The following is a 72,089-nucleotide window of genomic DNA, read 5'->3' as shown; positions in this document are numbered from 1 at the left end:
CTACTAGCCAACATGACAGTAGCATGATCCTCGTGGATGGTAGGGTCAGCTCATCATGTTTGTGCTCTGAGGAGCCATGCGAATATCATTACTATCATGCAAGTGCTTCGAAGAAGCCTTCGGTACCATCACATCAATGATGAACCGGCACTGTGATCACATGCAACGGAAAGTACTTGCTATACTAGCATGCATCATTTCATATGCTTAAGTCATGGTCAAAGGGTTGCTTGCCTTGGTCAGCTAGGTATCCGGGGTCTTCGAGGTCTTCCGCTCCGGATCCTCCGTCACTCAGTAACTCTACCGTCGAGAAAGGAATAAATAAATACTAGCTCTCACTAAAACAGATCACAAAGTGCTTTTAAAAATGTTGCAAGGCTTGAATAAATTCAGGATATTATTTTGAAAAATGTTTCCTATTGTTTTATTAGCTAAGCATATTTATTTAAAAGCAAACAGAAGCAAACAAGTGCTTTTTAATATCATTTTATTATACCAAAATAGTTTCTATTTTTGATAAATGTCAACTATTACAGAATCAAATACTACTCATTTTTAGAAAAATACTGGTGGAAGAATTATATTTTTCTACTGGCTAAATCTTTTTATAAAAATAATTTAGTTTGCTGGATTAAAATAAAATAAAAAGGACAGGGGAAACAGATCCAGCCGGCCCAGCCAGCAGGCCTGGCCGCGCACGCGGGCCAGGTTCAAACCTGACCTGCGGGCCCCTGGGGTCAGCGTCAGCGGCTGCGCGCGCTGGCTGCCCCAGGACACCGACAGGTGGGCTCCACCTGTCGGGTCCTTCTTCTACCTCCGGCCAGAGAGGTGGAGATGGACGCCGGCGAGGCTACCGTTGTCCTCAGGCCTAGCTAGGAACGGGAACGGGTTCCTCGTGCCTTCGCCTACCTGCTCGTGGTCGGGACGTCACCGGAGGTGGTCTGGGTTGCCGGCGACGAGGTGCTCGTGGCGGAAGGGTTTTGGGTTCGTGATGAACTAGGGGCTAGGGGTATGGATTCGCTCGGGAGAGTTAGGGGAAACGTTCCTGGTGTCGAGGAGAGTGTAATGAGAGGTCGGGCAGCGCAGGAGCCGACGTGTAGCCGGAGATCGACCGGAGCTCCGAGGCGGAGGGGCCTCGGTCGATCTCGAGCACCGAGGCTCTGCGAGCTCGATTGGGCGGCTAGGGAGTGTCTACTGGTTGTGCTGAAGCTGCTTGGAGGGTGCTGGAGTGCCGGGGGGGTCTATTTATAGGCCAACGACGGTGACCCGACTCGGGCACGCCGGTGACTCATTGTGGCACGCGTGCAAGCACAGTGAGGTGCTGGCCGCGAAACCACGGGTTTGGGACGTGGTTTAGGGCCTCCTGGTGCAACGGTCGCAGAGGGAAAGCGAGTGGGGACGAGCTGCAGCGACCGTGCATGCTCGGCCGCGTCGGGCGCGCACGGGCACGCGTCACCTGAGCTCTTGCGCGAGGGGGAGAGGGTCCCTGGGGTAGCTTTACACTGAATGGTTGTCGGGGGAGCGCTTGGACATAACTGGGGAGGCTGGGACCGGCCGGAGCATCGGCCCCTTGCGGGTGGCTCTCTCCAGCGCGCCTAGAGCGCAGTTTTGACATGCCACGGCATGCTGGCTCGCTTTGGGGCACTTGGGACGTGTCCTCCATGTCCTGAGTGTTGCTGGGGGTGTGCCTAGCCGTTGTGGTTTAGTGGGAGCTCGAGCTGGTCAAGGGAGCAAGGAACACTAGTGTTGCCAGTACTGTCCTGCAGCTCAAATTGGAGTTCTTGTCACTTGTGCTTGGAGTTGGGGAGGGGCTGGTTGACTGGGTGTTCAGGGTGTTCTGGTGCTCTAACCCACCAAGTTTGGGGCCTTGACATTGGGTAAAACAGTGGCTAGGAAGGTTTTTACCTTCCTGTCAGTAGGTGTTCGACACTGACTTGGGGTGCTTCCACTCCACCACTGTAAATGAAACTTAACAGGTTTGGTCTTGGGGTAAAAACATGGGGTTCCACCAAATCTGAGCTCCATTGAACAAGTTTGGCTTTGCAAACTTGAAAATGTCTCAAAGTGACCAGTACTGTCCTTTGCAAAGGAAGTGTTGCCAAACAGAGTCTCACAAATCCCATTTTTGGTGTGGAGTCCGCATTTGGGGTGTCAAACACCTCTGCAAAGTTTCAGCTCCATTGGAGAAACTTTGCAATGTAGAGTTGTTCCAACTCTACTCTGGACAGAGAGGGTTTTGGGCTCTTTAAGTGCACTTCCCCACCTTGGATCAAGGTGAGATTTTAAGTGAGCACCTAATATGGTTTGGGAGGGCTCCTGCAATTTTATGGGAATTTACTGAGATAATTTCCTTTGGAAACATCTCAAAAAGCTAAAACAGACAGAAATGGTTTTCAGGGTTTTACTCAAATAATATTAACATAAAATAGGGTTGAAAATCTTATGTATGGAAAATATATGTCCTTCTGAGCTTCCATGAATTTACTCAGAATTTTCTAAGGCAGGAAAGTAATTTTCCTTGTCGAAATATCATTACTGGCCTTAGAAATAGACACATATAAAAAAAATAGGAAAATAATATTTTAAATCACCAAATAATGTTTTGAATGAATGAAAATGATATTAGGATCAGATCACCAAATTTGGTTGGAAGTGCCACTTGGCTTCATGAGCTAGTAGTGTATCCCAACATGATGAAGGTGATCTTGATGTAAAGGAAAAAGGGTTTTTGGTGAGAGCAAAATAATAAGTTTTTCATGGGTTTGAGTCATCAAACAAGCAAGCATACACTCAAATAAGGGCTGACATTGCACTCACAACATTATTTGAAAAAGTTTTAACAAGCTCTGATTTTTGCAACACAGAAAACTTGGGGTGAAAAACAGGGTGTGACAGACCTATCCCCCTTACAAGAATCTCGTCCCCGAGATTCCTAAGCTAAGCGTTAAACAGCTCGGGAAACTCTGATCGGAGATAGTCTTCACGTTCCCATGTGGCTTCTGCTGCGGTATGGTTGCTCCACTGAACCTTGAAAAACTTGATGGTGCGGCTTCTGGTGCAACGCTCTGCTTCGTCCAAAATGCGGATCGGTCTCTCGCGGTAGGTAAGGTCCGGTTGAAGGTCAATAGCTTGATGATCAATGTCCTTGTAAAGATCGGGACAGTTCGGCACTCGCAAACACTTCCTGAGCTGTGACACGTGGAACACATTGTGCACACCTGAAAGTTCAGGAGGTAGCTCTAACTGATAAGCTACTTCCCCGCGCCTTGCCGTGATCTTGAAGGGTCCAATGAACCTTGGAGCTAGCTTCCCCTTGACGTGGAAACGCTTGGTCCCCTTGAGAGGCGTGACTCGCAAGTACACTTGGTCTCCGGGAACAAACTCCATGTTTCTGCGGCGAGGGTTCGCATAGCTCTTCTGCCTTGACTTAGCTGCCTCCAAGTTCTCTCGGACAAGCTGAACCTTGTCCTCTGCTTCCTGCAGTGCTTCTAGTCCAAACACTAGCCCTTCACCGGTTTCGGACCAATTGAGCAGGGTGCGGCATTTCTGCCCATATAATGCTTCGAATGGGGCCATTTGAAGACTGTACTGGTAGTTGTTGTTGTAAGAGAACTCAGCAAATGGTAGGCAGTCTTCCCACTTGGCACCATCTGCCAAAACACAAGCACGGAGCATGTCCTCAAGTATATGGTTTACCCTCTCGGTCTGTCCGCCCGTCTGCGGGTGGAAAGCCGTACTGAAGGAGAGTTTGGTTCCGAGAGCTTCTTGAAACTTCTTCCAGAATCTTGAGGTGAACTGCGTGCCGCAATCGGACACAATCTCTTTGGAAACTCCATGGAGACTCACCACTCGGTGAATGTACAGACTGGCCAGCTGGCTGCCATCGTAAGTGGTGTTAACGGGGATGAAATGGGCCACCTTGGTCAAATGATCAACTATGACCCAAATGGAGTTATGACCCTTATTCGACCGGGGCAACCCGGTGATGAAGTCCATGCCGACTATATCCCACTTCCATTCTGGCACTTGAAGAGGTTGTAGCAATCCAGTGGGTCGCTGGTGTTCAGCCTTGACTCGCTGACATACATCGAATTTAGCGACGTAGGAGCCAATTTCCCTCTTCATGCCATGCCACCAGAATCGTTCTCGGATGTCTTGGTACATCTTGGTACCACCTGGATGGATAGAGTACGGTGTGTCATGTGCCTCTTGCAGGATCAAGTCCTTAAGTTCGGCCTTGTTGGGTACGCATAAGCTCTTCCCGTACCACAATACTCCTTGCTCATCAATCGAGAATCCTGGGGCTTTGCCTTCTCGCACCTTCCTCTTGAGGCCTTCGATACTCTTGTGCCCCTTCTGGGCTTCTTTGATGTCGTCTGCCAGAGTAGGCTTGACTTCGAGGTTGGCCAGGTACCCTGGTTCGACTATCTCAAGTCCTAGGCCCTCCATCTCTTCATACAAAGCGGGTAACCTTTCCTTGAGTGTGGCGTTCAAGGAGCCTGCCTTCCGGCTCAGGGCATCGGCTACCACGTTCGCCTTGCCGGGATGGTACTGAATGCTGAGGTCGTAATCCTTGATTAACTCAAGCCATCTCCGCTGTCTCATATTCAGCTCCCTCTGGGTGAAGATATACTTCAGACTTTTGTGGTCTGTATATATCTCGCATCCCTTTCCCAGAAGGTAATGTCGCCACGTCTTCCGAGCATGCACTATAGCTGCTAGCTCGAGATCATGGGTGGCATAGTTCTCCTCATGCGGTCGCAGTTGCCGTGACAAATATGCCACGACCCTGCCATCTTGCATCAGGACTCCACCAAGCCCGGTTCTCGAGGCATCACAATATATCACGAACTCCTTGTTGATGTCCGGAGTAGCCAATACCGGGGCGGTAGTTAGCCTCTTCTTCAACTCCTGGAAGCTTGCTTCACACGCCGGTGTCCACTCGAACTTCCGGCCTTTCTTCAAGAGCTGAGTCATAGGTCGAGCGATGCTGGAGAATCCCTCGACAAACTTGCGGTAGTATCCCGCGAGCCCGAGGAAACTCCTGACATCCTTCACGTCCTTGGGTGATTCCCAGTTGGTCACTGTAGAAATCTTGGACTGATCCACGGCTAAACCGCGTGCCGTCAGGGTATGACCCAGAAATCCAACTTCGTTCAGCCAGAACTGAGACTTGCTGAATTTGGCATAAAGTTGGTGCTCCCGAAGCTTTCCCCAAACTAGCCTCAGGTGTTGCTCATGCTCTTCTTTGGACTTGGAAAAGATTAGTATGTCATCGATGAACATGACGACAAACTTGTCCAAATATTCCATGAAGACCTTGTTCATGAGGTACATGAAGTAGGCTGGGGCATTTGTCAAACCGAAGGGCATGACCGTACATTCATATAGACCGTACCGGGTCACGAATGCAGTCTTGGGTATATCTTCTGGTCGGATCTTCAACTGGTAGTATCCCGATCGGAGATCGATCTTGGAAAATACCCTCGCCCCGTTTAACTGGTCAAACAGGTCTTTGATCTTGGGGAGCGGGTACTTGTTCTTAATTGTGACTTCATTAAGGGAACGGTAGTCGACGCAGAGTCGAATGGTACCATCCTTCTTTGAAACAAACAGAACAGGTGATCCCCAAGGTGACGCACTCGGACGAATGAACCCTTTCCTGAGTTGCTCATCCAGCTGCTTCTTCAGCTCTGCCAACTCCTCGGAACCCATCATGTAAGGCTTTTTATAAATAGGCCTCGATCCGGGCATAAGCTCAATGATGAACTCAATGTCTCGATCAGGAGGCATTTCGGGTAGCTCGTCAGGAAAGACGTCCGGGTATTCACAGACTATAGGCACTCGATCAAGCTCTACCTCGGAGAGACTGTTGACTCGAGGTGCGTGAGCCGATACTGGCTCGGAGACGAACTTGACCTTGACCCCTTGGTTCCTTATCATGGTGATGGCTCTGTTGGCACAGTCCAAAAGACTCTGGTGCTTGGCCAACCAATCCATACCGAGGATTACTTCCACACCTTGTGATTTAAGCACAATGAGGTCTGCCAAGAAACTCGTCCCATTGATAACTATCTCAACCCTTCTACACCCTAGGTTGGTCCTTAATACTGCTCCCGGGGTTTGGATTGCCATCTGCCCGCGGAGTAAAGTGGGTTTTAAACCGCATTTTTCCGCAAACCCTTGAGTAACAAAAGAATGCGAGGCACCACAATCAAACAACACTGTTGCTGGAGTTGAGTTGACGAGGAACGAACCCAGAATACAGTCCGGGTCTTCCTGTGCTTCTTCTGCAGTGATGTGATTGATCCGGCCCCTACCATTGAACTGCTGGTTGCGGGGGGCCCTGGTTCCTCCCTGGTGCACCTTGACCGGGGTTGGGTGCATTGGGACGCGGCGCGTCGGGCTTCTTGTTGGGTCACTGCCTGGAATAGTGCCCAGTCTGACCACACCCAAAGCAGGTGACTTGCCCCGGAGGGTTGGTCTTGACTCCACCGTTGTTCGGTGGTTTGACTACTGGCTTGACTTGCTCCTGAGGCTGATAATTCTGGCGGAACACCGGGTACTTGTACTGTTGCTGCTGAAAGTTGGGTCTTGCAGGTGCTGACTGCCACGGTCTTGGTCTTGCGTTACCGGGTCCTCCACTGCCTATCAGCTTGCGCTTGCGGGTGTCGTCCATTGCACGACGCTTGTCTTCCAGCATAAGCGCTTTGTTAACCAACTCGCTGAAAGTCTGGCAGTCGCAAACCACCAGCTGGTATTGCAGGGACTGCTGTAACCCTTCCATGAAGCGTTCCACCTTAGCGGCCTCAGTGTTAACATCTTCACGTGCGTACCTTGACAAGAGATTAAACTTCTGCAGGTACTCCTTAACAGTTCCACTGCCCTGCCTCAAGGCTCGGAATTCTTGCTTCTTAATGGTCATCAGTCCAGGCGGAATGTGAGCCGCGCGAAATCCTTCCTTGAACATCTCCCACGTGATGACTTGCCCTGCCCGCATGATCTGGAATTCATCCCACCATGCCCTGGCGGTGCCTCCGAGACAGTGAGAAGCATAAAGGACCTTCTCATGATCATCGGTGCACTTGACCAGCGCAAGGAGGTCTTCAATGGTGCGAATCCAGTCATCGGCGTCCAGGGGTTCAGTCGACTCCGTGAATATTGGGGGCGTAGTCTGCATGAACTCAGAAAGAGTAGAGCGACTATCGCCATACTCATTCCGCGGCGGGTTGTCCAACAGGACTTGGGTCAGCTGCTGGATAGCGGCATTGCTAGCTTGACGCTCCTCTCGAAGAGCTTGAAGGAACTGAGCCATCGTCAAGTTCTCAGGAGGAGGTGGTGGCGGAAGGTCTCTAGGCTGCTCGTGGTGACCTCCAGCGTGAGCTTCTCCTTCGGTTCCCTGCGGCGTCCCTGAGGAGCCGGCGCCGGGGTTGCCGAAGGTGCTGTTGCGGGTTGCGTTCACCATCCTATCATAGAAACAGACAGGTCAAAATGCCACCTTGCTCGGGAGTACAAGGATTTGCTCCTAGTAAGAGGGGGTCCAATACGTGCATGTGCCAAGTTTTGAAAACCAAAGTTTTTTGACAAACTGGAAATTGCATTCAAGACAACTAGGTGATGTAGTCACTTACAGGCTGCCCAAGGCAATAGGTGACTTACATCAAGCACACATACGCAAATTAAAAACGGATACAAGGATACCCTATACTCGGGTACTCCGAATTGCCTACGCTAAAACCTACGCGGCGGACTGCTCGGTCTCAAAGGCGGACTCAACAGGATCCTCATCTTCATCAATATCTTCTTCCTTTACAGGAGTGGAAGAAAGAATCCGCACGTCTCAGAGTCTCTTGGGCAAGGCGGCGAAGATCTCAGTGTACTCTTCCGCTGTCAGGCGGCGACTCCGAAAAGGGACTTCCTGGATGGGTAACACACCACCCCTAGTGGCAACAGCTGCCCTCCTTTCAGGTGCGCGTGCCTTCTTTACTTTGCAGTTCTGCATCTTCTCAGTGTGGAGCAGGCCTTTGACTAGGTGCAGCTCTTGGCGAAGCTTGACTGATTCCTTAACCAGGAAGTGTGTCAGGGTGTCTGACGAGAGACTGAAGTAGGTCTGAAACCTCAGTGGCATCCCATCCTCCGTGGCTGGGGTGAGTGTCCAGCTCCCATCCACTCCTTCCTTAATGAAAGGTAGATGACGAGTGACAGGCTCATTAGCCATCTCAGGGAGGATGCTGCGGAGTTGCACGAGCGCCTCTCGTGCAGCCGTCTCCACTGCCAACATCAGCTCTCCCATCTGTGGTCCTTCAAAGAACCAACTAGACGGGGAGTCATTAGCCTTCACTATCACGTCCACGTGATATTCCTTGGTGTCGCCGTTGACCCAGTGCTCGTGGTAGAGGAAGATGGGCGTGCGTCGTACGTGGCACTTCTCGAGACAATCCACCAGAAGTAGTCGAAAGCCGGTCTCCAGAAGCGTCTCAGGTACAGCAGCCATCTACAAGGCATAGAAGAGAAGTCAGGAGGTTGTATGTGCAAGAGTCTTGTGCAAGGCTGGCGTCCTAACGTTCTTGGTTAACGTCCATGCTATCTAAGGCTTCCTATAGTCAGGATGGCTCTAATACCAGTTCTGTGGGGACCCCGACTAGCAAGTCGAGTTCGCCGTGCCCAGTGACCCCAAGGATCAATGTTCACTGAACACACATACTGAATAATAGAGTCTTACATCCAAGTACCAAATTATTACATCAAATGACCAGAAGGTCGGGTTCAAGAGCAAGGCCTAAAGCCAAATAAAACGGATACATCGAGTAGCGGAAACTTGTAAGGGCTAAGCGGTGCCCATGCCATCAAGCCTACACCGACAGGCATTCTGACTCGGAACCGTCCTAGATCGCAGGTCCATCTCCGACGGCGTACTCATCGCCAAACTCCGGTCCTTGCATGTCTGGTCAATAACATAACCAGTGGCAAGCCAATGAGTACTTTGAATGTACTCGCAAACAGCCCATGATACGAACAATGAAAGTGAAGGATAACAGTATCATGCATCTTTAGTGTAACTCATCTGGGTGGAATGATCATGTATATGCAACAAGTTAAAGAATTACTTTTGAAGAACAGGTTACAGATATCAACATATCTGCTAAGGGTTGAACCATTCCGGTTCCCCCTATATGCCAAGTCATCAGACTTGTCATAACCTCCATGTATCAACTGAGGGTTAAACCATCCGGGTTTACCCTATATGCCAAGTCATCGGACTTGTCATATCCTCAAGATATTAATGAGGGATAAACCATCCGGGTTTACCCTATATGTCAAGTCACCGAACTTGATCATATTATTGTGGTCATCATGATTATAACAACACCTTTTTAACACCACGCACGCACACTCTTGGTTTATGCGGAAACTCTGGACGTAGTTTAAGCAGCACCACCCAACTGTCCTTGACCGTGGACACGGCTATTAGAATAGTTTACACTCTGCAGAGGTAGTACGCTGGACCCACGAGAAACGGGAAACTTCTGTGTCATCCACGACTCGCGGTATATCACATATACCCGAGGTAAGTACCCGATCATCATCTTTCCCCTGACGATACTAGACAAAGAGGTCCACTCGATTGGTACCCAGCCCACATGTTGTACGTCTTACGAGCACCGACTCTGGACTGTATCAACCATGCAAGGACCAACAGTGTGCCTGGAACTCATAATAATGGCATAGTCGTCCTACCTGGCACGACCCCATCACGAGAGTGACACCGATCACTCGCGCCACTAGTAATGTGGCTCTTTGCTAGTACCGACCAGAGTAATCAACAAGGCCCCGTCCCATAAAGGGGTATCGTGGTCGTACTGGTAAGGTTGGGACGGTCGACACATCATAAATCTAATCCATTTCTGAAACCATACTCACACCAAAATCACCGGTGCATCACTTCACTAAAAGTGATCACCAACTCAGCATCACCCTCGGGCATTAGTGGCACCCGACGGGGTTTTCATAAACTCTTTATTTAGCTCAACATCATGCTTGTGATAATATGCTCTATCATTACTTGTCAACATGGTAACAACATGACCCTCAAGGGGTAGGGTCAAGTTCAATGCAATGATCTTACTCTACTAGCCAACATGACAGTAGCATGATCCTCGTGGATGGTAGGGTCAGCTCATCATGTTTGTGCCCTGAGGAGCCATGCGAATATCATTACTATCATGCGAGTGCTTCGAAGAAGCCTTCGGTACCATCACATCAATGATGAACCGGCACTGTGATCACATGCAACGGAAAGTACTTGCTATACTACGAGCTGCAGCGACCGTGCATGCTTGGCCGCGTCGGGTGCATGCTTGGAGGGTGCTGGAGTGCCGGGGGGGGGTCTATTTATAGGCCAACGACGGTGACCCGACTCGGGCACGCCGGTGACTCACTGTGGCACACGTGCAAGCACAGTGAGGTGCTGGCCGCGAAACCACGGGTTTGGGACGTGGTTTAGGGCCTCCTGGTGCAACGATCGCAGAGGGAAAGCGAGTGGGGACGAGCTGCAGCGACCGTGCATGCTCGGCCGCGTCGGGCGCGCACGGGCACGCGTCGCCTGAGCTCTTGCGCGAGGGGGAGAGGTTCCCTGGGGTAGCTTTGCACTGAATGGTTGTCGGGGGAGCGCTTGGACATAACTGGGGAGGCTGGGACCGGCCGGAGCATCGGCCCCTTGCGGGTGGCTCTCTCCAGCGCGCCCAGAGCACAGTTTTGACATGCCACGGCATGCTGGCTCGCTTTGGGGCACTTGGGACGTGTCCTCCATGTCCTGAGTGTTGTCGGGGGTGTGCCTAGCCGTTGTGGTTTAGTGGGAGCTCGAGCTGGTCAAGGGAGCAAGGAACACTAGTGTTGCCAGTACTGTCCTGCAGCTCAAATTGGAGTTCTTGTCACTTGTGCTTGGAGTTGGGGAGGGGCTGGTTGACTGGGTGTTCTGGGTGTTCTGGTGCTCTAACCCACCAAGTTTGGGGCCTTGACATTGGGTAAAATAGTGGCTAGGAAGGTTTTTACCTTCCTGTCAGTAGGTGTTCGACACTGACTTGGGGTGCTTCCACTCCACCACTGTAAATGAAACTTAACAGGTTTGATCTTGGGGTAAAAACATGGGGTTCCACCAAATCTGAGCTCCATTGAACAAGTTTGGCTTTGCAAACTTGAAAATGTCTCAAAGTGACCAGTACTGTCCTTTACAAAGGAAGTGTGGCCAAACAGAGTCTCACAAATCCCATTTTTGGTGTGGAGTCCTCATTTGGGGTGTCAAACACCTCTGCAAAGTTTCAGCTCCATTGGAGAAACTTTGCAATGTAGAGTTGTTCCAACTCTACTCTGGACAGAGAGGGTTTTGGGATCTTTAAGTGCACTTCCCCACCTTGGATCAAGGTGAGATTTTAAGTGAGCACCTAATATGGTTTGGGAGGGCTCCTGCAATTTTATGGGAATTTACTGAGATAATTTCCTTTGGAAACATCTCAAAAAGCTAAAACAGACAGAAATGGTTTTGAGGGTTTTACTCAAATAATATTAATATAAAATAGGGTTGAAAATCTTATGTATGGAAAATATATGTCCTTCTGATCTTCCATGAATTTACTCAGAATTTTCTAAGGCAGGAAAGTAATTTTCCTTGTGGAAATATCATTACTGGCCTTAGAAATAGACACATATAAAAAATAGGAAAATAATATTTTAAATCACCAAATAATGTTTTGAATGAATGAAAATGATATTAGGATCAGATCACCAACTTTGGTTGGAAGTGCCACTTGGCTTCATGAGCTAGTAGTGTATCCCAACATGATGAAGGTGATCTTGATGTAAAGGAAAAAGGGTTTTTGGTGAGAGCAAAATAATAAGTTTTTCATGGGTTTGAGTCATCAAACAAGCAAGCATACACTCAAATAAGGGCTGACATTGCACTCACAACATTATTTGAAAAAGTTTTAACAAGCTCTGATTTTTGCAACACAGAAAACTTGGGGTGAAAAACAGGGTGTGACACCTTGCTTGCTCAACAGATCAGTATCACTCAAGAAGAACTCATTCCACCATGTTTGAAATGCATCGAACGTGAATCTGTTAATTCTTCACCTAAAACTTCAAATGCTTCTATTGCTACAAATTATTCAACTATATATGTGGTAACAAATTCCTCACTTGATGAAACCATAAATGTCACTCACGAAAATGCAGGGTTGAAGGAATTGTATGTGACAGGCATATACAAAAGTCTCAAAGGGCATCAAACCCTTTGCGATGTGTCCAAAAATCAGATTCTAAGTGGGAACCCTAGGAAAGAGGGTATTGCCTTTGAGAGGAAATTGAATGTTGATGGGTCTGATACGTCTCCAACGTATCTATAATTTTTGATGGTTCCATGCTATTATCTTGTCAAAGTTTGGATGTTTTGTATGCCTTTTATATCTTTTTTGGGACTAACTTATTAACTCAGTGCCAAGTGCCAGTTCCTGTTTTTCCCGTGTTTTTGACCTTTTCCAGAGGAGAATATTAAACGAAGTCCAAAATGAATAAAACCTCCGAAAAGATTTTTTCCGGAACAGAAGATACGCAGGAAGCTTGAGAACCAAGGCAGAGGGCATCAAGGGAGGCCACAAGCCCCCTAGGCGTGGCCTGGGGGCGCGCCTAGCAGGCTTGTGGGCCCCCTGGGGCTCCTCTGCCATACTTCTTCCGCCTATAAATCCCCGAAAAATCTAAAACCATGGGAGAGAGCCACGAAAATACTTTTCCGCCGGCGCAAGCTTCTGTCTCCGCAAGATCCCATCTGGGGCACGTTCTGGTGCCCTGCCGGAGGGGGGATTCGGACACGGAGGGCTTCTTCATCAACACCATTGCCTCTCCAATGATGTGTTAGTAGTTCACCACAGACCTTCGGGTCCATAGCTAGTAGCTATATGGCTTCTTCTCTCTCTTGGATCTTCAATACAAAGTTCTCCATGATCTTCATGGAGATCTATCCGATGTAATCTTCTTTTGCGGTGTGTTTGTCAAGATCCGATGAATTGTGGATTTATGATCAGATTATCTATGAATCTTATTTGAGTTTCTTTTGATCTCTCTTATGCATGATTTCATATCCTTGTAATTCTCTTCGAGTTGTGGGTTTTGTTTGGCCAACTTGATCTATGATTCTTGCAATGGGAGAAGTGCTTGGTTTTGGGTTCATACCGTGCGGTGACCTCACCTAGTGACAGAAGGGGTAGTGAGACACGTATCGTGTTGTTGCCATCAAGGGTAAGAAGATGGGGTTTATATCTATTGCATGAATTTATCCCTCTACATCATACCATCTTGCTTAAGGCGTTACTCTGTTCGTTCTGAACTCAATACACTAGATGCATGCTGGATAGTGATGACCCACAAGTATAGGGGATCAATCGTAGTCCTTTAGATAAATAAGAGTGTCGAACCCAACGAGGAGCAGAAGGATCTGACAAGTGGTTTTCAACAAGGTAAATTCTGCAAGCACAGAAATTGTCGGTAACAAGTGATTGTGTGGTGAGATGATTCATAGCAAGCAACAAGTAACAAAAGTAGCAAAGGTGCAGTAAAGTGGCCCAATCCCTTTTGTAGCAAGGGACAAGCCTGGACAAAGTCTTATAGGAGGAAAAACGCTCCCGAGGACACACGGGAATTTCTGTCATGCTAGTTTTCATCATGTTCATATGATTCGCGTTCGTAACTTTGATAGTTTGATATGTGGGTGGACCGGTGCTTGGGTACTGCCCCTACTTGGACAAGCATCCCACTTATGATTAACCCCTCTCGCCAGCATCTGCAAATACGAAAGAAGAATTAAGACAAAGTCTAACCATAGCATTAAACTAGTGGGTCCAAATCAGCCCCTTGCGAAGCAACGCATAAACTAGGGTTTAAGCTTCTGTCACTCTAGCAACCCATCATCTACTTACTACTTCCCAATGCCTTCCTCTAGGCCCAAATAATGGTGAAGTGTTATGTAGTCGATGTTCACATAACACCACTAGAGGAAAAACAACATACAACACATCAAATTACCGAACGAATACCAAATTCACATGACTACTATTAGCATGACTTATCCCTTGTCCTCAGGAACAAAAGTAACTACTCACAAAGCATAATAATATTCATGACCAGAGAGGTAATGAGTAGCATGAAGGATCTGAACATAAACTCTTCCACCAAGTAATCCAACTAGCATCAACTAGAAAGAGTAATCAACACTACTAGCAACCTTAAAAGTACCAATCAGAGTCGCGAGACGGAGATTGGTTAAAAGTGATTAACTAGGGTTTGGAGATGAGATGGTGCTGATGAAGATGTTGATGGTGACGAGTCCCCTCCGATGAGAGGAGTTTTGGTGATGACGATGGCGACGATTTCCCCCACCGGGAGGGAAGTTTCCCCGGCAGGATCGTCGTGACGGAGCTCTAGATTGGTTCTGCTCAAGTTTCGCCTCGTGGCGGCGGCGAAACCACGAAAAAGCTCCTCCTTGATTTTTTTCCTGGACGAAACCCTTCATATAGCAAAAGAGGGGGCAAGTGGGCCAGGAGGGTGCCCACAAGCCCCCATGGCGCGGCCTGGGGCGGTGCCCGCGCCGTGCACGCTTGTGGCCACCACATGGCGCCCCTCTGGCGGTTCTTCGGCCCAGTATTTTTTATAAATCCGGAAAAAATCCTCGTTGATTTTTACGGCGTTTGGAGTTGCGCAAAATAGGTATCTCAAACTTGCTCCACTTTAAGGCCAGAATTCCAGCTGCTGGCATTCCCCCTCTTCATGTAAACCTTGCAAAATAAGAGAGAAAAGGCATAAGAATTGTACCGTGAAGTGAAATAACAGCCCAAGAAGCGATAAATATCAACATGAAAACATGATGCAAAATGGACGTATCAACTCCCCCAAGCTTAGACCTCGCTTGTCCTCAAGCGAAAGCCTAGCTCAATAAATATGTCCACGTGTTTAGGGAGAGAGGTGTCGACAAAACAAGATACAAACATGCATGCATCATGATCATGATCAGAACAGCAATACCAACATATAATCTCTTATGCTAAAGTCATAATTCCTTCACAAAGTAAAGCATGGATCAAGAACCTTACCGAGAAGTAACAACCGATAGCCTTTAGTCATTGAAGCAATTGCAATTTATCACAACATCAGAAAGAGTCAAATAAGAGCTTCTAAAGCAAATCCACATACTCAATCATTCTTTCGTTCTCTACAATTGCTACAACTCACGTGGTACTCATGAGATCAAAGTTTCAGCTGGACACACAGAAAGATAGGGGCTTATAGTTTTGCCTCCCAACTGCTTACCTCAAGGGTAATGTCAACAATAATAATTCATGAATACTTACTTCCAAGTTGGCATATGAATATAGATCTTTCCCAGGCATATGATGTTAGCCAAGATAAAGGCGAAATAGGGAATTGGTGAAGATCACCATGACTCTTTCAAGGGCAAAAAGTAAAGGTACAAGATAGGCCCTTCGCAGAGGGAAGCAGAGGTTGCCATGCGCTTTTGAGGTTTGGATGCGTGTCCTCTTAGTGCGGAGGAACGTCACTTTATATTGCCTCCTGTGATAAAGAACTTTATTATGCGGTCTGTTGCTTTTATGTCTTCCTGATCACAGGTTCGTACAAAGCTTATTTTCCACACACTAATAGATCATACATATTAGAGAGAATTTTTTATTGCTTGCACCGATGACAACTTACATGAGGGATCTTATTCAATCCATAGGTAGGTATGGTGGACACTCATGGCAAAACTGGGTTGATGGTTTATGGATGCACAAGTAGTATCTCTACGTAGTGCGGGAGGTTTGGCTAATATGAGGTGGAAGCAATCGTCACATGCTAAGGGATCTCTAATCATATAACATTGTTAGGAGCCAAGCAAACACAATTCATTATGTTGTCTTCCTTGTCCAACATCTACTTCTAGGCATGCAATAGTTTAGTGAGTGTTCACAATCATAGATGGTGTCAGAGATGATATATTTATATGTGAACCTCTCCTTCTTTATCACTTCCTATTAATTGCAGTAATGACCAAGGTCTACGTTTGACTACCCTCAACAAGTTTCAATCCTCATTCTTTTTATATGTGAAGCCATCACTTCCCATAATATCATTACATGATCTTTCATGCTTTTGTTCTATTCTCACTCTTTTGATCATGGCAAGAGGCAAAGCCTTTCAACTAAGACACTCTTTATTATATGTCTCAAGAGCTCGAATACATTGGGGGTGACACAAAGCAAAACTCAAGACTAAAACACTAAGACTTTTAATCTACTAGAGAAAGAGAAAACTGATAAGGAAAACTAAAACAAAGGTAAAGGCAAAAGATGTGATGGTGATACGATACCGGGGCAACTCCCCCAAGCTTGGCACAGGCCAAGGGGATTGCCCATACGAATGCTCAGTTGTCTTCCTTTGGTGGTGATGGTGGAGGAGTTGTTGCAGGGGTCTTGAGAAGACATCTTGCCCTAAATCTGCGGCAGAAAACAGGCTCGAAACGAAAAACAGAAGAAATATGTGTGATGCAGGGGTCAGACCAAACGGAAGTATATATAATGTTTTTTTTCAATCGGAGTCCGGGAGGCGCATGAGGTGGCCACAAGCCCTCACGGTGCGGCCAGGGGGTGGGCCCGTGCCGTGCAGGCTTGTTGCCTCCTCGGGCACTTTCTGGACTACTTCCAATTTTTGTATTTTTCAAATATTCCAAAACGGAGAAAATTTCTTACTGGAAAAGTTTTGGACTCTGTTTTCTTACCGAATCACATACCTCTTTGTTTTCAGAGTCTGAAACAGGCTGATAGATATCCATTAGGTATTCTTTCGGAGTTATGGTATTGATGATATTGCTTTCAATATTTATGGGAGTACATGAGATATAATGCTTTATTCTGTGCCCATTTACAACTCTCGGACAATTACCTTCCGTGTTGTTGATCTTGATAGCACCGGAACGATATACTTCCTCAACAACATAGGGACCTTCCCATTTAGAGAGAAGCTTGCCTGCAAAGAATCTTAAACGAGAGTTATATAGCAAGACATAATCACCTACATTGAACTCACGCTTTTGTATCCTCTTATCATGCCACCTCTTAACCTTCTCTTTGAAGAACTTGGCATTCTCATATGCCTGATTTCTCCACTCATCAAGCGAGCTAATGTCAAATAACCTCTTCTCACCGGCAAGTTTGAAATCAAAGTTGAGCTCTTTGATTGCCCAATAAGCTTTATGATCTAGCTCAAGAGGTAAATGACATGCTTTACCGTACACCATTTTGTACGGAGACATGCCCATGGGATTCTTATAGGCAGTTCTATAAGCCCACAGTGCATCATCGAGCTTCTTAGACCAATTCTTTGTAGACCTGTTGACAGTCTTTTGCAGAATCAGTTTAATCTCTCTATTACTTAGCTCTACTTGACCACTAGACTGAGGGTGATAGGGAGATGCAATTCTATGGTTGACATCGTACTTAGCAAGTGTTTTACGGAAAGCACCATGAATGAAGTGTGAGCCACCTTCGGTCATTAGATATCTAGGGACTCGAAATCTTGGGAAGATAACTTCTTTAAGCATCCTGATAGAAGTGTTGTGATCAGCACTACTAGTGGGGATAGCTTCTACCCACTTAGTGACGTAATCGACAGCAACTAGGATATGAGTATACCCGTTGGATTTTGGAAAAGGTCCCATATAATCAAAGCCCCAAACATCAAATGGTTCAATGACAAGTGAATAGTTCATAGGCATTTCCTGACGTTTGCTAATATTGCCCATTCTTTGACATTCGTCACAAGACAAGACAAACTTACAAGCATCCTTGAAGAGAGTGGGCCAATAGAAACCTGATTGCAATACCTTGTGTGCAGTTCTATCTCCCGCATGGTGTCCTCCGTAGGCCTCGGAGTGACACTTCTATAGGATTTGTCCCTGTTCGTGTTCAGGTACACAACGTCTAATAACACCATCTACTCCTTCCTTATAAAGGTGAGGATCATCCCAAAAGTAATGTCTCAAGTCAAAGAAGAATTTCTTCTTTTGCTGGTATGTGAAACTAGGTGGTATGTATTTGGCAACGATATAGTTTGCATAATCAGCATACCACGGTGCACTACATGAAGCATTGATGACATTCAGTTGCTCATCTGGAAAGTTATCATCAATAGGTGGTGGGTCATCAAGAACGTTGTCCAACCTAGACAAGTTATCTGCTACTGGGTTATCAGCACCCTTTCTGTCGACAACGTGCAAATCAATTTCTTGTAGCAAGAGAACCCATCTGATAAGTCTAGGTTTAGCGTCTTTCTTCTCCATGAGGTACTTAATAGCAGCATGATCAGTGTGAATAGTGACTTTGGAATCAACTATGTAAGACCTGAACTTTTCACATGCAAACACGACTGCTTAAAATTCCTTCTCCGTAGTAGCATAGTTTCTCTAGGCATTGTCTAGAGTTTTACTAGCATAGTGAATAACATTCAACTTCTTATCAACTATTTGCCCTAGAACAACACCAATATCATAATCACTAGAATCACACATGATTTCAAAAGGTAAGTTCCAATGAGGTGGTTGAACAATAGGTGCAGTTATCAAAGCCCTCTTAAGTATTTCGAAGGCTTCTTCACAATCATCGTCAAAGAAAAAAGGAATATCCTTTTGCAAGAGATTGGTAAGAGGCCTAGAAATCTTAGAGAAGTCCTTAATGAACCTTCTATAGAAACCAGCATGACCAAGGAAACTTCTTATACCTTTGATATCTGTGGTGTATGGCATTTTCTCGATTGCATCAACCTTAGCCTTATCAACTTCAATACCTCTTTCGGAAATTTTATGTCCTAAGACGATGCCTTCATTAACCATAAAGTGGCACTTCTCCCAATTCAAGACAAGATTGGTGTCTTTACATCTCTGTAAGACTCGATCAAGGTTGTTGAGGCAATCATCAAAAGAAGACCCACAAACGGAAAATTCATCCATGAAAACCTCGACAATCTTTTCACAAAAGTCAGAGAATATAGCCATCATACATATTTGAAAGGTGGCAGGTGCATTACATAAGCCAAAAGGCATACGTCTATAAGCAAAGGTACTGAAAGGGCAGGTGAAGGTGGTTTTCTCCTGATCAGATTGTGCAACTGGTATTTGGGAGAAACCATAATAACCGTCTAGAAAGCAGAAGTGGGTGTGTTTAGACAGCCTTTCTAGCATTTGGTCGATAAAAGGCAGAGGGTAATGATCTTTCCTAGTGACTTTATTCAGTTTCCTAAAATCGATCACCATCCTATAGCCAGTAATAATCCTGTGTGGGATCAATTCATCCTTATCATTAGGGACAACGGTAATGCCTCCCTTCTTAGGGACGCAATGCACCGGACTCACCCAATCGCTATGAGCAACATGATAGATAATACCCGCTTCCAGGAGCTTTAGTATTTCTTTTCTTACTACTTCTTTCATCTTAGGATTTAATCTCCTTTGATGATCAGCAATTGGTTTGAAGTTAGGATCAGTTTTAATCTTGTGATGGCATAGAGTGGGACTAATGTCCTTAAGATCATGAAGAGTATATCCAATAGTAGCACGATGCTTCCTCAGAGTTTTTAGTAACTTCTTTTCTTCATGCTTTGAGAGGCTAGCACTAATAATAACAGGATATATCTCCTTTTCATCAAGATAAGCATACATAAGAGTATCAGGCAACTGTTTATGCTCGAACACAGGATCACCCTTTGGTGGGGGTGGATCCCCAAGCAGTTTAACATGCAGATTATTCTTAAGGATAGGATATTGTTCTCAGACAACTCTATCTATTTCATCCCTTTCATCCATATGCATATCATTTTCATGCTCAAGCAAGTATTCCTCTAAGGGATCAATAGGAGGCACGACAATAGAAGATAAGGCAATAGTTTGATCCCTACTAGGAAACTCCTTTTCATGAGGTTGTCTACCAAACTTGGAGAAATTGAACTCATCTGACACACCTTCAAAGCCAACAGTGACAGTTTGCTTCTCACAGTCAATATGACCATTGACGGTGTTGAGGAAGGGTCTGCCAAATATGATGGGACAAAAGCTATCTTGTGACGTAGCAAGAACGAGGAAATCAGCAGGATACTTCGTTTTACCACACAAGACTTCAACATCCCTAACGATTCCCACATGGCAGATAGTATCTCTATTGGCAAGCTGAATAGTGACATCAATAGGCTCTATCTCAACAGGTGCAATCTCATCTTTGATTTCATCGTATAAGGATTGAGGTATTGCACTAACACTAGCACCCACGTCACATAAACCATGATAGCAATGATCTCCTATCTTAACAGAAACCACAGGCGTGCCAACAACAGGCCTATGTTTGTCTCTAGCGTGAGGTTTAACAATTCTAGCAGCATCTTCACAGAAGTGAATATTATGTCCCTCAACATCGTCGGACAGAAGATCTTTGATAATAGCAATGCTAGGTTCAACTCTAATTTGCTCAGGGGGTATATATTCTAATGTAGCCTCTACGTATCACATTTGAAGCTTTAGAATGATCCTTTATCCTAACAGGGAAAGGTGGTTTCTCAATGTAAGCACTGGGAAACACAGGATCATTATAGGCAATGACTTTCTCTTCAACTGGAGTGGGTTTAACTACATTGACTTCTAAAGGAGGATGATATTTAAACCACTTCTCTTTAGGGATATCAATATGGGCAGCAAAGTATTCACACAATGAAGCTACTATCTCAGAGTCAAGTCCATACTTAGTGCTAAAGTCACAAAAAGTATTTGTCTCAACAAAGGATTTAACGCAATCAAAAGTGAAATTCATACCTGACTCCTTACCTTCTTCAAGCTCCCAATCTTCAGAGTTGCGTTTAATTCTGTCCAATAAATTCCATTTGAAGTCAATATCTTTCTTCATAAAAGAATCGGTACAAGAAGTGTTAAGCATGGTGTGATCATCATGAGAAAGCCGAGCATAGAAGTTCTGAATGATAATTTCTCTCGAGAGCTCATGATTGGGGCATAAATATAACATTTATTTAAGCCTCCCCCAAGCTTGAGTGATGCTTTCTCTGTCACGAGGCCAAAAAATATAAATATAATTCCGATCACGATGTACTAAATGCATAGGATAAAACTTTTGATGAAATTCCAATTTCAACCGATTGTAGTCCCATGATCCAGTATCATCACATAGCCTATACCATGTCAACGCCTTATCCTTCAAAGATAAAGGAAAGACCTTCTTCTTTACCTCATCCTCGGGAAAACCTGCAAGCTTAAATAAACCACAAACTTCATCTACATATATCTGATGCAAGTCTGGATGTGATGTTCCATCTCCTGTAAAAGGATTAGCCAGCAGTTTCTCAAGCATACCCGGAGAAATTCAAAGAAAATATTTTCAGTAGGTGCATCAGGTTGAGGAGCAACTCTTTGTGCTTCCGTTCGAGGTGAAGATACCCCGAACAAGCCCCTCAAAGGATTAATATCCATAGTGACAAGTGACAACAAATTTCAGCACACTATATGAATGTTTCCTTACCAAGTTCCACTTACCAAAGGCGCTTCGCTCCCTGGGAATGGCGCCAGAAAAGAGTCTTGATGACCCACAAGTATAGGGGATCAATCGTAGTCCTTTTGATAAGTAAGAGTGTCGAACCCAACGAGGAGCAGAAGGATCTGACAAGTGGTTTTCAGCAAGGTAAATTCGGCAAGCACTGAAATTGTCGGTAACAAGTGATTGTGTGGTGAGATGATTCCTAGCAAGCAACAAGTAACAAAAGTAGAAACGGTGCAGAAAAGTGGCCCAATCCCTTTTGTAGCAAGAGACAAGCCTGGACAAAGTCTTGTAGGAGGAAAAACACTCCCGAGGACACACGGGAATTTCTGTCATGCTAGTTTTCATCATGTTCATATGATTCGCGTTCGTTACTTTGATAGTTTGATATGGGGGTGGACCGCCGCTTGGGTACTGCCCTTACTTGGACAAGCATCCCACTTATGATTAACCCCTCTCGCAAGCATCCGCAACTACGAAAGAACAATTAATACAAAGTCTAACCATAGCATTAAACTAGTGGATCCAAATCAGCCCCTTACAAAGCAACGCATAAACTAGGGTTTAAGCTTCTGTCACTCTAGCAACCCATCATCTACTTACTACTTCCCAATGCCTTCCTCTAGGCCCAAATAATGGTGAAGTGTTATGTAGTCGACGTTCACATAACACCACTAGAGGAAAAACAACATACAACACATCAAATTACCGAACGAATACCAAATTCACATGACTACTATTAGCATGACTTATCCCATGTCCTCAGGAACAAAAGTAACTACTCACAAATCATAATCATGTTCATGACCAGATAGGTAATGAGTAGCATCAAGGATCTGAACATAAACTCTTCCACCAAGTAATCCAACTAGCATCAACTACAAAGAGTAATCAACACTACTAGCAACCTTACAAGTACCAATCGGAGTCACGAGACGGAGATTGGTTAAAAGTGATGAACTAGGGTTTGGAGATGAGATGGTGCTGATGAAGATGTTGATGGTGACGAGTCCCCTCCGATGAGAGGAGTGTTGGTGATGACGATGGCGACGATTTCCCCCTCCGGGAGGGTAGTTTCCCCGGCAGGATCGTCCTGCCGGAGCTCTAGATTGGTTCTGCTCAAGTTCCGCCTCGTGGCGGCAGTGAAACCACGAAAAAGCTCCTCCTTGTTTCTTTTCTGGACGAAACCCTTCATATAGAAAAAGAGGGGGGCAAGTGGGCGAGCAGGGTGCCCACAAGCCCCCATGGCGCGGCCTGGGGGGTGGCCGCGCCGCGCAGGCTTGTGGCCACCCCCTAGCACCCCTCTGGTGCTTCTTCGGCCCAGTATTTTTTATAAATCCGGAAAAAAATCCTCGTTGAATTTTACGGTGTTTGGAGTTGCGCAGAATAGGTATCTCAAACTTGCTCCACTTTCAGGCCAGAATTCCAGTTGCCGGCATTCTCCCTCTTCATGTAAACCTTGCAAAATAAGAGAGAAAAGGCATAAGAATTGTAGCGTGAAGTGAAATAACAGCCCAAGAAGCGATAAATATCAACATGAAAACATGATGTAAAATGGACGTATCAGATAGCGCTCGATGTGTGGAGTAAAAGTAGTAGATGCAGAAAGTATCGGTCTACTTGTCTCGGACGTGATGCCTATATGTATGATCATTGCCTTAGATATCGTCATGACTTTGCGCGGTTCTATCAATTGCTCGACAGTAATTCGTTCACCCACCACAATATTTGCTATCTTGAGAGAAGCCTCTAGTGAACACTATCCCCCCCGGGTCTACTTCACATCATATTTTCAGCCTTACACTTTTACTTTGTTGCACTTTTCGCCTTCATATCTCACCTTGCAATCAATCATGAAGGGATTGACAACCCCTTTGTAGCGTTGGGTGCAAGTTTTTTGTTTTTGCGCAGGTACTTTTGGAGATTTGGCTTGATATTCCTACTTGATTGATACCTTGGTTCTCAAACTGAGGGAAATACTTACTGCTACTGTGCTGCATCACCCTTTCCTCTTCAAGGGAAAAACCAACGCAAACTCAAGAGGTAGCAAGAAGACTTTCTAGCGCCGTTGCCGGGGAGGATCAAGTCAAGAATAGTCTCCCATCAACGTGCCAATTTCTGGCGCCGTTGCCGGGGAGCATCAAGCAAAGCTTATCCAAGTAACCGTCGCAAACTCATCTCTTGCATTTACTTTTTTGCTTCTCGTTTTTCTCTCCCCCACTTCTGAAAAACAAAATTTACAAAAAAATATTTGCCTTTTTCGTTTGCCTTTCCTTTGCTTGTGTGCTATGTGCCTTCAATATGCTTGCATCTTCGCTTGCTAAAAATCTATTGATATGGATCCTCATCCACTTGCTAATCTCTTTAAGAGATCCAATTATGTTGATCCAATTCCTAGTGAGTTGAGTGCACTTGACTTTCTCTATGGAGTTTTGCTTGAGATGCGTGAATCTGAAAATCGTGATGAAGAAATTTATGAACTGATTCACGAGGGCTCCTTGAATGAAAAGCATGATTGCAATGGTTTCACTATAAATCCTATTAGTGTCAATCATGCTAAAAATATGCAAAACCCTAAGCTTGGGGATGCTAGTTTTGCTATGTCCGCTACTTGTTGCAATGATCATGATTGGGGTAATGATTTTTCTTATGATCTTGAAAATTTGTTTAAGCCTCATGATGATTATTATATTTTCAATAATATTGAAAGTGGGATTTGAGAAGTCATGACTTCATTTGATGATAATCCCACTATTTTTGAAGAGCGTCAACTTTGCATGCATGTGGATCATGAAAAGCATATCCTTTGTGATAGCTATATTGTTGAATTTGAATATGATCCCACATGTAATTGTTATGAGAGAGGAAAATATTGTGGTAGAAATTTTCATATCACTAAATCACCCCTCGTTATGTTGAGATTGCTATTGTCTCTTTCTTCTTCCTTGCATATGGTAACTATTGGTTGTCTTGACAATCTGTTTTCCTATAAAATGTCTATGCATAGGAACTATGTTAGACTTAGATGTTATTTTCACATGCTTTATGATGCTCTCGTTGTGCTTCAATTCTTGTCTTTTGTGTGAGCATCATTGAATTATCAATGCCTAGCTAAGGGCGTTAAACAATAGCGCTTGTTGGGAGGCAACCCAATGATTTATCTTTGTTTTTTGCTTTATGTTTTGTTGTGTCCACGCCATAATAATTTTGTTATGGTTTTTTTTTTGTGTTTCTTTTTGTGTTTGAGCCAAGTAAAACCTTTATGACTGGTTTTGATGATGGTTGTTTGATCGTGCTGAAAAAGACAAAAACTTTTTGCTCACGAAATTATTTTTCATTTTTATCCAGAAAGAGATTTTGAGTTGATTCTTTTTGCTGCTGGTTGATATGCCAATTTCCCAAATTTTCGTAATTGTTCAGAATTTTTCAGATACCAGAGGTATACGAAGTATACAGATTTCTATAGACTGGTATGTTTTTGACAGATTCTGTTTTTGTTGTCTTGATTGCTTATTTTGATGAAACTATGGATAGTATCGAGGGGTACTGGCCATGGAAAAGTGAGAATACAGTAATCTAACACCAATATAAATATAAATCAAGTGTGCTACAGTACCTAAAGAGGTGGTAGTTTGTTTTCTTGTGCTAATGATATCACAAGTTTCTGTTTAAGTTTTGTGTTGTGAAGTTTTCAAGTTTTGGGTGATGTTCTCATGGACAATGGGATAAAGAGTGGAAAGAGTTCAAGCTTGGGGATGCCCAAGGAATCCCAAGACAAATTCAAGGACACCAAAAAGCCTAAGCTTGGGGATGCCCCGGGAAGGCATCCCCTCTTTCGTCTTCAATCCATCGGTAACGTCACTTGGAGCTATAGTTTTATTCACCACATGATATGTGTTTTGGTTGGGGCGTCGTGTATTATAGGAGTCTTTTCTTTTTGTTGTGTCACAATCATCCTTGCTGCACACCTTTTGAGAGAGACATGCACTCATCGTGAATTTGCTAGAATACTCATCGAGCTTCGCATATATCTTTTGAGTTAGGCAATTTAGCTCACATGTACTTCACTTATATCTTTTGAGCTAGATAACTTTGCTCTAGTGCTTCACTTAGATCTTTATAGAGCACGACGGTGTCATATTTTGGAGAAATAAGAAACTCTCGATCTTCACTTATATCTTTTTGAGAGTGCTCTCTCTAAGCAACTTGGTAGTTGGCATGTGCTATGAAAGTAGTCTTAAAGATGATAGGCATCCAAAGAGGATACAATAAAACTTCCATATTCTTGTGCATTGGTTAGAAAGAGAAGTTTGATTCCTCTCAATTATTTTTGAGACATGGACTTGGTAATATTAAGAGTCATGTTAGTAGGGTGTTGTGAATCTAGAAATACTTGTGTTGAAGTTAGTGATTCCCGTAACATGCACGTATGGTGAACCGCTATGTTAGGAAGTCGGAGCATAATTGATTTATTGACTGTCATCCTTTGTGTTGCGGTCGGGATCGCGCGATGGTTAACACCTACCAACCCTTCCCCTAGGAGTATGTGTTTAGCACTTTGCTTCGATTACTAATAAAAACTTTCGCAATAAGTATGTGAGGTCTTCATGACTAATGTGAGTCCATGGTATAGATGCACTTTCACCTTCCACCATTGCTAGCCTCTCAAGTGTCGCGCAACTTTCGCCGGTACATAAAACCACCATAGACCTTCCTCAAAACAGCCACCATACCTACCTATCATGGCCTTTCCATAGCCATTCCGAGATATATTGCCATCCAACTCCCACCGTTCCGCCTTATGACATGTGCCATCACTTTCATATTGCCATTGGATGATCGTAAGATAGCTAGCAAGTCATATGCTAAGCTAGATCATTGCACATACCGGTACACTACCGGAGACATTTCCTATAGAGTCATCATTGTTCTAAGCATTGAGCTGTGAGTAAATAAAAGTGTGATAATCATCATTATTAGAGCATTGTCCCATGTGAGGAAAAAAAAGAGGCCAGAGTTGCCCACACAAAAAAAATTGGAAAGAGGCCAAAGATCTCAAACAAAAAAGAGAAAAAGAGAGAAGGGACAATGCTACTATCTTTTTCCACACTTGTGCTTCATAATAGCACCATGTTCTTCATGATTGAGAGTCTCTTGTTTTGTCACCACCATATACTAGTGGGAATCTTCATTATATAACTTGGCTTGTATATTCCAATGATGGGCTTCCTCAAAATTGCCCTAGGTCTTCGTGAGCAAGCAAGTTGGATGCACACCCACTAGTTCTCCTTTTGAGCTTTCACATACTTATAGCTCTAAGTTCATCCATTGCATGGTAATCCCTACTCTTTCAGATTGATATCTATTGATGGGCATCTCCATAGCCCTTTGATACGCCGAGTCAATGTGACCATCTCCTCCTTTTTGTCTCGCAACCTCCACCACACTCTATTCCACCTATAGTGCTATATCCATGGCTCACGCTCATGTATTGCATGAGAGTTGAAAAAGGTTTGAGAAAGTAAGAGTGCGAAAACAATTACTTGGCCAATACCGGGGTTGTACATGATTTAAATTCGTTGTGTGGGGATGATGGAGCATAGCCAGACTATACGATTTTGTAGGGATAACTTTCTTTGGCCTTGTTATTTCAAAAGTTCATGATTACCTTGCTAGTTTGCTTGACGTATTATTGTTTTCATGTCAATAGCAAACTATTGTTTTGAATCTTACAGATCTGAACATTCATGTCACATGAAATAAGTTACAAAGGACAAATATGCTAGGTAGCATTCCACATCAAAAATTCAGTCTGTATCACTTCCCTACTCGAGGACGAGCACGAGTTAAGCTTGGGGATGCTTGATACGTCTCCAACGTATCTATAATTTTTTATGGTTCCATGCTATTATCTTGTCAAACTTTGGATGTTTTGTATGCATTTTCTATCTTTTTTGGGACTAAATTATTAACTCAGTGCCAAGTCCTAGTTCTTGTTTTTTCTCTGTTTTTGACCTTTTTCAGAGGAGAATATTAAACGAAGGCCAAACAGAATAAAACCTCTGAAAAGATTTTTTCCGGAACAGAAGATACGCAGGAAGCTTGAGAACCAAGGCAGAGGGCACCAGGGGAGGCCCCAAGCCCCCTAGGCGCGGCCTGGGGGCGCGCCTAGCAGGCTTGTGGCCCCCCTGGGGATCCTCTGCCCTACTTCTTCCGCCTATAAATCCCCAAAAATCTGAAACCACGGGAGAGAGCCACGAAAATACTTTTCGGCCGCCGCAAGCTTCTGTCTCCACAAGATCCCATCTGGGGCACGTTCTGGTGCCCTGTCAGAGGGGGGATTTGGACACGGAGGGCTTCTTCATCAACACCATTGCCACTCCAATGATGTGTTAGTAGTTCACCACAGACCTTCGGGTCCATAGCTAGTAGCTATATGGCTTCTTCTCTCTCTTGGATCTTCAATACAAAGTTCTCCATGATCTTCATGGAGATCTATCCGATGTAATCTTCTTTTGCGGTGGGTTTGTCGAGATCTCATGAATTGTGGACTTATGACCAGATTATCTATGAATCTTATTTGAGTTTCTTCTGATCTCTCTTATGCATGATTTCATATCCTTGTAATTCTCTTCGAGTTGTGGGTTTTGTTTGGCCAACTTTATCTATGATTCTTGAAATGGGAAAGTGCTTGGTTTTGGGTTCATACCATGCGGTGACCTCACCAAGTGATAGAAGGGGTAGCGAGACACGCATCGTGTTGTTTCCATCAAAGAGTAAAATGATGGGGTTTATATCTATTGCATGAATTTAGCCCTCTACATCATATCCTTGCTTAAGGCGTTACTCTGTTCGTTGTGAACTCAATACACTAGATGCATGTTGGATAGCGGTTGATGTGTGGAGTAATAGTAGTAGATGCAGAAAGTATCGGTCTACTTATCTCGAACGTGATGCCTATATGTATGATCATTGCCTTAGATATCGTGATGACTTTGCACGGTTCTATCAATTGCTCGATAGTAATTCGTTCACCCACCGTAATATTTGCTATCTTGAGAGAAGCCTCTAGTGAACACTATGGCCCCCGGGTCTACTTCACATCATATTTTCAGCCTTACACTTTTACTTTGTTGCACTTTCCGCTTTCAGATCTCACTTTGCAATCAATCGTGAAGGAATTGACAACCCCTTTGTAGCGTTGGGTGCAAGTTTGCTATTTTTGTGCAGGTACTTTTGGAGACTTGGCTTGATACTCCTACTGGATTGATACCTTGGTTCTCAAACTGAGGGAAATACTTACTGCTACTGTGCTGCATCACCCTTTCCTCTTGAAGGGAAAAACCAACACAAGCTCAAGAGGTAGCAGGGTCATACTAGAAATCTGAGCAATATCCCAAAACCTCATGGGTTGCTGCAAAAGGACCTTCTGAAGATCCATCTACTCTGATAGGTTTTGCATGTGAAATGTCATATTCCTCGGACGAGTCACTTGACTCAAACTATAAACTGTTCAAAAATCAGGATGGTGAAGTATTTGCTAGATATGTTGGAACTAACTAAAGGAATAGACCACCCTTGAGGAAAATCTAGGTTCCCAAAAGCAGGTTGGAAAGTCTTCAGGTGAATGTCCTCATGACACCACTAGTGAAGAACAGGAACCCCAGATCAAATTCCTCAAGTGGACCAAAGTCTTCACGAGGATTAAACTCCTCATATGGTCAAAACTATGCTCGTACTCGCACTAATGCTTCTGATATGCAAGGAAACTACAAGGGACATGAATATGTGCATTATTCCTCAAATCACTATGTTCATAAGTCCTCAAAGAATTTATGTGCCTATTCATTTGAGTACTATACCCCCTCCTGTGAAACGAAGTGCATTAGCCTCAATGCCTCAATTATCATATGGTTCTTGCACGATGATAAACTCTTTGCCACCCCTTCCGATGTGGGTGGTGAAGAAATTGAACTAATCCCTTCTGCAGGTGAGGTCTCCATATGAAAGTCATCATCTGAAGAGTTTGCTGGAGACCTGAGGAAATTACTTGATAGGACGCAAGCTAATCCGATGAAATGACCTATCATTTCACTCATCCTTATTATGTCTAAAATGTACTTTATGTGATGAAATTCAAGTCCGATGAATTTGATATCATATTCTTCACTCTCAAGCATATGAGATGGTAAGCAACACTAATTCATCTGCAGGATAACCAACCCAAAACCACAGAGTGGGTTCTTGATAGTGGGTGTACAAATCACATGACTGGTGACAAAATCCTATCGACGCATATCCCATTGACTTCATCACCACTGAAGCATATCACCTACGCTGACAAAGGTAAAAGCAAGGTATTGGGACTTGGTAAGGTGGCTATCTCTAAGGATCGACACATGGACAAAGTCATGCTTGTCGAATCCCTTGGGTTTAACCTCATGTCAGTCTCAATGCTTTGTGATCTTTATATGATTGTCATCTTTGGAAAATATTGATGCGTAGTCATCATGGAATCTGACAAATCCAAAGTTTTCGAAGGCTTTAGGAGAGGAGACTTGTACATTGTTGATTTATCTGTAGGTACTTACCCAACCACCTGTCTTCTTGCAAAAGCCTTAGAGGGCTAGCTATGGCATTGATGACTTGGTCATGCGGGCATGAGGAATTTACACACGCTGGCGAAGACGAAGCATGTCATTGGCATCGAAACCGTCAAACTCGTTAAGGACTATCTCTGCGGGGCTTGTGAGTCTGAAAAAATGACCAGATCCAAGCACCCCTCGAAGACTATCAAGACTACTACTCGTCCTTTTGAATTGCTTCGCATGGATCTCTTTGGATCTACTCATTATGCTACACTAACCAATGCAGCATCTCTATATGGCTTTGTCATCATTGATGACTATTCTCGTTATACTCGGGTGCATATCATTCTTTACAAAACTGAAGTGCAGGAAGTCTTCAAACAAGTTTCCTCAAGGGCCTCGACGAACTTCGGTGACAAGATCAAACACATCAGGAGTGACAATGGGACAAAATTCAATAATACACGCCTTGATGACTATCTTGATGAACTTGGTATTACTTGCGAATTGTCTTCTCGTTATACTCCTCAACATAATAGCATCGTCGAGCGCAAGAACAGGACTCTGGTTGAGATGACATGGACTATGGTTGAAGAATATCATACTCCTCGTTGCTTCTGGCCCGAGGCAATCAATACTGCCTGCCACATCATCAAGAGGGTATATCTTTACAAATTCCTCAAGAAGACTTCATACAAACTCCTCACTGACAAGAAACCCAATGTAAGTTATTTCAAAGTCTTCGGTGCAAGATGCTGCATTAGAGATCCTCACCACAGTTCAAAATTTGCACCGAAAGCACATGAGGGTTTTATGCTCGGTTACGGAAAGGACTCGCACACCTACAGATTCTTCAAAAACTACCACAACAAGGTTGTTGCAACTGTAGATATGCGGTTCGATGAAACTAATGGCTCGCAAAGAGATCACCTGCCTCCTGTGCCAGATAAATTGACTCATGAGAAAGCTATTAAGCTCAAGGCCACTAAAGATATCATTCCTACTGAGGAAAAAAACTCCTATTGAAGAATTCATCCCAAAAAATGACGAAATTCAAGCGGGTGCACCTGAGGAAATTGCTCCAGATCAAATCCCTCAACCCAACAAAAGTCTTCAACCCACACATCCGAGGATTGCAAATGAAGTGGAAACTGACAAAATCCTTGATGACATCAATGCGTTAGGTCCCCTCATCCGCTCAAAAGCTTCACATTTGATTAACTTTTGTGGGCATTCTTCCTTTGTGTCTATCCCAGAACCCTCAAAAGTTGACGAAGACTTCATGGAACCTGAGTGGATTCAAGCTATGCAAGATGAACTTCATCAATTCAAGCTAAACAACATTTGGGAACTCGTTAAACGGCCTGAACCGCGCAAGCAGAATCTCATCGGTACCAAGTGGATCTACCAAAACAAGCAAGATGAGGATGGTCAGATAGTGAGGAACAAGGCACAACTTCTAGCCCAAGGCTACACACAGGTTGAAGGAATTGACTCTGATGAAACTTTTGCGCATGTTGCTAGACTTGAAGCTATTTGTATATTGCTTGCTTACATTAATCGTCACAATATTACACTGTATCAAATGGATGTGAAAAGTGCATTCCGCAATGGTAAGATTGAGGAAGAAGTATATGTTGCTCAGCCCCCAGGTTTTGAAGACCCGAAGCATCCGGACAAAGTCTTCAGCCTCAAGCAAGCCCCTCGGGCATGGTATGATACATTGAAGGAATTCCTAGTGAAGAAATGCTTCAAACCTGGTTCACTCGATCCCACTCTTTCCACAAAATCCTATGATAATGAACTGTTTGTATGCCAAATATATGTGGACGATATCATCTTTGGTTGTACTAATAAATGTTACACTAACGAATTCGCCTACATGATGGGTGAAGAATATCAAATGTTCATGATGGGGGAGCTGAAATTCTTCCTAGGGCTTCAAATTCATCAACAACGCAACGACATATTCATCTCTCAAGAGAAATGCCTCATGGATGTCGTGAAGAAATTCGGCATGAATGAATGCAAAGGCGTCAAAATTCCCATGCCTACCAACGACCACCTCTGCACTGACGAAAATGGTATAGATTTTGATCAGCAGGTATATCGCTCTATGATTGGCTCTTTATTGTACCTATGTGCATCTAGGCCAAACATTATGCTTAGTGTTTGCATGTGTGCCCCTTTCCAAGCAAAATCGAAGGAATCACACCATAATGTTGTGAAACATATTCTTTGATATCTAGCTCACACACCAACACTTGGATTATGGTACCCCAAGGGCTCAAATCTTCACCTCGTTTGATATTATGATTCTGATTATGCTGGTGACCGTGTGGATCGCAAGTCAACATCAGACACCTGCCATTTCCTCGGACGATCCTTAGTATATTGGTCCTCAAATAAGTAGAACCGTGTGTCACTTTCCACTGCTGAAGTTGAGTACATTGCTGCTGGTTCTTGTTGTGCTCAACTCTTGTGGATGAAGCAAACCCTCAAGGACTATGGCATAAACATGAAGAATGTGTCACTCTACTACAACAATGAGAGTGCAATCAATATTGCATACAATCTAGTACAACACTTGAAGACCAAGCACATCCAGATTCGTCATCATTTTCTTTGTGATCATGTATTCAAGGGCTACATCGTCATCGACCACATGAAGACTGAAGGCCAGCTAGCGGATATCTTCACTAAGCCCTTGGATGAGAAGAGATTTTGCAAGTTGCGGCGTGAGCTAAATATCTTAGAATCTTCGAATGTTTTGTCAAAAAGGCACACATCCTAACACTTAAGCAAAAATGACGACTTATATATGCAACACACGAAGTAACGTTTTTCTTCAATCAATGAAGAATAACACTAAGTGTGAAAAAAATAATGAAGAATTTGATTCTCACGACCCTACGACAATTGTACGCGGTGTCTGAAATCATCATTCTTATACGGTGGGTCACGCCACCACCCAATTTGAAATTCTTCGAAGTTTGGATTTTTGAAAAGTCTTCAAATCTTCAAATTCTTCAGATTTTCAAAACCCTCAAGATTGCAAATTCCTCAGAAATTTCAAATTCTTTAAACTTTTTAGATATGTTCTTCATTGACTATATACTAATTATGAGCTTTCAAAGTCCTCAGCAACATTCACTTATAGCTAAGTCTTCATGTGGTGTTTTTCCTCTAAGTGAATGTGATCGGACCTATATATATATATATATATATAGGAAAAATACATCCTACCACCCAGGGGTAGTTACCCCACATGTTTCATATACTATCATGTGGTAGTATGTATATATATATATATATATTAATTTATCATTTTTATTATGTTTATATATTATATATAAGATTTTTCAAAGTGAGTTACGTGAAAAAATTACAAGTTAGCCCATAGTTTTTATTATATTTATGAAATACATATATTTTTGTATGTAAAAAAGAATATACACAAAATATGATACATATTACCAAAAAAATAGTATATATACTACCTAAACATTATTATATACTACATACTACGCGTACATACTCTCCGATTTGATAGATACTACATACAACATACAAAACGCAAGTGGTGGTAACTACCACCGGTGGTAGATAAAACTTGTCATATATATATATATATATATATATATATATATATATATATAGTCACTGACACCGGGTTGGAAATATTGGTGCCACCGGGTTTCATACCTGTGTGGTGACTGTGAAAGTCGATGAGACCGAGATTTACAAATTGGTGGTACCGAGGTCATAAAACCAGATCAACCCTAGTGCTTCAATGGGACCAAGATTTTGGGGTTGGTCACACCGAGTGTCACACGGGAGGTTTTGGATGTCAGCTCTTGTCCGGACGGATCTCCGAGTGCTCCTCACACAGAGTGTCCCTAAAGTGCTTGCTCAAATTTTGTGATGTAGCATGAATAGAATTTGAGACGAAAAAGCATAGATAGCTAGAGAGGGGTACTTAGGCATTCTTGTATATCCAGTTAGCCAAATAAAATGGAAATACAAATGACAACAATTGGATATTCTCGAATGAGCAAAGATATGCATACCAACATGCTCATAGAGTAAGATGTGAAATAAATCATGGCAAACGTGCACAACCACTCAAGTATCTACCAATCACATTGGCGATGACAATGTCATCTTTATATGAGTAGATTGACTTAGGATCCAAGCAAGAATACTTGATCATAGGTCATACTCGTCGTTTAAGCATAAGTGGTGCTGCCACTTTTACATAAAGCTTTCAATGTGTTCACACCTTAAGAAATGCGTTCTGCTTGAAACTCGTTCAAAGTCTTCACTGAGTCCTTGTGGGCTGAAGAATTTGCGAACAAAGTCCTCAAAAATTTCATTCGAAATTTTCAGTCGTTACCGCTCAAACCGCACCCACTACCCATGATTCGATAAGCACTACCCCCAGTAACTCCACCACTTAATATGTGGGTGCCACCTGTCAAGCGGAGAGGAAAGGCCAGGGTCATTTTGGTCCAAATTTTTTGGACCGGACCGTTTCTCATGTGGGCTATCAATACCCCACTATTACCACCGATGTCATTTCTTCCTCTCGCCCTCACTTCTTACCACTCGTAGCCACATCTAGCTCCGCCGCTGGAAATCATTGCCACTGCCTCGACCTCATCGACGTCGTACTCACACCGCCCGCGGATCGTCTTCCTCCGCCGTCGCCGTAGTTGTCTTCAGTAGCTGAGTTAGGGCGTTGAAGATCTGGACCAACGAGCTTCCCTTTTCACCGTCTAAAGTTCGTCGTGTTCTTTGTCCAGGGTAATTAAAATCTAATTTTACCGCCCCTATTGATCCTTGTATTTCCATTAGATCTGTGAAAACTGTTATTCCTCGGCAAATTCATCAGATGAACAATTTCATGGCTTAGAACACTTGAAAATTTTCACTAAGTCACTCAATTACTTAAGAGATTCCTCAATTGTGTAAATTTTTGAATCTTCACAACTGTGGAACACAAGTCAACGTCACTTAACGAAATTCCTCAAAACAGTATTGGTCAATTTCCTCAACTTGAGTCATTTTTGAAAATCTTCTGAGTACGCATATGACCTCTCCAAATTCTTCGCACCTATGCTCTATTCACAGTTACAAAATGTCAACTCATGAATCTCTAGGTTCTCATCAACTTAACTCATTTGTAGTGTTTTCTTGAAGAAAATTTGTATACCTCTTTAGAGTCCCCAAAAGTTCATATTCCTCAAGTGAAGAAAATGGCTAATGACAAGAAACGGAAGGGTGGAAAGAAGGCAGAGCAGAACACTGCATTTGAGATCCCTAATCACATTGATGAATATTGCACACCTCATGAAAATGATTATGGAAAAGGAAACAAAGAAGAAGCACAAAACACGCTTGAGAAAATTTAGAGGAGATGGGCCAAAAAATGGAGGGAGTACATGTATGTGACTCCCAAGTACATGAAGAAATTTGCCCTTAAGCCTCCATGCAAAAGGGCTCCTTTGTGCAATCAATAGGTTGCTGATCCATCAAGCCTTGCAACCATTCAAGACTTTCCTGAAGAATATGCCAAATACAAAGCCAAACCGGAGAAAGTTGCACACAAGGTTGTGAAGGGATTCAATGAGGATTCTGCTGTTGCAGCTGCTGCTGCCTCCTCCTCTGCTGTTGAGGCCTCTCACAGTGAGATTGCTCCAAAATGAAGCATTCTAAAGGAATCGGCTGTCAAGCCAAAGTCCTCAGCTGCTCAACCTTCAGTGCAAAATCTTCAAACAACACCTAAGATGGTAGCAAAGTCCTCAACTGTTGTCACAAAGTCTTCAACACCACTAAAGCTGATGACCTCACAACATCCCTCAGGGCCATCTGCTTCAGGCTCTGCACACACTTCTTCTAGTGCAAATGTGAAGAAGAAAGTGACTGCTGGGCAAGGACCAAGGCCCAGCCCTGGAAAGTCCTCAATGTACCCTCTACATCAGAGGATGCAGATGAAGATGATGATGAAACACTTGAAGAAATCATCAAAAACAAACAAGAAAGAGTTGCACATGCCAAAGGTACCACCATTCCCCTCATGATGGACCAGAAGGTGATACTGGACTTCATAGACGTCTGGTATGATAATCCTCAAACGTCAATTTATGACTTGAAGCTTCCACCTGACCCAAGCCACATGTTGACAACATTCATCAATGAAGAAAACTGGAAGGTGCACAAAGCCAAGAAATCCAAAAAGGCTCATGCTAAGAAAGAAAACGCTTGAGGACTTTGCTAACTTCCTTAACTGCTCCAATTGATGCCACCCTATCAATGTTGCACCTGCCTATATGATGGTGCCATTTGGTGTCGAGCACGTCATCCAAGAAGAGGATGAAGAAATGGAAGAAAATCGCTCTGTTGCTTCCACACCCATTGATGAGGAAATTGAAGTTGATCCAATTCCTCAAGCCTCAACTCCTCCACCTTAGAAGAACATAGAGATGGATGAGGAGGAAAAGGATGGAGATATGGACACTGGTTGCAACACACCAGTGATACATGATGAATTTTGGGAAAAGACTCATCCCAACTCACCATTGTCCACTCCAATTCCTCAAGTGCATGAGTCCCGTGGAGCAACTGAAATTCAGACAAGGTCTGAAGAAAAGAGCACTCCGGTGAAGTCTATCCCGTAAAATGAATCAGTTGCATTAGCTGAAGATACAACTAATACTTGGACTGAGGAAAGTGCTGCTCCAGAAGCTGATGAACCTGCACATCATATTCCTCAAACTGAGAAGAGTGCCACTAAAGAACATGTTCCTCACACTGAAGACAATCCAACTGAACCTCATGTTGATAATCCTCAGTCTGCAGTTGTCGTGGCTGAAATTTCTCAAGTAGAAAATCTTTGAAGATCTGTTGTCTGCTTCAAGCCAAATCTTCAACCAACGGGTATTTAGCCCTTCAAAGGAACAAAAAGTCCAAAGTTTGACATGGCCCAATTCTTTGATGAACATCACTACTTCACTAGCCCTAGTCCTTATGAATCTGCTCAGTTCAGGAGCAACAGATTTTGGACCCTCAGCCAGATGAACTACTATGGCGAGTGCTCTTCACCAAGGAAAATGTCTTTCCTCACATGCAAATTACTAATGGAGATATGGATGAAATTCCTTGCTACAAGCCAGTTCTTCAAGTTCTTCACGATTCTGGACTACTGCAATTCTGCGCTGACATCTGTGACTGGAATGAAGAAATCATTCTTCAATTCTATGCTACACTCCACCTCTCACGTGATGTCTTAGACATCAACAATTGGGTTCTGAACTAGATGACACAAGATGCACACTTCAAAGTCCCTGCAATTGAATTGCTTGAGGCTCTTCCAATCCCAATTCCCTCAGAAGGAGCCAGATGTGTCTGAAGTGCCAAATCATCTGCTGCAAGTGCTCATGAAGCCTTTAGCACATGGTCAGACACCAAGAACCAAATTCCTCACAAAGGAATTGATCTATATGCCCAGGACAGTTTACCGCATCTTGGCCAAAACCTTCTGTCCAATCAAGGGCCATGACTCAAATGATGAAGAAATTGTGGGAATAAAGAAGAATGTGCTCTTCAATATCATCCACGGAATCCCCATAAACATTCATGATTTCTTCATGAGGACTTTGTGCCACTCTACTCTCTCACCATTTGATCTGAAGCCATATGCACCATGGATCATGAGATTCATCAAGAAGAGGTGTGGAATTTCTTACAAGGCTCACATTCTGAATCACCACACCTACTTGCCTCCAATTGAAGTCGTCAAGAGTTCTTTCGAGGAAATTCAAGGCAAAGGCAAATTTGTGATTGATGAAGGAACTCGGCCCCTTAATGGCCAATTTCACAAAGCAGCGTCATACTCCACCAATGACGACACTGCATCACAAGAACCTCCATGCCCAGCTATACCGCGTGTGATGACTGGCCGTGAGCTCCTGCTAAGTTATCATCAAAAGGTTGATCACAACCAAAAATGGGTCAAGCATCAGTTTGGTGCCATAGTGAAAGACCTCAATGCAACTCAGAATGCAGTGAAGAAAAAAGACTATTATCTTCATGAGATCTTTGACCGCACATGGGCCATTCTGTCTCACCTCAAGACCTGCGAGGAACTCACTAAAATGGAGTCCAGCAAGACTTTGACTAGTCTTGGCCTCCAAAGAAGAAATTCAAGAAGATTCTAGTTCCTCAACTGGTGGCAAGCTCATTTTCTTCAACGCGCTCCGCTCATGAAGCTGAAGACCTTGATGACACTGCTGCGACAAACGTTCCCAACGCTCCTCCTCCACCGAACAAGTGATATTCTTCAAGGGCGTTAGTCCCCAGTTTCGTCCCTTTTCATAACTTGATGGCAAAGGGGAGAAAACTGAGTTAGTCTTCAAGCGGGTCTATTTTATCAGTTTATGGGCTTTTGAACTATATTTTCTTTAAGTTACTACTCTCGTTCTTCTGAAGTGTTTGTTGTATGAATTGTAAACTTATGCTCGATGGTGGTTGCTACCTCTTGAGCTTGCGTTGGTTTTTCCCTTGAAGAGGAAAGGGTGATGCAGCACAGTAGCAGTAAGTATTTCCCTTAGTTTGAGAACCAAGGTATCAATCCAGTAGGAGTATCAAGACAAGGCACCAATGTACCTGCGCAAAAACAAACAAACTTGCACCCAACGCTATAAAGGGGTTGTCAATCCCTTCACGATTATTTGCAAGATGAGAACTGAAGGTGGAAAGTGCAACAAAGTAAAAGTGTAGATATGAAAATATGATGTGAAGTAGACCCGGGGGCCATAGTGTTCACCAGAGGCTTCTCTCATGATAGCAAGTATTACGGTGGGTGAACGAATTACTGTCGAGCAATAGATAGAATCGCGCAAATTCATGATGATATCTAAGGTAATGATGATACATATAGGCATCACGTCTGAGACAAGTAGACCGATACTGTTTGCATCTACTAATATTACTCCACACATCGACCGCTATCCAGCATGCATCTAGTGTATTAAGTTCATAACAAACGGAGTAACGCCTTAAGCAAGATGACATGATGTAGAGGGATAAATTCATGCAATATGATATAAACCCCATCTTTTTACCCTTGATGGCAACAACATGATGCGTGCCTCGCTACCCCTTCTGTCACCAGGTGAGGACACCGCATGGTGTGAACCCAAAACCAAACACTTCTCCCATTTCAAGAATTGTGGATCAAGTTGGCCAAACGAAACCCACAACTCGAAGAGAATTACAAGGATAAGAAATCATGCATATAAGAGATCAGAGGAGACTCAAATAATATTCATAGATAATCTGATCATAAATCCACAATTCATCGGATCTCGACAAACACACCGCAAAAGAAGGTTACATCGGATAGATCTCCATGAAGATCATGGAGAACTTTGTATTGAAGATCCAAGAGAGAGAAGAAGGCATCTAGCTACTAGCTATGGATCCGAAGGTCTGTGGTGAACTACTCACGCATCATCAGAGAGGCAATGGTGTTGATGAAGAAGCCCTCCGTGTACGAATCCCCCCTCCGGCACGGCACCAGAACGTGCCCCAGATGGGATCTTATGGAGACAGAAGCTTGCGGCGGTGGAAAAGTATTTTCGTGGATCTCTCTGGTGGTTTTGGATTTTTAGAGAATTTATAGGCGGAAGAAGTAGGGCAGAGGAGCCACGGGGGGCCCACAAGCCTGCTAGCCCCCCTAGGCTGGGGCTAGTGGGCTTGTGACCTCCCCCGAGGTCCTTTGCCTTGGTTCTCAAGTTCCCTGCGTATCTTCTGTTATGGAAAAAAATCATTCCGCAGGTTTTATTCCGTTTGGACTCCGTTTAATATTCTCCTTAGGTCAAAAACACGGAAAAACAGAAACTCACACTTAGCACTAAGTTAATAGGTTAGTCCCAAAACAGATATAAAATAGCATATTCATGCATACAAAACATCCAAAGTTGACAAGATAATAGCATGGAACCATCAAAAATCATAGATACGTTGGAGACGTACCAAGCATCCCCAAGCTTAACTCCTCCTCGTCCTCGAGTAGGGAAGTGATAAAGACTGAATTTTTGATGTGGAATGCTACCTAACATATTTGTCCTTTGTAACTTCTTTCTTGTGGCATGAATGTTCAGATCCATAAGAGGAAAACAATAATACTTCAAGCATACTAGCAAAGTGATCATGAACTTTTGAAGTAACAAGGCCAAAGAAAGTTATCCCTACAAAATCATATAGTCTGGCTATGCTCCATCATCCCCACACAACGAATTTAAATCATGCACAACCCCGGTATTGGCCAAGTAATTGTTTTCGCACTCTTACTTTCTCAAACCTTTTCAACTCTCACGCAATACATGAGCGTGAGCCATGGATATAACACTATAGGTGGAATAGAGTGTGGTGGAGGTTGTGAGGCAAAAAGGAGGAGATGGTCACATTGACTTGGCGTATTAATGGGCTATGGAGATGCCCATCAATAGATATCAATGTGAATGAGTAAGGATTACCATGCAACGGATGCACTTAGAGCTATAAGTGTGTGAAAGCTCAAAAGGAGAACTAGTGGGTCTGCACCCAACTTGCTTGCTCACGAAGACCTAGGGCATTTTTGAGGAAGCCCTGTTGGAAATATGCCCTAGAGGCAATAATAAAATGGTTATTATCATATTTCCTTGTTCATGATAATCATCTATTGTTCATGCTATAATTGTATTAACAGGAAACAGTAATACATGTGTGAATAAATAGATCACAATGTGTCCCTAGCAAGCCTCTAGTTGGCTAGCTCATTAGTCAATAGATGATCATGGTTTCCTGATCATGGGCATTAGATGTCATTGATAACGGGATCACATCATTGGGAGAATGATGTGATGGACAAGACCCAATCCTAAGCATAGCACTAGATCATATTGTTCGTATGCTAAAGCTTTTCTAATGTCAAGTATCTTTTCCTTCGACCGTGAGATTGTGCAACTCCCGGATACCGTAGGAGTGCTTTGGGTGTATCAAATGTCACAACGTAATTGGGTGACTATAAAGGTGCACTACGGGTACCTCCGAAAGTGTCTGTTGGGTTGGTACGAATCGAGATCGGGATTTGTCACTCCGTGTGACGGAGAGGTATCTCTGGGCCCACTCGGTAGAACATCATCATGAGCTCAATGTGACTAAGGAGTTAGTCACACGATGACGTGCTACGAAACGAGTAAAGAGACTTACCGGTAACGAGATTGAACAAGGTATAGGTATACCGACGATCGAATCTCGGGCAAGTTCTATACCGACACACAAAGGGAATCGTATACGGGATTAATTGAATCCTTGACATTGTGCTTCATCCAATGAGATCACCGTGGAGCAAGTGGGAGCCACCATGGGTATCCAGACCCCGCTGATGGTTATTGGCCGGAGAGGTGTCTCGGCCATGTTTGCCTGTCTCCCGAACCCGTAGGGTCTACATACTTAAGGTTCGGTGACGCTAGGGTTATAGGGAATTGTTATACGAGGTTACTGAAAGTTGTTCGGAGTCCTGGATGAGATCCCGGACGTCACGAGGAGCTCCGAAATGGTCCGGAGGTAAAGATTGATATATAGGACGGATGGTTTCGAACACCGGAAGTGTTTCGGGCATCACCGGTAATGTACCGGGACCACCGGAGGTAGCCCCAGGGGTCCACCGAAGGGGGGCAACGACCCCGGGAGGTAAGGTGGGCCAAGTGGGGAAGGTAACCAGCCCCTAGGTGGGCTGGTGTGCCTCCCCACTCAACCCAATGCGTGGGGGAGAGAAAAGGGGGGGGGGGGCAAACCCTAAGCCAGGTGGGCCTAAGGCCCGCCAGGGGTGCGCCACACCCCTCCTCCCCCCCTTGGCCGCCGCACCAGCCCCATCTAGGGCTGCCCCCCCCCCAAGGAGAGGGAAACCCTCAAGGGGGCGCAGCCCCTCCCTCCCCCTATATATAGTGGGCACTTTTGGCCATTGGAGATCAGACTTTTGCCTCTCTCTCGGCGCATCCCTGCCCTTCTTCCTCCTCCTCTCTGCCGGTGCTTGGCGAAGCCGTGCCGGGAGACCTCGTCTCTCCATCGACACCATGCCGTCGTGCTACTGGAGTTCTTCCCCAACTTCTCCCTCCTCCTTGCTGGATCAAGGTGCGGGAGACGTCAGCGGGCTGCACGTGTGTTGAACGCGAATGTGTCGTAGTTCGGCACTAGATCGGAATCGTTGCGAGTGCGACTCCATCAACCGCGTTCTAGCAACGCTTCCGCTTAGAGATCTTCAAAGGTATGAAGATTCTCTTACCCCTCTCTCGTTGCTGGTCTCTCCATAGGAAGATCTGAATATGCGTAGGAAAATTTTGAATTTATGCTACGTTACCCAACAGTGGCATCCGAGCGAGGTTTTCTATGCGTAGATTCTATGCACGAGTAGAACACAAAAGTTGTGGGCGATGATTTGTCAATTTGCTTGCCGCTACTAGTCTTATTCTTTTCCGGCGGTATTGTGGGATGAAGCGGCCTGGACCGACTTTACACGTATGCTTACGTGAGACTGGTTCCACCGACACACATGCACACCGTGCATAAAGGTGGCTAGCGGGTGTCTGTCTCTCCTACTCTAGTCGGATTGGATTTGATGAAAAGGGTCCTTATGAAGGGTAAATAGCTTTGCATATCATCGTTGTGGCTGTCAAGTAGGTAAGAAGACGTTCTTGCTAGAAACCCAAATCAGCCACGTAAAACTTGCAACAACAATTAGAGGACGTCTAACTTGTTTTTTGCAGGGTTTGACATGTGATGTGATATGGCCAAAGTTGTGATGTTGCATGTATGATGTATGAGATGATCATGTTATTGTAATAGGTTTCACGACTTGCATGTCGATGAGTATGACAACCGGCAGGAGCCATAGGAGTTGTCTTAATTTATTGTATGAGATGCAACGCCATGTGCTTACTACTTTTACTTCATTGCTAACGGATAGCTATAGTAGTAGTGATAGTAGTAGTTAGCGTGACGATTTCATGGAGACACGATGATGGAGATCATCGTGTCACGCCGGTGACGATGATGATCATGAGATGCCTGAAGATGGAGATCGAAAGAGCAAAGATGATAATGGCCATATCATGTCACTATATGATTGCATTGTGATGTTTATCATGTTTTACATATTATTGCTTAGAACGACGCTAGCATAATAAGATGATCCCTCTTAAAATTTCGAGGATGTATTCCCCTAAGTGTGCACCATTGCGAAGGTTCGTTGTCTCGAAGCACCACGTGATGATCGGGTGTGATAGATTCTAACGTTCGCATACAACGGGTGTAAGCCAGATTTACACACGCAAAACACCTAGGTTGACTCGACGATCTTAGCATGTACAGAAATGACCTCGAATACAAGAGACCGAAAGGTCGAACATTAGTCGTATGGTTGAATACGATCAGCATGGAGTTGCTCACCATGGTGACTAGTCCATCTCACGTGATGATCGGACACGGGTTAGTCAACATGGATCATGTATCACTTAGATGACTAGCGGGATGTCGATTTAAGTGGGAGTTCATACTTAATTTGATTAAATGAACTTAATTGTCATGAACTTAGTCTAAAAGTTGTCTTTATAAATATTGTAGATGGCCAACGTCAACCTCAATTTCAACGCATTCCTAGAGAAAAACAAGCTGAAAGATGATGGTAGCAACTATGCGGACTGGGTTCGCAACTTGAAGCTCATCCTTGAAGCAGCTAAAAAGGCTTATGTCCTTGATGCGCCGCTAGGTGACCCTCCCGCTCCCGCAGCAGCCTAGGAAATTCTGAACGTCTGGCAAACACGGAGTGATGACTACTCTCTAGTTAGGTGTGGCATGTTATATAGTTTAGAAACGGGGCTCCAAAGGCGTTTTGAGCAACACGGAGCATATGAGATGTTCCAGGAGCTGAAGCTGGTTTTTCAAGCTCATGCCCGTGTCGAGAGATATGAAGTCTCCGACAAGTTCTTTAGCTGTAAGATGGAGGAGAACAGTTCTGTCAGTGAGCACATACTCAAAATGTCTAGGTTACACGGTCGTCTGACTTCACTTGGAGTCGAACTTCCGGATGATGCTATAATCGACAGAATCCTCCAGTCTCTCCCACCAAGCTACAAAGGCTTTGTGCTTAAGTACAACATGCAAGGGATGGAAAAGACCATTCCCGAGTTGTACTCGATGCTCAAGTCTGCAGAAGTAGAAATCAAGAAAGAGCATCAAGTGTTGATGGTTAACAAGACCACTAGTTTCAAGAAAGGCAAGGGTAAGAAGAACTTCAAGAAAGACGGCAAAGATGTTGCCGCGCCCGGTAAGCCAGATGCCGGGAAGAAGAAAAAGAATGGACCCAAGCCTGAGACTCAGTGCTTCTATTGCAAGGGAAAAGGTCACTGGAAGCGAAACTGCCCCAAATACTTAGCGGACAAGAAGGCCGGCAACGTTAAAGGTATATGTGATATACATGTTATTGATGTGCACCTTACCAGCGCTCGTAGTAGCTCCTAGGTATTTGATACCGGTGTTGTTGCTCACATTTGCAACTCAAAGCAGGAACTGCGAAATAAGCGGAGACTGGCCAAGGACGAGGTGACGATGCGCGTGGGGAATGGTTCCAAAGTTGATGTGATCGCCGTCGGCACGCTACCTCTACATCTACCGTCGGGATTAGTTTTAAACCTTAATAATTGTTATTTAGTACCAGCTTTGAGCATGAATATTGTATCAGGGTCTTGCTTAATGCAAGACGGCTACTCATTTAAGCCAGAGAATAATGGTTGTTCTATTTATATGAGTGATATGTTTTATGGTCATGCTCCGCTGGTGAATGGTTTATTCTTGATGAATCTCGATCGTGATGTTACGCATATTCATAGTGTGAGAACCAAAAGATGTAAAGTTGATAATGATAGTCCCACATACTTGTGGCACTGCCGCCTTGGTCATATCGGCGTTAAGCGCATGAAGAAGCTCCATACTGATGGACTATTAGAGTCTCTTGACGTTGAATCATTTGACACATGCGAACCGTGCCTCATGGGCAAGATGACTAAGACTCCATTCTCAGGAATAATGGAGAGAGCAACCAACTTATTGGAAATAATACATACTGATGTGTGTGGTCCAATGAACGTTGAAGCTCGCGGTGGCTATCGTTATGTTCTCACTCTCACCGATGATTTGAGTAGGTATGGGTATATCTACTTAATGAAGCACAAATCTGAGACGTTTGAAAAGTTCAAGGAATTTCAGAGTGAGGTTGAGAATCAACGTGACAGAAAAATTAAATGTCTGCGATCTGATCGTGGAGGGGAATATTTGAGTCACGAGTTTGGCACACACCTAAGGAAATGTGGAATCGTTTCACAACTGACGCCGCCTGGCACACCGCAACGCAACGGAGTGTCTGAACGTCGTAATCGCACTTTATTAGATATGGTACGATCTATGATGTCTCTTACCGACCTACCGCTATCATTTTGGGGATACGCATTAGAAACTACAACATTCACTTTAAATAGGACACCGTCTAAATCCGTTGAGACGACACCGTATGAACTATGGTTTGGCAAGAAACCTAAGTTGTCATTTCTTAAAGTTTGGGGCTGCGATGCTTATGTGAAGAAACTTCAACCAGAAAAGCTCGAACCCAAGGCGGAGAAATGCGTGTTCATAGGATACCCTAAGGAAACTATTGGGTATACCTTCTATCTTAGATCCGAAAGTAAAACCTTTGTTGCCAAGAACGGATCCTTTCTAGAGAAAGAGTTTCTCTCGAAAGAAGTAAGTGGGAGGAAGGTAGAACTTGATGAGGTAATTACACCCCCTCTCGAACAGGATAGTAGCGCAACGCGGGAAGTTGTTCCTGTGGCGCCTACACCAACTGAAGAGGAAGTTAATGATGATGATCATGAAGCTTCGGATCAAGTTACTACTGAACCGCGAAGGTCCACAAGGTCACGCTCCGCACCAAAGTGGTACGGCAACCCTGTGATGGAAATCATGTTGTTAGACAACGGTGAACCTTCGAACTATGAAGAAGCGATGGCGGGCCCGGATTCCAACAAATGGCTTGAGGCTATGAAATCCGAGATAGGATCCATGTATGAGAACAAAGTATGGACTTTGGTGGACTTGCCCGATGACCGGCGAGCCATAGAAAATAAATGGATCTTCAAGAAGAAGACTGATGCAAACGGTAATGTAACCGTTTACAAAGCTCGACTTGTCGCAAAGGGTTTTCGACAAATTCAAGGAGTTGACTACGAAGAGACTTTCTCTCCCGTAGCGAAGCTGAAATCAGTCCGAATCATGTTAGCAATTGCCGCCTTTTATGATTATGAAATTTGGCAAATGGACGTCAAAACAGCGTTCCTGAACGGGAACCTTAAGGAAGAGTTGTATATGATGCAACCAGAAGGTTTTGTCGACCCTAAGGGTGCTAACAAAGTGTGCAAGCTCCAGCGCTCCATCTATGGGCTGGTGCAAGCATCTCGGAGTTGGAACATTCGCTTTAATGAGGTGATTAAAGCGTTTGGGTTCATACAGGTTTACGGAGAAGCATATATTTACAAGAAAGTGAGTGGGAGCTCTGTAGCTTTCCTCATACTGTATGTGGATGACATATTATTGATGGGGAATAATATAGAGATGTTGGAGAGCATAAAGGCCTATTTGAACAAAAGTTTTTCAATGAAGGACCTTGGAGAAGCTGCATACATATTAGGCATCAAGATCTATAGAGATAGATCAAGACGCCTCATAGGTCTTTCGCAAAGTACATACCTTGACAAGATATTGAAGAAGTTCAATATGGAAAACTCAAAGAAAGGGTTCTTGCCAGTTTTGCAAGGTGTGAGATTGAGTAAGACTCAGTCGCCGACCACGGCAGCAGATAGAGAGAAGATGAGTTATGTCCCCTACGCATCAGTCGTGGGCTCTCTAATGTATGGCATGTTGTGTACCAGACCTAATATAAACCTTGCCATAAGCTTGGTAGGGAGGTACCAAAGTGATCTCGGTATGGAACACTGGACAACGGTCAAGAATATCCTTAAGTACCTGAAAAGGACTAAGGAAATGTTTCTCGTTTATGGAGGTGACGAAGAGCTCGTCGTAAAGGGTTATGTCGACGCTAGCTTCGACGCAGATCCGGATGACTCTAAGTCATAGACCGGATACGTATATGTGTTGAATGGTGGGGCAGTGAGCTGGTGCAGCAACAAGCAAGAAGTCGTGGCAGCATCTACATGTGAAGCGGAGTACATAGCTGCTTCAGAAGCATCTCATGAAGGAATTTGGATGAAGGAGCTCATCACCGACCTTGGAGTGGTTCCAAGCGCGTCGGGTCCAATGACACTCTTCTGTGATAACACTGGGGCCATTGCCATAGCCAAGGAGCCCAGGTTTCACCGGAAGACGAAGCACATCAAACGCCGCTACAACTCCATCCAGGACCATGTCCAGAGTGGAGTGATAGATATTTGTAAAGTACACACGGATCTGAATATTGCAGACCCGTTGACTAAACCTCTTCCACGAGCAAAACATGATCAACACCATAATGCTATGGGTGTTCGATACATCACAATGTAACTAGATTATTGACTCTAGTGCAAGTGGGAGACTCTTGGAAATATGCCCTAGAGGCAATAATAAAATGGTTATTATCATATTTCCTTGTTCATGATAATCGTCTATTGTTCATGCTATAATTGTATTAACAGGAAATAGTAATACATGTGTGAATAAATAGATCACAATGTGTCCCTAACAAGCCTCTAGTTGGCTAGCTCGTTAGTCAATAGATGATCATGGGCATTAGATGTCATTGATAACGGGATCACATCATTGGGAGAATGATGTGATGGACAAGACCCAATCCTAAGCATAGCACTAGATCGTATTGTTCGTATGCTAAAGCTTTTCTAATGTCAAGTATCTTTTCCTTCGACCGTGAGATTGTGCAACTCCCGGATACCGTAGGAGTGCTTTGGGTGTATCAAACGTCACAACGTAACCGGGTGACTATAAAGGTGCACTACGGGTACCTCCGAAAGTGTCTGTTGGGTTGGTACGAATCAAGATCGGGATTTGTCACTCCGTGTGACGGAGAGGTATCTCTGGGCCCACTCGGTAGAACATCATCATGAGCTCAATGTGACTAAGGAGTTAGTCACACGATGACATGCTACGGAACAAGTAAAGAGACTTACCGGTAACGAGATTGAACAAGGTATAGGTATACCGACGATCGAATCTCGGGCAAGTTCTATACCGACAGACAAAGGGAATCGTATACGGGATTAATTGAATCCTTGACATTGTGGTTCATCCGATGAGATCATTGTGGAGCAAGTGGGAGCCACCATGGGTATCCAGACCCCGCTGATGGTTATTGGCCGGAGAGGTGTCTCGGTCATGTCTGCCTGTCTCCCGAACCCGTAGGGTCTACACACTTAAGGTTCGGTGACGCTAGGGTTATAGGGAATTGTTATACGAGGTTACCGAAAGTTGTTCAGAGTCCCGGATGAGATCCCGGACGTCACGAGGAGCTCCGGAATGGTCCGGAGGTGAAGATTGATATATAGGACGGATGGTTTCGGACACCGGAAGTGTTTCGGGCATCACCGGTAACGTACCGGGACCACCGGAGGTGGCCCCGGGGGTCCACCGAAGGGGGGCAACGACCCCGGGAGGTAAGGTGGGCCAAGTGGGGAAGGGAACCAGCCCCTAGGTGGGCTGGTGTGCCTCCCCACTCAGCCCAATGCGTGGGGGAGAGAAAGGGGGGCAAACCCTAAGCCAGGTGGGCCTAAGGCCCACCAGGGGTGCGCCACACCCCTCCTCTCCCCCTTGGACGCCGCACCAGCCCCATCTAGGGCTGCCGCCCCCCAGGAGAGGGAAACCCTCAAGGGGGCGCATCCCCTCCCTCCCCTTGTATATAGTGGGCACTTTTGGCCATTGGAGATCAGACTTTTGCCTCTCTCTCGGCGCAGCCCTGCCCTTCTTCCTCCTCCTCTCTGCCGGTGCTTGGCGAAGCCCTGTCGGGAGACCTCGTCTCTCCATCGACACCACGCCGTCATGCTGCTGGAGTTCTTCCCCAACCTCTCCCTCCTCCTTGCTGGATCAAGGTGCGGGGGACGTCACCGGGCTGCACGTGTGTTGAACGCGGAGGTGCCGTAGTTCGGCACTAGATCGGAATCGCTACGAGTACGACTTCATCAACCGCGTTCTAGCAACGCTTCCGCTTAGCGATCTTCAAAGGTATGAAGATGCTCTTACCCCTCTCTCGTTGCTGGTCTCTCCATAGGAAGATCTGAATATGCGTAGGAAAATTTTGAATTTATGCTACGTTACCCAACAAGCCCATCATTGGAATATACAAGCCAAGTTATATAATGAAAATTCCCACTAGTATAAGGAAGTGTCAAAACAAGAGACTCTATCATGAAGAACATGGTGCTATTTTGAAGCACAAGTGTGGAAAAAGATAGTAGCATTGTCCCTTCTCTCTTTTTCTCTCTCTCTTTTTTTGGTTTGGGCTCTTTGGCCTCTTTTCATTTTATTTTTTTTGGTGGGCATCTTTGGCCTTTTTTTATTCCTCACATGGGACAATGCTCTAATAATGATGATCATCACACTTTTATTTACTCACAACTCAATACTTAGAACAATGATGACTCTATAGGAAATGCATCCGGCAGTGTACCGGGATGTGCAACGATCTAGCTTAGAGTATGACGTTGAAACATCTCGCTAGCTATCTTACGATCATGCAATGGCAATATGAAAGTGACGGCACAAGTCATGAGATGGAACGGTGGGAGTTGCATGGCAACATATCTCGGAATGGCTATGAAAATGCCATAATAGGTAGGTATGGTAGCTGTTTTGAGGAAGGTATATGGTGGGTTTGTGCACCGACGAAAGTTGCGCGGCACTAGAGAGGCTAGCAATGGTGGAAGGTGAAAGTGCATATATACCATGGACTCACATTAGTCGTGAAGAACTCGTATACTTATTGCGAAAGTTTGATTAGTAATCGAAACAAAGTGCTAAACGCATACTCCTAGGGGAAGGGTTGGTGGGTGTTAACCATCGTGTGATCCCGACCGCCACACAAAGGATGACAATCAATAAATCAATTATGCTCTGACTTCCTAACATAGCGGTTCACCATACGTGCATGCTACGGGAATCACTAACTTCAACACAAGTATTTCTAGATTCATAACACCCTACTAACATACTCTAATATTACCAAATCCATGTCTCAAAACTTAATTGTTAGGAATCAAACTTCTCTTACTAATCAATGCACTTGAATTATGGATGTTTTTATTATATCCTATTTGGATGCCTATCATATTTAGGACTACTTTCATAGCACACGCCAATTATCAAGTTACTGAGAGAGAGCACTCTCAAAAAGATATAAGTGAAGATCAAGAGTTTTTATTTCTACAAAATATGACACTGCCGTGCTCTAAAAATATTTAAGTGATGCACTAGAGCAAAATTGTCTAGCTCAAAAGATATAAGTGAAGCACATGCGAGCTAAATTGCCTAACTCAAAAGATATAAGCGAAGCTCAATGAGTATTCTAGCAAATTCACGATGAGTGCATGTCCCTCTCAAAAAGGTGTGCAACAAGGATGATTGCGAAAAAACAAAAAGAAAAGACTCCTATAATACACGACGCTCCAAGCAAAACACATATCATGTGGTGAATAAAAATATAGCTCCAAGTAACGTTACTAATGGATTGAAGACGAAAGAGGGGATGCCTTCCCGGGGCATCCCCAAGCTTAGGCTTTTTGGTGTCCTTGAATTTGGCTTGGGATGCCTTGGGCATCCCCAAGCTTAAGCTCTTTCCACTCTTTATACCATTGTCCATGAGAACATCACCCAAAACTTGAAAACTTCACAACACAAAACTTAAACAGAAACTCGTGATATCATTAGCATAAGAAAACAAACTACCAACTCTTTAGGTTCTCTAGTAAACTTGATTTCTATTTAGATTGATGTTAGATTACTGTATTCTCACTTTTCCATGGCTAGTACCCCCTGATACTATCCATAGTTTCATCAAAATAAGCAATCAACACAACAAAAACAGAATCTGTAAAAAACAGACCAGTGTGTAGAAATTTGTATACTTCGTATACTTCTGGTATCCCAGAAATTCTGAAAAATTATGACAATTAGGGAAATTTTCATATCAACCAGAAGAAAAAAGAATCAACTCAAAATATCTTTATGTATAGGAATTAAAAATAATTTCGTGAGTGCAAAGTTTCTGTCTTTTTAGCATGATCAAACAACCATCACCAAAACTGATCATAAAGGTTTTACTTGGCACAAACACTAAAAGAAACATAAAAAACACAATCATAACAGAATTATGATGGTGTGGAAACAACAAAACAAAAAGCAAAAAAGCAAAAATGAATTCATTGGGTTGCCTCCCAACAAGCGCTATTGTTTAACGCCCTTAGCTAGGCATTGATAATTCAATGATGCTCACATAAAAGATAGCAATCGGACACGAAGAGAGCATCATGAAACATGTGAAAATCACATCTAAGTCTAACATACTTCCTATGCATAGGCATTTTATAGAAAAACAATTTATCAAGACAAGCAATAACTACCATATGCAAGGAAGAAGGAAGAGACAATGTCAATCTCAACATAACGAGAGGTGATTTAGGAACATGAAAGTTTCTACCACAATATTTTCCTCTCTCATAATAATTACATGTGGGATCATATTCAAATTCAACAATATAACTATCACATAGGATATTCTTTTCATGATCCACATGCATGCAAAGTTGACGCTCTTCAAAAATAGTGGGATTATCATCAACTAAAGTCATGACTTCTCCAAACCCACTTTCAATATTATTGCAAAAATTATTATCAATATCATAATCATCATGAGGCTTAAACAAATTTTCAAGATCGTAAGAAAAATCATCACCCCAATCATGATCATTGCAACAAGTAGTGGACATAGCAAAACTAGCATCCCCAAGCTTAGGGTTTTGCATTTTTTTAGCATGATTGTCATTCATAGAATTTATAGTGAAACCATTGCAATCATGATTTTCATTCAAGGATCCCTCGTGAATCACTTCATAAATTTCTTCATCACAATTTTCAGATTCACGCATCTCAAGCAAAACTTCATAAAGATAGTCAAGTGCACTCAACTCACTAGCAATTGGTTCAACATAATTGGATCTCTTAAAGAGATTAGCAAGTGGATGAGGATCCATATCAATAGATTTTCAGCAAGCGAAGATGCAAGCATATTGAAGGCACATGGCAACACAAGCAAACAGAAAGCAAGCGAAAGAAAGGGCGAACGAAAAAGGCAAATATTTTTGTAAATTTTGTTTTTTCAGAAGTGGGGGAGAGGAAAACGAGAGTCAAAAGGCAAATAATGTAGATGCAAGAGATGAGTTTGCGATAGTTACTTGGATATGCTTCACTTAGAATAGTCCCTCGCAACGGTGCCAGAAATTGGCACGTTGAAGGGAGACTATTCTTGACTTGATACTCCCCGGCAACAGCGCCAGAAATTCTTCTTGCTACGTCTTGAGCTTGCGTTGGTTTTTCCCTTGAAGAGGAAAGGGTGATGCAACACAGTAGCAGTAAGTATTTCCCTTAGTTTGAGAACCAAGGTATCAATCCAGTAGGAGTATCAAGACAAGGCACCAATGTACCTGCGCAAAAACAAACAAACTTGCACCCAACGCTATAAAGGGGTTGTCAATCCCTTCACGATTATTTGCAAGGTGATAACTGAAGGTGGAAAGTGCAACAAAGTAAAAGTGTAGATCTGAAAATACGATGTGAAGTAGACCCGAGGGCCATAGTGTTCACTAGAGGCTTCTCTCATGATAGCAAGTACTACGGTGGGTGAACGAATTACTGTCGAGCAATTGATAGAATCGCGCAAAGTCATGATGATATCTAAGGCAATGATCATACATATAGGCATCACGTCCGAGACAAGTAGATCGATACTGTTTGCATCTACTACTATTACTCCACACATCGACCGCTATCCAGCATGCATTTAGTGTATTAAGTTCATAACAAACGGAGTAACGCCTTAAGCAAGATGACATGATGTAGAGGGATAAATTCATGCAATATGATATAAACCTCATCTTTTTACCCTTGATGGCAACAACACGATGCGTGCCTCCCTACCCCTTGTGTCACTAGGTGAGGACACCGCACGACATGAACCCAAAACCAAGCACTTATCCCATTGCAAGAATTATAGATCAAGTTGGCCAAACGAAACCCACAACTCGAAGAGAATTACAAGGATACGAAATCATGCATATAAGAGATCAGAGGAGACTCAAATAATATTCATAGAATCTGATCATAAATCCACAGTTCATCGGATCTCGACAAACACATCGCAAAAGAAGGTTACATCGGATAGATCTCCATGAAGATCATGGAGAACTTTGTATTGAAGATCCAAGAGAGAGAAGAAGCCATCTAGCTACTAGATATGGATCCGAAGGTCTGTGGTGAACTACTCACGCATCATCAGAGAGGCAATGGTGTTGATGAAGAAGCCCTCCGTGTACGAATCCCCCCTCCGGCACGGCACCAGAACGTGCCCCAGATGGGATCTTATGGAGACAGAAGCTTGCGGCGGCGGAAAAGTATTTTCGTGGATCTCTCTGGTGGTTTTGGATTTTTAGAGAATTTATAGGCGAAAGAAGTAGGGCAGAGGAGCCACGGGGGGCCCACAAGCCTGCTAGCCCCCCTAGGTCGGGGCTAGTGGGCTTGTGACCTCCCCCGAGGTCCTTTGCCGTGGTTCTCAAGTTCCGTGCGTATCTTCTGTTATGGAAAAAATCATTCCGCAGGTTTTATTCCGTTTGGACTCCGTTTAATATTCTCCTCTGAAAAAGGTCAAAAACACGGAAAAACAGAAACTGGCACTTGGCACTGAGTTAATAGGTTAGTCGCAAAAAAGATATAAAATAGCATATTCATGCATACAAAACATCCAAAGTTGACAAGATAATAGCATGGAACCATAAAAAATCATAGATACGTTGGAGACGTATGAGTGGTCTGACACTTTTGAACCATTTTACTTCATGCTTATTCCTCATATTGATTAATGCATGCATGCTGAAATTCGTCAGACACCACTTTTCATCATGCATTTCATTTTCCTCAAGTTATATGTCAAATGCCTGCATGGATTACAAGATATAGGGAGAGATATCCATGGTGTAAATCCTCAATGTGCATTTTCAGTCCAAAAGAATTCCTCAAATATGCACAACTTCAGGGGGAGTCTCTCTATATCTTGCATTCTAATTTCTGAAACTCTGTACTTACACTTCATATTATTATTCCCATTGAAAACCTAACCTATTTGTCATCGGTCACCAAAAAGGGGGAGACTGTAAGTGCATCTAGTGCCCCGTAGTGATTTTGGTGTATTGAAGACTTATAGATTAAGAGAGTAATATGTTTGTGAGTGTACACATGCTCTACAAGTCGCTCAGGAGTTTGAGTTATTCGAAGAATATCGACCCTTAAAAATGTATATCTTCGGCTGAAGACTTTGCTATTTCCTCTCAAGACTTTGAAAGTGAGGAAATTGGTGTGTGCGTGAAGAAATCGATGTGAAGACTTTCGTTTTCATAGTTTCATTTTCTGTATTATGTGTCATAGGACCACCGTACTGTTAAAGGGGGTCGAGGTAAAACTAAGAAAAAGTTTCCAAGCGATGCTCATCTCAAAACCTTCATATACAAACCCTTCGGATGAAGCCTTTGGAAATCTTCAAACAGCTTAGTCAAATTCTTCACTGACAGAGACAAAGATCTTATGGCATCTGAGGAATTTTCTCTAACTGAGGAGTTAGGTCTTCACCAGTGCGAATCACCTACTTGTGAGGAACATGAGTGACATGAGGACTTTCACAGTTGAAAGGTTCTGACCGTTGTTGTGCTACGCACCAGCTGTCCCCAACCTTATCCACCTAACGGTCATATCATTGGGGCATTAATGTCAATTCATGTTGGGATTGCTCCTTGAGTATAAATAGACACCCCATAACTGCTAGTTGGTTGGCTGCTCCGCGAGAGAAACTGACACTTGTCATTTGAGAGCAACCCAATTCTCAAAGACTTTGAGAGAAAATCATCAGTGAGGAAAAATCCCAAACAACCAAACCAAAACCCAAAAACCCCAAAGTGATTGAGTATCACTAAAGAGATTGTTTCTGTGTGGAACCAACGCTTCTTCCCTTTGAGGACTACGGTTAGACGTCATTGTCTAGAGCATCCAACAATGTATTGTGGATCGTAGGGTGACCAAGTTTAGGAGGTTTTGAAAGTCTGCCGTGAAGACTTACCACGAGTGTTGGGCGAGGACTGTGTGTCCTTAGCTCAAGAAGAATACCGTAGGGACTGTGTGTCCTTTAGTTTGAATATCAAGACGCTCCAAACGGGACGTACGACTGTCACAACAGTTGGAACAGGGTTTAGACGGCCCTCCCACATAACGTATACGCCAACTGTGGGCGGACGCAAGACTCCCGCTTACCGTCCCAATTGCACCATGATACGTGGTGACCTTCTAATGACATAGGTTACATTCGTTGGAGATTGTAAAATAACTTACACCAGCGAGATAACATGTTTTTAATAAAATTAAAAAAGCTTGTGTTTAACCGACGGATCAGTTTGTTCAGTCTGCCTCCTTTTAAGGTGTCCACATGTCCCGGGCCCTTGCTCTATCTCCTTATCCTCACAAAGGTCAACAATGTCACACCTTATCTTCTCTCTCCACTTGTTCGTCTATGTCGTTGGATCTCTAGCCCCCGCCATGCTCGCGCCACCGCCTAACTGGTGAGAAGTCACACCCTGCCTCTTCTTCTTCATCATCTCCTCCTCTTCCTCTCTCCTTCCTCTCCCTCTCCTATAATCTCGCAACCCCTCTGGCCCTTTTCAAATCGCATGGTCGTGGGTTATTGTACTCGAGCTCGTATGGAGAGAGCACGCGTTGCACATTTCTTTTCACTGTCGCTCGGACATTTCGTGCGTGTTGGGCCCAAGGCGTGGCGCCATAGCACCTGCTCCCGCAGCACGAAGGCAATTGCAGGCGCCCGTTTTGCAACAGTGGTGTTGTTGCAAATCTTGACATAATTGACTCCTCGCGCTGTTTTGAAAAATAATTCCTTAACAAGACCTTTGTTATAAAAAGAACTGCAACAAAACACGTGTTTCGATTTTTCTTATAACAAGGCCATCATTGTCCAAAAAACTATAGTAACAAAACTTTGTTGCAAAAATAATTAATTTGCAACAAAACATTTTTTACGAAATAAAATTATAACAAAAGCTTTGTTGCCAAAAAGTCTTCAACTTGACGTATGTTTGTAAAAATTTCTATAACATGATATGTTTCTGTAATACGATGTGTGTTGTAATTGATAGATAGTGAAGGATCCATCAGATTTGACGGCTCACGCAGTGATAGATTTTTTAAAAGATCCGTCGATGGACGCGTAGCAGGGTTCAATAATTTTTTTATTTCTATATTTTCCTTCGCTTCTTTTTCTTTCTATAGATGTAGATCTACTCACCCAAAATCTCCCCAGCTTCGTTTTCTCCCCAAACCCTGCTTGTCTCGCTCCGCGAATCTCTCCCTCCCACGCTGATCTCAATCTGCCCGTCCCTCAACGGGCCTGCCCGCCTCCCTCCCTCCCTCCCTCCCCGCCGCATCGCCGGCGGCCTCCTTCGCACGCTCTGATGGTCCCGAGGTGGGTTTTCTTTCTCCTAGAAGAGACCCCCGCACGCTCCATCAGGAATGCCGTGGTTTTTCCTCCTCCTAGAAGAGGTTCCGGCGCGCTCCGCCCAGCGCCGGGACGCCGTCTCCGCGCACGCTTAATGACGTTGTTTGCCCTCTACGTTTCTCATCCCGCGAAAACCCTATCTTTCCGCGCTGCTCGTGTGCACAAGCACTGACCGTATTTGGGGTTTTCTGAGTCCCTCTGGTTCCCTCTTCCTTTGCAGATTGGTCACTTGCTAGTGCTGGCGGCTCAACCTGCAGAACGCAGCACCGCCATGGAGGCTCCGCTGACGGTGCAGATTGTCGAGTTCAACACCAAGGTGTGCTTTTTTGGGGCTCCATTTCCCCTGTTCATTTTGGGTTTTCGTGCAGTGCCTGTTGTGAGGTTGTTGCTCTACATGTTGTTGTTGGTGGATGTGTTTTACAGGTGATGCAGGATGAGCTGAAGAAGCTGGGGCTCAAGGTCAATCACCATGAGGCCAACATCACGTTCCTCAAGTCTGAGATCAACGCCATCGAAGCGTCGATTGCCGACCTGACAAGTAAGATTTTTGTGTGTTTGCGCCTCCTCGGCTTTCTGCACTCAGGTTACGCTGTTCTTGTCTGAGAATGCAGCATTTGGATACCATGTGGCAGACCATGAAACATGTTAATTACGTTTTGGTGTGTTAGTCAAGCATTAAGTTGTCTAAGTCCTACTCCCTCCGTCCGGAAATACTTGTCTTAGAAATGAATAAAATGATTGTATCTATAACTAAAATAAGTCTAGACACATCCAATTCTAGGACAAGTATTTCCGGACGGAGGGAGTAGTAGTTAAGCTCTGTTATTTATGGAACTCTATTTGCCAATATTCTTATGTGGCTCTGTGTCGAATCATGTTATCAATGTCTTGTTGTTTGAAATAACTTAAAGTGAAATCCACAATGTTCAGACTTGAATGAGCATCCATGTGGGTGCTGAATCATGAATTGGATTGTCCATGAAAAAGGTAATAAGATGCTGTGCAGCACTCTTACTTATAGGGCACATATCCTGCAACTGCAAAATTAATATTATTTTCAAAGGCTGAAAATGCTGTGCTAAATGCACATGTGCAATTATACAAAAAGGCTAAAAAAATATGCAATATCATGAAATGCTCGTTGTACATCCATGCTATTTTTTGAATTTTAATTCACAGTATTGTGTGAGATGCACTTCTTTTTTGCTATGATAGTGCACCTCACAATCCGAATCAAGTTTCACCTGGGAATTTTGTATCCGCGCACATCAGAAGTTTATATGAACTTATGTGTGTATTTGGTTTGAACAACATTTGTGCAGTTAGCTATCATTCTCTACAACACGGTTGTTGAAAGAAGGCGTTTTGGCGGGTGTTCCGCTGAATGCCTCGAAATCATGCTTAAGGAGTTGTTTTGGAGAATTCACATTAAATCATCTCTAGCTTAATGTGCTTTGGAGAATTCACATTAAATCATCTCTAGCTTAAGGTGTTTTTACAAACCTCCTCAGATTTTATGCAGCTTTGGAGGCATTTTTACAAATCGCCTGGGATTGTATGCAGCTTTGGAGGCGGTTCCTAAAAAAGCCTGTAATATGTAGAGATTTTGAGGTGATTCTCCACCTCCTAATTGGTTGGGGGGTTTCTCAAAAATCACCTCCAATATAGTCCAAAAAAAAATCACCTCCAATCACTGCGCTGTGCTGTTTCCGACTCCAGGTCATGCCCATGTATATATGTATAATTGATCACAAAGGTCATGCTTTGCTACGTAATCACAATATATTCCCTGGTCTAGTGGTAGTGTGCTTACAATGGTTTGCAGCCGGTCCTGTGCTCGAGTCTGCGTGTGTCGGAATGTTGCAAGCATATTTTTTACTTGTGCGAGGTTCTGGATGTTAGTCCCATATTGCTTAACGAACAAGAGATTGACGTACTTAAAAGGAGGAAACATGGACACTGATTCAGAAATCAGAACTACTTGCTAATGGGCTTAGGGGCCAGTTGCGTGATTGAATATTTCCGCCCGGTATATGTGCGCCATGATACTGGACCTGAGGACTGGCCGGGAAATAGAAAACCGGCGTTGATTTTTTTCTCTCAATTTGGGGTTTCGGTGGAGAAGTTTAACAGCAGCGCTTTGGGAAAACGCCCTAAAACGCCAGCAGATTCGAGGAGTTATTGGGGAATGCCTTGATTGACCTTCCCCTTCGCTACCATCTATAGCGTTGTAATTTCAGCCGTCTTGTATTGTATAGGACTAGCCAATATTTCATGCTCATTTTCAAATTAGAACATGTTAGCACCATGGTCTGCACATTGCATCGGATCATGGATTTGTTTAAAAAAAGGTGTCCCTGCTACATTTGTATCATAATGTGTAGGTAACACGTGTCATTTTATACATGAAATGTCAAGAGTTTTTCAATACTTCTCTTAATATATTGTTCCTATTTAGATCCTAAACCTCAGAACCTTTGTCAGTTACACTTGGAAAGGCTGCTGTAATTGCAAATAATGTCCCATACCTTTTTAACCTACTACCCCTATTTATATGCTGAACCTGAAACTTTTATCAGTTAAACTTGGAAAGAAGGTTGTACCTTCAAATAATGGTACATCAGTTCAAGAAGCTGAACAGCGTACAATTGAAAGCATATGTAATCAGGACAAAACAGCAGCTTCGCTTATATGCCAGCTCAAGAAACGTCATTCTGCACAAATATCAACAATGCCAATGATGAAAGATATCATTGGTGTTGTGGCTACCTTGGGAAAAGTAAATGATGATAACCTAAGCAGGTCAATTTTCATCTTGTTTTGAATTGGATTTAGCTCCTCTATTGGTGCTAATTTACTTCACAAGATATGTTTGTTTGCTTATATTTGCTGCTATCTTTTTGCTTCTGTAAATTTGTGACAGCCTACTCTCAGAGTACTTGGGAATAGACAATATGCTTGGTCTCGTTTGCAAGACTTATGATGGCATAAAGAGTCTTGAAACATATGGCAAGGAAGGCATCATTGATAAGAAAAGTGGCATTCATGGACTGGGTGGCTCAATTGGAAAGTTTCTGCATGGGAGGTTTACTGTGTTTTGTCTTGAAAACATAAGGTACCATTCTAACTATTGAGTGCCCCTATTCTCTCTTGGACTTGACCATATGAGCACTTAAACATTGTACACTATTACACTCTGCAGGCCATTTTCTGGAGAAGTTATGATTCATGATCCACAGAGATATCTTATGTTGCATAAACCAAGGTTGCCTAACGGGGAGTCTCCTCCTGGTTTTCTTGGTTTTGCAGTAAATATGATACATATGGACCAGACATACTTGAGTTGTTTCACGCCCCATGGCCATGGTCTTAGGGAGACTTTGCTTTACAGTTTGTTTTCTCATTTACAAGTTTATAAGACTACAGCTGATCTACGGCGTGCTATTCCCTTGATAAATGATGGTGCGGTTTCTCTGGATGGTAGTATATTGAGGCCTAATGGTTCATTCTGCCTTGGTGATAGGTACACAAATATGCAATTCATACCTTTACATCTCTTCATAACGTTGATGCTGGATGATACAGTGTTTGAGTTTCAGGGTAGCTATCTGTACAGTTTCAGTTTTGTGCTTTAGTTTTTGCCTGTTTTAGTTTTCTTTTTGTTTGAGTTTTGCTTGCTTGTACTCTTGTGCCATCTTGGTGCTTTCTTCTAATGCAAAATGACACGCACTTGGGTGCATATTTGAGAAAAACATGTTTTGCAGATTGTCCTGATTACTGTGGATTTCCATGTGTAGCCATTTCATGGCTTGTAACTGCATATGTTCAATAAAATCAGGATTATGTTTCACTAGCTCAATTTATCACATGTGTTCCAGCTAAAATGAAACAATAATGTCCATTCCAGTAAGAGCTACACAGTATGCAAAACTCTTAAGGATCTGCAGTCATCTTGCCTTATTTATTTATAGTCCCTATGAAATGCACATTTTAGTTTTATTTATTATCGAAGAGTAATCTACTTCTACATTTTTGATTACCCTGATTTATGTACTCAAGGCTGTTCACTCACACTAATAAGATGCACAGTATTGCTTTTTTTGTATTAAAATTTATGTCGTCACTTTTTTCTTCATGAGTAAAGATGACATTTGTAGGAAAGATGTAGAAGTGAAATTTACTGTAGCTTTAAGCTCTGGGGATTCAAACACACCTGGAAGTATCACTGAAATGGAAGAGCAATTTAAACTGAAGAACTGGGAGAAGGAAAGGCTTGTTGAGGATATGAAAAGGGAGGAAGATTTGTTAAAGCAAGTTAAGGGCTCATTTGGCAATCAAAAGCAACAGCTTGTGGACTATATCACTCAATCACCAGCAGCAAAGGTGCATTCATAATATCGATCTATTCTCTCTGAAACTTCAGCTACTTGATAAGTCACAGCGGTACAATGCAATATTTTCGTATACAGTAATTTTAGCTTTCTATCACGAACTGATTATCTTTCTCTGAGATTTGAAATGTTTACCTTAGTTTATGTAAGGTTTATTTCAGAAAATTAGATATCTGTATGGTGCATCTTGGCCATAGCTGCTTGGTGAACGGGGGGGGGGGGGGGGGGGGGCTGTTTGAGAATTAAAAAAAAAGGTTTCTTTTTTTCCTGATGAAAAAAGTCCATTTTACTACCCTGAATGAAGTTGGTGGTTCACATTACCCCCTCATCTATTTTTCTGCTCCTTTCACCTCCTAAACAAACTCATACTATACCAGACAAAAGAACCGGGGGGCTGTTTGAGAATTAAAAAAAAAGGTTTCTTTTTTTCCTGATGAAAAAAGTCCATTTTACTACCCTGAATGAAGTTGGTGGTTCACATTACCCCCTCATCTATTTTTCTGCTCCTTTCACCCCCTAAACAAACTCATACTATACCAGACAAAAGAACCCCCTGGGTGGTTTGTCTCCACTTTGTTGCTGATGTGGCAGTGGTCAACGGTGGTTTTGACCTACAGGTGTGCCTCCCTTGTCTGGTTGGCTGGGGCACGGTTGGCAGGGGCATGTCTACGACGACCAAATCTTGAGCACGAACGGGACATAAGGTAGGGGAAGCAGAGCAGCGCACCGCACCAATGGTGGGAGGCTCTTCCTACGGCCGCGACCATGCCCAGCTGCGCCTGCACCCTGCCGCACCAATGCTCATGAGCGCACGCTTGGCAAGGGACAGCAGCAGCGCCGCGTCATTCATGGACGGAGGACGGCTGTGGGCGCACAAGGTCGATGCGGACACCACGGCACGCAAAGCTTTGCTTCAAGGACGGTCGTGGTCTCGCGCGCTTCAGGGGAGAACCATGGAGCTCGATAGGTAGGGGATAAGGGGGGTTCACCGGAGGAAGAGATCGAGGCGGCGGCGGTCAATGCCGGAGTAGGGGAAGAAGACGTGGGCAACGACGATTCACGGCGGTCCCAATAAATTCCTTTAGCAGGAATGTATAGGCGTATAGCAGCAAGGCAATGCTCTAGGACAATGCTTCGAAGTGAGGAGGAGGTGTTGTCCGCCCTGGCGAAGAACTACAGCGGGCGTCAGATCTCGGCCATGCCTGGAGAGGTCCTAGGCACACGCAGCTCCAAATGGACGGGAGCTATAGGGGAACACACCTGTGCTTGGGAATCAGAGGAGGGGAAGCAGGGGTCGCCGGAGGAAGAGATCGAGGCGGTAGATGTCAATACCGCAGTCGTGGAAGAAGACATGGTGATGGTGATTCTCGGCGAGCGAGACAAGTTCCTTTGCTAGCAGTGTATAGTGGAGCGAGGTGTAGCTCTTTAGACAAAGTAGCAAGCGGAGGAGGAGGTGCTGGCCGCGCGAGCGACGAACGACAGTGCCATCGGCATGAACTGAGCGCCGGCTACGCTCTTCACCTAACGAGGGCACAAACCTGACGAGGGGGGCGCACCCGCTGGTCAAATACCGCTTTTGACTTTGTCCACGTCAGCACTCAGTGGGGGCAAAACCACCCAAGGACGGGTTCTGACAAGTATGGAATTGTTGAGGGGGTTAAGGGAGCTGAAATAAAGATCAGGGTGTTATGTGAACCACCAAGTTTGTTCAGGGTAGTAAAATGAACTTTTTTCTTTCCTGATCTACAAGTGACGGACCAATAGCACTCCGGATTTCAACCTTGACATGCTGCAACAGTAACCTATTGGTTTCAACGTAATATTGATGGATTATCTTAGGCTTCCAAATTACATGATAACATCGTTAGAGGATACTAATAGTCTGCTAGGCTTTGGTTCCTGTGTTTATGAGGTTTAATCATTGTTTTGGGGAATACAAACATGGTTGATTCTCCCGTACTTCAATGCTTTATCTATGCTGATATTTATTAGCTCTGGTCGGTTTGACAAAAATGAAATTTTAAGGTGCTACACATTAGTGTGACAAACTCCAAATTAAGGAAGCAGCAGTTACGGGGCAACACATCATTGATCAGTTTTACATACTTCCCATGTCTCCTGATACCAAGATACCTTTCTTCTCTGTCAAAAAAGAGAATTATTTAAATGCATTGATCAGTTTTACATGAGAAAAAGAGAGATACTTGAATGCTCTCATGTAGTATGTCGCAAGAGGTTCTACATTTCTCCTCATTTACGTCCCCAATTTACTGATGCGCTTTCCTTTCAACAGAGGGTGCAGGGTTCACCAACCATTCGCTCACCTGCAACTCCGGGAAGTAATCCATTTGCAGCAACTCCTGGGCGTAACCCGTTCACATCAACTCCTGGAGGTCACCCATTTGCAACAACTCCGGGAGGTCACCCGATTGCAGCAACTCCTGGAAGTCACCCGATTGCAGCAACTCCGGGAAACATTTCATTTGCAGTCAAGCCTCCCCACATGCGCTGACAGCGTAAATGCCTGCATGCAATTTCCTTCTGCTGGGAGTTTGTCATGCTCTGGTTTTATCCATACGTAACCAATTGCATTTTGCGAAGTTCTTGACGCTAGATTCTAGTGCACAGTAGGGATGCAAAAAGTTAGTACATAACCACCTACTTTTGTTCATAAGCCGGGGCCCATCTTTAGTCTCTTATTTTGTTACTAGTCCTTTTGTGCATCTTGTCGAAAGAGAAGAGAAGGTGATAGAAGAGGTCCCACCTAACCAAATTCAAGAGAAGGTTTGACAGCAACATGGAAATGTCAGTCTGGCTTCAGCATTAGCTTGTTTCACTTGTGAACCTTCCAGCTGGAATAAGGCAGGAGCTATTTTGTTTGTCCCCATCATGCTTGTATGAAACATGATGTAACAAATCAGCTTATTGTCAGCGAGGCCGCAAGCATATACAGTATTAATCAGAAACGACCATTCTTGACACCTCTTGGCTGCATTGGCCGATCTGGTGGTTACATGAGCCATTATTTTGGCTGTTATGCGTGAATGAATCGCTGTCATCGTACGACGGAAACTCGAAAAGGCTCTGAGGCAAAGTATAACGACAGTTGGACGAATTTCCTGAAACCGTTTTACTTCTATTATTAGATTTAGCAAGCGTGATGTAGACATGATCACCAGGTAGAAGAGTGGAGTACATTTGCCGTACAATCTGACCTAGCTAGACAACCTCAAGCCTGAAACAAAATCTATGAAGGTTGGACAGCCTTCTCCAGCACACTGCAGTTCCTTGAGGTTGAGGTGGATCATTTGTCACTGCAGGTCGCAAAGCCAAGTGAAATGAAGTGAGATGAGCTCTTGAGCCACACAAGATGGCCGGGTGAGAACTTTGATGACAGGTTATCAGACGTACCTTTTCTTCTTCTCGGAGGCGAGTTTCCGTCCCTTGCCGGCTATGACGTCGTCCATGCTCTGACCGTAGCGCCGGTACCGACCGCCGGAGGCGACGAAACCCGGGCACGGCCGGTAGGCCTTGATCGGCCACCACCCGAACAAGGGGACGGCGGCTATGCCGCCCATGATCCGTCCTTCGCCGTTGCAGCCCCTCTCTGGTTCCTCACGGCCGCACCCCTTGCAACCCCTGAAGTACAGTTGGAAGCACATTATGTATGTTTCAAACCGGAAGCACGCCAAATATAAATCCAAATGAAATTTAACAAACTTTCTTCAAGTAAGCAGTATCTTGTCATCTTAGTTTAAATAAAATTTGCAGCAGCAGATTTTCATAGAGGTTCAGGATCCTCGAATGGTTCATTTTAGCATAAATTGACAACAAATAGTCCCAGTCAATAAACGTAACTGTCACAGTGGCAAAAGTAAATTGAAAATGTTAGGAAAAAGAGGTTCCACCGAGACTTGAACTCGGGTTACTGGATTCAGAGTCCAATGTCCTAACCACTAGACCATGGAACCATTTGTTGGTTCGGGCTTGAAAATACTGTTATTTAAAATATTATTCACGCTTAGATAGTGGCATACTAACACGCTAGTAAAGTCGTCATCTATCTTTCCGACAGTTACATGCTCGGTAAATTTGAGACAGTCCTGGAACTGGAAGAGCAGCCCGTACCTGAAGTTAGGGTCATCCTTGTAGTCGTATCTGACAGCTGCCGGAGTTGGGGCGGCTGCTGCTGCCCCCTCTTGATCTTTGGTCACAACGGAGGAAGTTGAGGACGAGGAGCTACCAGATGAGCTGCAGGCAAGATTGCCTTTGGCTCTGGCCGGCGCGTGCTTCCTGTGCAGCAGAGGAGACGCAGACGCCGAAGGAGGAGAGGGGCAGTGATTGGTCGAGAGGAAGACGGCGCCGTGAGGAGGAGGAGGAGGAGGAGGAGGAGACGGGAGCTGCAGCAGCCAGAGGGAGGAGGCCGCCATTTTTCAGGGGTGGGCGTGCTCGTGCCACACTCCCTCCCTGCGCCTCGCTTCCTTTCCCCTGGAGAATAACGCGACCAGGGGACGAGGGAGAAATGGAGGGGGGATGTGGGAAAAGAATGGAGGATGAACCTGCGGCCACGTACGTCGTCAGGAGGGAGGCCGGGCTTCGGTTGGATTGGAGATAATGCGCGGTGGGTGCTGCTCCCACGATTTGTTGGCTCTTTTATTTCGTCTCTGAACCGTTTCGTTGAATTTTTTTGTTTTGGAGATGGGAAGAAAAGAAAAGAAAAGATTTGGTTATCCAAAACAAAAATCTCGGTGTCTCAAGGTGAGAAGTCAGTCAAGGAAGTTACTGTCCATGAGGAAGAAAATGAATGAAAACGAAACAAAAAATGAGGTTCTACCGAGACTTGAACTCGGGTTACTGGATTCAGAGTCCAATGTCCTAACCGCTAGACCATAGAACCTTTGGTGTCCTGCTTGCGTGATCTACCTTATATATCACTGGTTTTATCGATTTTCCAGAAACCATACGTACGCTAATAAAAATTAGACATTTACAAATATTTTGCGATTAAAACAAGTATGGACGCTCTTTTCTGCAGTCTTAAGATATTTACCATTATATTTACACACTGACGCTAAATGCATCTCAATCTGTTCAACGGCTTCTCGCCAAGCCTGAATTCTCCTAATTTTCAAAAAATAATTAATGTGATTTTAAGCCTAAGCACAGGGGAGTCCGGAATGCCATGTGTGTGATCCACATCTGAAGATAGGGGTGGTCGGATATTGGGTTTATCACATGACGCGGAGATTTAATCCACTATTGTAAATTCGATGTAGGTTGCTCCTAAATGTTTTCCATCCTTTTTTGCTTAGTTCAAATGGTAGGAAGGATGACTATCATGTGTGTGTTGTATTACCTCCGTGCCAAATTACTTGTCGTAGATTTCGGCGGTGCCAGCAATTATTAATGTGTAGTCAATTGAAACTTGTGTAGTCATATGTATGTATTTATGATTTTTTCTGCATCATATATACTTATTGTATGTTTTTTTTGAAAAAAAGTTATGTTGTCATTTGACTGCACATCTCATGTATGGCTTCGCCACTGGTAGTTTTGCCTAAATACGGATAGTAATTCGAACGGACGGAGTGCATGATGAATTGGTGACGGTATTCAAGAAAGTTACCTCATCGTGATATCAAAGAACTTTTACTTGATTACTGCAAATGTAGAGGACCAAACGATTAATGATGATAAAGTTGTTTGTACTTAGCATGAAGAACATATTAATGCTCTTTTTCAATGTGTGAAGCCATGTGAGTCTTTGGCCTTTGGGTCCAACTACCTTGAAGATGGTAGCTCAAACTATATTCACCAATATGTATAATGATATAGCAATAGGATTAGCAATTCATGAGTGCGACATTGTTGTTGGAAATCAGAGGTGTGTGTTGATCATATGAGTTAGGACAAACAATCACGACATCAATACCGGGGACTTTCTAACAAGGTTTAGGAAAAACATTTACAATCCCAATGCATGACTACAAGCGCTTCGCCATGTACTAAATTCTGTTTATGCCGAGGTGCCTTTGTATATATTAGGTCTGGATTACATGTGTCCGACTTAAACACGTAGATTCGTCCACTCTTTTTTTCATATCTCAAGAAACTTTTACCCCCCCGCGTGTCCTACTTGGGTGACTCGAGGGGCGAAGCCTAGACCTGTGGCCTCCTTCCTCCTCAATCTCCCGTCACCGACGTTGGAAGCAGCCACCGGGCAAGCTCGGCACGCTACCAATGAAGGTGGTTGAAAGCACATATGCTCCCTTGATGGTTTTGGTAATTCATGACAACATACATTGTCTCTTGGACTAACACTTTTACCTAGTATATTTCAGGTATAGTCCACAAAGAACATTGGCTAAAGGATTGTGAGGAGAAACCCCTTGATGCAAGGAAAAGAATATGATTGGTCAAGCTTCAAGCAAGATGACTCTACATTTTATATTTGTGAGAAATAAATTTTGAGTCCATAGGAAAGCCAATACTATTAAAAGAGGGTGAGGTATTATGATGAATTGGTTGCTCAAGTGCTTAGAGATAACCACCAAAAATGTCTAGTACTTCTCCCACAAATATCTTTATCCAAGCCAAAACAGAAACATTGGTGCCACCAATATTTTCCACTCGGCCCTACCAATTTTCCACGAGACAAATCCTATGCCAAACCCCAATCTCTCGGTACCACCAACTTTCATATCGGCGCCACCGAGATTAGTGACCAACTTGCTGATGTCTCAATTCAAAGAATCGGAATTTCTGAGTTTTGGAATCGGTCTTACCGAGATTTGGAAACTGCTCTAGGTCATCGTATCGGTACCACCGAGATTCATATATATCGGTCTCACCGAGAATTCAAAAGCTGCAACATTTAATGCAACTCGATACAAGCGAGATTCATTTCGGTGTCACCGAGTTGGGCAATAATGTTGTAATGGTTGGATTTTGGGGGATGCCTATATATACCCCTCCACCTCCTCTCATTCGCAGTGGAAGCACTCAGAACACACTTACACTTGCGAGATCCATTTTTCTGAGAGAGAGAGCCACCTACTCATGTGTTGAGATCAAGATATTCCAATCCATCCATCTTAAACTTGATCTCTAGCCTCCCCAAGTTGCTTTCCACAAAATTAATCTCTCCTACCCATGCCAAATCCGTGAGAGAGTGATTGAGTGTTGAGGAAACTATCTTTGAAGCACAAGAGCAAGGAGTTCATCGTTCTACCACATCTATTACCTTTTGGAGGGTGGTGCCTCCTAGATTTATTAGGTGTTGCTTGGAAGCCTCCTACTTCGTGTTGTGGAGTTGAACCAAGAAGTTTGTACGGGCAAGGAGATCACCTACTTCGTGAAGATCTACCGTGAGTGAGGCTAGTCCTTCGTGGATGTAAGCCATGGTGGAATAGACAAGGCCGCTTCTTCGTGGACCCCTTGTGGGTGGAGCCCTCTATGGACTCTCGCAACCGTTACCCTCCGTGGGTTGAAGTCTCCACTAACGTGGACGTACAATAGCACCACCTATCGGAACCATGCCAAAAATTGTCGTGTTCATCTTTGCATTTGATCTTCCTAAACTCTACTCCTTACTACATGCACAATGTCTTTACTTTTCGGTGCCATATATGTTGACTAGCATGTGTAGGGTGCTCTAGACTTGTTAGAATTGCTAAAATCTGCCAACAATGAAAATTGGGAAAAGGCTAGGTTTTAATTTATGCAAGTAGTCTATTCACCCCCCTCTAGACACCCCTTGTAATGATCCCCCAATTGGTATCAGAGCTTTGGTCTCCATAGCCTTAGTTAATCACCATTGGAGGAAGATGAACGTGTCTAGTTTGGGAAATATTAGTCATAGAGTGCCTATTCTCAGTGGGGAGTACTGTAGACAATGGAAAGATAAAATGCTTGATATATTTGATGAATTCCATTTAAGCAAGTATCTTGAATATCCCTATGCGCCTCCCATTGATCCCTTACATCATTCTCATGATGAAGAACTTGATATGCTTGACAATCTTAAAACTGTTAATCTTATCATTAGAGCACATCCAAGAAATGTGCTTAATTAAATACAGAATTTTGAGTGTGCCTATGCTTTGTGGAAAAACTTAGAGGAAAGATATCCAAACTATTCCTTGAAAAATCTTGATATCATTTTCCATAAATGTATTGCCTTTCACAAGATGAATCCCAGTGATCTTAATTTTGATAAATGTCTATTTGAGCTTCGTGACCTCATGCATGCTAAAGAAGATGTCATTAGCATTAATAACATAATTGTAGAAGCCATTCACATGCATAAACTCGAACATTGTGATGGTCAAAATCCTAACAAATATCTTGATTCTTATGAGGAAACTTCAATTGATGATAACAATGTGGAGCACAGCTACTACGATGAAGCTGAAGAGTTTGACATCGAGTATGAGAAGACCATTAGGAACCTTAGTCTTATGGCAAACCTCAGAGACTACATGGTTGGAGGAAAGGAGTGGATACTTGACGGTGGATCCACCGATCACATGACCGGAGACAAAGACGTGTTTCATGAGATTACACCAAACCATGGACCATGAAGGTATGTGGCCTTCGGTGACAACTCCAAGGAGAAGGTACTTGGTATTGGTAAGGTGGCCATATATCATGATAGTTCCATTCAAAATGTCATGCTTGTTGAATCCCTTGGCTACAATCTTATTTCCGTATCTAGACTAGCAGACTTTGATTTCAATGTGCTACTTACGAATGTTGGCTGCCAAGTATTTCGCCGTGATAATCATAACATGGTCTTTACTTGTTTCCGTAGAGGTGATCTATACATTGTAGATTTCAGAAAAAAAATAATCCAAACCTCTTACATGCCTTATTGCAAAATCTTATAAAGGTTGGTTATGGCATAGAAGGCTAGGACATGTTGGTATGAGTAATCTTGACAGGCTTATCAAAGGTGATCAAATTCTCGGTGCTTGTTGCTATCCCACAGACAACAACGCCAGAAATTGACACGTTGACAGAGGCTGGGCTTGCGTTGTTTTTTCCCTTGAAGAGGAAAGGGTGATGCAGCACGAGAGCAGTAAGTATTTCCCTCAGTTTGAGAACCAAGCTATCGATCCAGAAGGAGGGTCTCGTCAAGTCTAGAGTACCTGCGCAAACACAAACAAGCTTGCACCCAACGCTTCAAAAGGGTTGTCAATCCCTTCAAGATTGTTTGCAAAGTGAGATTTGAAGGCGGAAAGTGCAACGAAGTAAAAAGTGTAAGGCTGAAAATATGGTGTGGAGTAGACCCTGGGGGCCATAGTGTTCACTAGAGGCTTCTCTCAAAATATCAAGTATTACGGTGGGTGAACAAATTACTGTTGAGCAATTGATAGAACCGCGCAAAGTCATGACGACATCTAAGGCAATGATCGTACATATAGGCATCACGTCTGAGACAAGTAGACCGATACTTTCTACATCTACTACTATTACTCCACACATCGACCGCTATCCAGCATGCATCTAGTGTATTGAGTTCATGATGAACAGAGTAACGCTTTAAGCAAGATGACATGATGTAGAGGGATAATCTCAAACCAATGATGAAAACCCCATCTTTTTACCCTTGATGACAACAACATGATGCGTACCTCGCTACCCCTTCTGTTACTGGGTGAGGTCACCACACGGTATGAACCCAAAACCAAGCACTTCTCCCATTGCAAGAATCATAGATCTAGTTGGCCAGACAAAACCCACAACTCGAAGAGAATTACAAGGATATGAAATCATGCATAAGAGAGATCAGAAGAAACTCAAATAAGATTCATAGATAATCTGATCATAAATCCATAATTCATCGGATCTCGACAAACACACCGCCAAAGAAGATTACATCGGATAGATCTCCATGAAGATCATTGAGAACTTTGTATTGAAGATCCAAGAGAGAGAAGAAGCCATCTAGTTACTAGCTATGGACCTGTAGGTCTATGGTGAACTACTCACGCATCATCGGAGAGGTCATGGTGTTGATGAAGAAGCCCTCCGTATCCGAATCTCCCCTCCGACAGGGCACCAGAACGTGCCCCAGATGGGATCTTGCAGAGACATAAGCTTGCGGCGGCAGAAAAGTACTTTCGATGATCTCCTGATTTTTTTTGGGATTTTTAGGGAATATATAGGCGCAACCGCTAGGTCAGGGGACGCTCAGGGGGCCCACAAGCCTGGATGGCGCGGCCTCCCCCTGGCCGCGGGGTGGGGGCTTGTGGGGCCCCTGGGGCTCCCCTGTCTTGGCTCCCAAGCTCCCCGATCTTGTTCCGTTCCATAAAAAATCTTTTCGGGGATTTTCTTCCGTTTGGACTCCGTTTCAAAATCTCCTCTAAAAGGGGTCAAAAACATGGAAAAAACAGGAACTGGCACTTGGCACTGAGTTAATAAGTTAGTCCCAAAAAATAAATAAAAGGCATGCAAAACATCCAAAGTTTGACAAGATAATAGCATGAAACCATCAAAAATTATAGATACGTTGGAGACGTATCAAGCATCCCCAAGTTTAACTCCTGCTCGTCCTCGAGTAGGGAAG

At 43.8% G+C, this 72,089-nt stretch overlaps 2 protein-coding genes and 2 non-coding genes across 4 annotated transcripts; 1 reads left to right on the top strand and 3 right to left on the bottom strand.

The window, feature by feature from the left end:
* Nucleotides 1-56,989: 56,989 nt before the first annotated feature.
* LOC123443283 (protein DEFECTIVE IN MERISTEM SILENCING 3-like) lies at nt 56,990-64,498 on the top strand. The gene is made up of 8 exons (XM_045119614.1): nt 56,990-57,095; nt 57,349-57,444; nt 57,552-57,666; nt 59,708-59,930; nt 60,052-60,243; nt 60,331-60,651; nt 61,286-61,511; nt 63,813-64,498. Exons 2-8 carry the CDS (start codon nt 57,400-57,402, stop codon nt 64,029-64,031), a joined length of 1,341 nt encoding a protein of 446 aa, XP_044975549.1. The 5' UTR covers nt 56,990-57,095; nt 57,349-57,399; the 3' UTR covers nt 64,032-64,498.
* Nucleotides 64,499-64,634: 136 nt separating this feature from the next.
* On the bottom strand, nt 64,635-66,148 carry LOC123443284. The gene is made up of 3 exons (XM_045119616.1): nt 65,648-66,148; nt 64,931-65,158; nt 64,635-64,833 (listed from the first exon to the last, which is right to left on the bottom strand). Exons 1-3 carry the CDS (start codon nt 65,947-65,949, stop codon nt 64,824-64,826), a joined length of 540 nt encoding a protein of 179 aa, XP_044975551.1. The 5' UTR covers nt 65,950-66,148; the 3' UTR covers nt 64,635-64,823.
* TRNAQ-CUG lies at nt 65,419-65,490 on the bottom strand. The gene has a single exon. It is a non-coding gene; the product is annotated as a tRNA-Gln (tRNA).
* A 196-nt stretch (nt 66,149-66,344) lies between the features above and the next one.
* TRNAQ-CUG lies at nt 66,345-66,416 on the bottom strand. Its single transcript has one exon. It is a non-coding gene; the product is annotated as a tRNA-Gln (tRNA).
* Nucleotides 66,417-72,089: the final 5,673 nt, after the last annotated feature.

The sequence above is a fragment of the Hordeum vulgare genome, chromosome 3H (assembly GCF_904849725.1).
Source record: "Hordeum vulgare subsp. vulgare chromosome 3H, MorexV3_pseudomolecules_assembly, whole genome shotgun sequence".
Taxonomy (NCBI): Eukaryota; Viridiplantae; Streptophyta; class Magnoliopsida; order Poales; family Poaceae; genus Hordeum; species Hordeum vulgare.
This window is presented reverse-complemented; position numbering and strand designations above follow the sequence as displayed.

Bases quoted from the DNA above. Each gene is read 5' to 3' on its own strand.
- LOC123443284 (XM_045119616.1), bottom strand. From the start codon at position 65,949: ATGGCGGCCTCCTCCCTCTGGCTGCTGCAGCTCCCGTCTCCTCCTCCT. The intron at 65,159-65,647 runs GTACGGGCTGCT...ACTGTACTTCAG, and splicing joins AAGGATGACCCTAACTTCAG to GGGTTGCAAGGGGTGCGGCC.
- LOC123443283 (XM_045119614.1), top strand. From the start codon at position 57,400: ATGGAGGCTCCGCTGACGGTGCAGATTGTCGAGTTCAACACCAAG. The intron at 57,667-59,707 runs GTAAGATTTTTG...AACTTTTATCAG, and splicing joins GTCGATTGCCGACCTGACAA to TTAAACTTGGAAAGAAGGTT. The intron at 61,512-63,812 runs GTGCATTCATAA...TCCTTTCAACAG, and splicing joins CTCAATCACCAGCAGCAAAG to AGGGTGCAGGGTTCACCAAC.